This window comes from Malurus melanocephalus, unplaced genomic scaffold (genome assembly GCF_030028575.1).
Source record: "Malurus melanocephalus ecotype Western Australia unplaced genomic scaffold, MMel_1.1 scaffold_9, whole genome shotgun sequence".
Taxonomy (NCBI): domain Eukaryota; kingdom Metazoa; phylum Chordata; class Aves; order Passeriformes; family Maluridae; genus Malurus; species Malurus melanocephalus.
In genome coordinates this window covers 1,002,992-1,075,080 of record NW_026623241.1, presented here as the reverse complement: position 1 = coordinate 1,075,080, position 72,089 = coordinate 1,002,992, and the positions used below count along the sequence as shown (strand labels likewise).

At 37.4% G+C, this 72,089-nt stretch overlaps 1 protein-coding gene across 1 annotated transcript; it reads right to left on the bottom strand.

Annotated features, from left to right (window-relative positions):
- Nucleotides 1–37,980: 37,980 nt before the first annotated feature.
- Nucleotides 37,981–55,558, bottom strand: NAF1 (nuclear assembly factor 1 ribonucleoprotein). Its single transcript, XM_057375516.1, has 8 exons — nucleotides 55,293–55,558; nucleotides 53,469–53,598; nucleotides 52,370–52,463; nucleotides 49,365–49,447; nucleotides 48,277–48,437; nucleotides 44,649–44,700; nucleotides 41,238–41,337; nucleotides 37,981–38,686 (listed from the first exon to the last, which is right to left on the bottom strand). The coding sequence occupies exons 1-8, from the start codon at nucleotides 55,526–55,528 to the stop codon at nucleotides 38,265–38,267; spliced, it is 1,278 nt and encodes a 425-aa protein (XP_057231499.1). The 5' UTR covers nucleotides 55,529–55,558; the 3' UTR covers nucleotides 37,981–38,264.
- Nucleotides 55,559–72,089: the final 16,531 nt, after the last annotated feature.

Genomic DNA, 72,089 nt, shown 5'->3' with positions numbered 1-72,089 from the left:
CTGTCATACAAGGGTGTGGGTCAGGGGACTCGAAAGTGAGGAGGATGAGAGCAGGAGGCTGATGTTCTCTTTTGAAAGGAGAGAACAAAACTGGAAGTTGTGCTATGGAAAAGGAATGAAAATCGAAAGGCACGTGTCTGTTTGTGATGATAAACAACCGACTTGTTCTCAAGGACACTGTTTATTCTTACCTATGGTACCTAAAAAAACCCAAAAAAAACAAGAGTGAAGCTTGTGATCATCTGAGTTAAAGTTTACTAGAGTTTAATTTTCCACATTTTACTYATCCTGTCAACATTCTCTCCTGGTCACAAAATATACTGGAAGGCTGTAAAGTTGTACAGAATAAAATATATGTGCACTTGGGGTCAACTGAGTCGTACTCCATTTATAGCACATCTCAATGCTCTTCAGTTCATTCAGGGACAAAAGCATCATATTTTTCACATGAAAATGCCAGACTATCAAGTTCTAAGGAGACAGAAACTGGGATTTTTGGCCAGCACTRCTAAATGTCATTTTTAAACACAGTTGGAAGTCTTGCCCAGACATAGAAGTCTTGCCCCAGTCTTTCTGCAGCCAAGGCATAGTAATATGACTTCAATGGGATCAAAGTGATCTTAAATTTRACTGCAATTTTGAAGCATAATTAGAAGTCTGAACCTCAGTAACCACTTGCTCAAATTGGGAAGGCAGAGGACAAAGTCCTACTTTTCCTTTTGTGCAGACTGTAAGAATATTTTTACATTCAGTCCCTAAAGAATCATTCAATTTCTTAAACACTTAGAAGAGTAAAGACTATGTACTTTTCTTCTAAAATGGTATAACTTTGAAATTCAGTGTTGGTTTTTAAATACAGAATTACTGCAGTCAGGATTGCAGTAAATTGGTCTTTGACAAATTGCTTTCAGTCTCAATAGTAACTATAATAGAGTTCTGCAATTATCAATTGTGAGTTATACCTAAATAAATAAAGATATCATCTGCCTTAAGTCTTTTATTACATTTGCATAATTAAGAGCTAATCACAAGAATTTTAAAGGGATTTTTGCATAATTGTATTTTTAATCAGGTAATAGTATTGATATTCAGGTAGGTGTTTAACTGCAGTCTGAAAATACATTACTGGCAGATAATTGTCTCCTTTTGAATAGGCACTGCAAAAGTTTCACCAGCTGGAAGGAGTCTGGGCCTGTGAAAACCACTTTTGGTTAAGAATCTGTATGACAAATATAGGGAAGAAAAGTAATACGGGTTACATTACTCTGCAAAACCAAAGACAAGTTTCTAAAGTGATCAGTTGTCAAAGTTGCAGCATTCTTTAACAGGCTACTGGTGATAAACACTGTGATATTTTAAATTATTGCTAATGGCTTAGCCTACTAGTTAACAACTTTTATAACAGTAAAGAAACTATTAAATATTGTTATACGTGAAAACTTCACATTTCAAATATATCTGTTGTATTAAAACTCTCATGCTTGTATCTAAAATTTCATTTTGACTTCTATTTGTGACTGCATGACCTTGCTCATATATTGTGCTGCAATCTACAAAAGGCTCCATAGGGTGAAAAATGCACACTTCTTGTTAAGTTTTCAAAGACACCTTCCTAGGTATGATATGCAGAAGTAAGTTTTTTTCATTCTACATTATTTGTAGCACTGCAAATGTTTATAATACCCAGCAGTATATGTGTCAGCACTGAAAAATATTAGTGCAGTCCTGTGTTTTGAACACAAAAAAAATTACTCCAGATAAAATTTAAAAGATCATCACCTAATAGGATATTGTTTCATAGAGATTAAAAAAGCATTTGAGCATTTTGAATTATTGATTGTTTCTTGGAGAAAAATAGAATTTCTAWGTAGCCTGTCTGTTTCTCAGATGCTGAAAACAGAATACCTAAATTCAAAGTTGACATCTGGGGTATGTTCCAGAGTGAATCCATGTTATATGCAATCCCAAGCTAACTTTAACCATCCTAGCTTGGATCCTAAAAGGAACACAGACGAGGTACGAGAGCCTTCAAAGTGACTTCCACAAACACGCTCAGCTAAAGTCCTCAACACCTAGAGCACTGCTGAAATTAGGATATAATTTTAAAATTGATATAATTTTAAAGTGGATCCTCTTTTAAACCAGAGCTGTTTGTTTTACTAYGCTGCATTCATACCTGCCCACTCAATCACATACTGAGGGCAAAAACTACATTAACAGAGAGAGGTGCTATTCAATCATCCTTGCACATTTTAGYTTCAAGTGAAAACTACGGATTTATTTCCTTCCTCTCGAACACATTGTGAAAATGAGGAAAACACCCACAACAGGAGAGGCACAGCTATTAGCAGGTCTCACCCATACCTGCTGTTACAGAGATAATAGGTCTTTTGAATGGCTTAGMTACATTCTCTCCCTGAAGATCTGCCCCATTTGCTGCTAAAAAGCAAGCACTCTTCAAGGYACAGCTGAGAACATTGTTGAGCTGAGCACATGACTAACATCAGTGCCTGTTGACACAACCCTTCCTTTCAGAAAGGCATGCAGCTGTTAAGAATTAAATTCACCTTGTACTTTCATTGATATTATTACCCTTTGCTGCCTGCAATTCAACCTAATAAATGGCTGTGAGTGATTGTTAAGGGAATGTCAAGGCTTCTGTTTTCAGTCAGGGACATTTATTCCAACACACAAAATATGAAAGCTTTACACAAGGATGGAAAACATCAAGCCAGGAAGCGAATTTTAAAATGTCTATGATAAAAAATCATTCAAGTAACACTTGTCACGATAAAAGAGCACCTATTACTCCTGAGCTCATTCGGTACCTGGCCCATCAATGCAGTTGAACCCAGCCATTGCTGCATTATCCACAAATGCTGCCCTATGACAAATATTTTAGTGGAACCATTTCAAGGTAAAGGCTTCATCACAACGAAAACATAACTCTCAGGGCAATTCACCCAAAGAAATAATGTTTCAAAAGTAATTGGTTGGCCACTGCACTCTTAATACTCTCTACAGATCTGCAGATTCGTTTTAGAGCCCTGTGACATTTTCACTGTGTTGAAAATCTTTTAGCGAGTTATGATTGCTAGCTTTATTTACAAAGAATAAAATTATAGAAACATTTAAGATTTTATTCATTATTTCCCAGCAACTTGCATTTCCAGCTCCTTAAGTTTCTACTTGATATAAAAATTAAGGAACCAGCACAGTTCTAGAGAAGAGGGAGGGAGAGGGAGGGAGAGGGAGGGAGAGGAGAGGGAGAAACCCAACAGGAACACCTAGACTCTTACTTGCACATTAATTTAACCTTCCCTTGGTGTTTTTCACACCTGTTTTGGAATACATTTTAACTGGCATACATCTATGCCTCAAGTGCATGTGGTTCAGCTTCAGTAAAATATTGCAACAGTGACACTGAAATATGACAGTATGTATAGTCTGCTGTTGCRTTGAATGAACATTTAATTTTAGTCTTCTTTACATTATTTACCAAAATTCAGGAATACTCACAACATTTAGTGTAAAAGGGTCCTCTGTAATCACCTGTGCAGATTCCTAGGAATCCCAAACATGAACCAGGAGWAGGACATGCAATAGAAATTTGCARTGGAGATAARGRGTACTCAGTGCAYGTCAGAAGTCAGCCTCAGGGACATGGTGGAAGCCCAGTGATGATATTGATATCCATTCCACAGCATTGCATGGAAGTCTCAGAACATCTTCTGGTGAAATTATATTTCCCTGGAAAGAAATTTCAGTGATGAACTGGGGAAATAAAAATTACTAAACATTGCATTGCACACAAGCTGAAGGATGAAGGCAGTTCTCAAGCAGGCATATTTAGAGGCTGCAGGAAAGGAATATTGATCSTTAATAAGCTCTCAACACCCTTAAATTTCAGTCCCACAGGGCTTTCATAAATTGAGAGCTGGGAGCTTTTTCAGATTTTCTTTTCCTTTGAAAGTCCCCATCATTTTTGAATCTTTAATATTTCACAATTTTTATTCATTATATTTTCTACCATGAGGTGTTTGTATTAACATCTTTTTTCCCTTCTCCCCTCCCTGCCTATCACATTGAACCTCATCTTAAAATAGCTCTTACATTGCAATAAATGTTACAAAAGCAGGCCTTCTGCATATATATTGAACTTTATTTTCTATGCAGTTGTATGTATTAAACCACTTTTAAAAATTACAAAATTACTCTTAAAAGAAAGACTTTGAGGTAAGTGGAACTAAGTCTCAGTGTACATTTGTCTATTGGACCTGTAACAGCTAAAGGTGTGACACAGCTGTAAAGGAAATGTCAAATACTTTTAAAATTATAGTAAAGACAGTATTGAGCAGCATTTCTGGCTGAGGTAAAATGAGCATAACCTTTACCTGGTGACATCAAACCTTTAATAAGCTTTCTTTTTTGAACTGCAAAATATGAATCGTATTATAAAAATCAAAGTCCTGCCTTCAACTGAAATWAAAAAATCACTTCTGATATTTTCATCTCACAAATGCAGCATATCTTACAAAATGGTTCACCAAAAAGTGTCTGGGATAGAAAAGGCTACAGCCTAAAGTAAATTAGAAATAATATTTTGGAGAGGAGCAGATAAAAAGGAGMAATCAAGATAGAGAACTATTATTGATATCTAAAGGGTGACTAGTTCATTTTCACATAGCAAAGATGAATTTAAGAAATGCTGTATCAACCACCTGCAAGCCATGATACAAGAATAGACTAGAGGCTTTTCAATTTTGCCCAAGTAACAAAAAATCCATTTAAGAGTGCTGATTTTAATTCTGACATCACCTATCATGACTAGATTAGAATAAGTGGCTACAGCACTTTTACAGCCCTCTGAGAAAATTAATAATTTCCTTCTATTAACAAATCATCATTTAATTAAGCAGTAATAAAGTTAACAGCATACATTTTCATGAAGAATGTGCAGACTTAGAAGTCTCCAAGGGTTGTCTAAACCTTACAAATATTTAATCCAATTGCTTGAAAAGTTGAGTAAATAAGCTTAGTGTTTAAAATTAACATGTAATTATAAAGTCATTTAAATATTTGTCACTTGGAAAGTTTTCCTGAACAACACCGCTAAATGAAAAACTAAGATTACTCTCCACTAGCAAAAAAAGGCACAACTGAAAATATTGTAGAGACCTTGTATAGATGGTGACAAGGATAAGCACTGGGAAATATTATCTGACGAAAATACAAAACCAAWACCCATATGATACTTCATATGATCACACTTTGCTGTTTCATCCCAATGAGAATTCAGGTACTTGWCCATATTTCCATGGATCCACATATCTGTGTTCACAGTTCCATTAATGGCTTATAAAAACTGCAACTTCTAAGTAATTTTTAAACATCATATTTAATACGAACTCCTACTGGATACAAACCATCTTAAGGGGCTGCAATGGTACACAAATCAGAACAGCAGGCAGAAAAATTAAAATACAGACAAAATTTCCTATCAATTCATTAAAATTCCTGTCTCTGCACAGAGTTCCATTGTGTCATGCTATCTGGAAGATAACATTGCATTTTAAAAACAGCCTAGCCTTCTTTTGTCATAGTCCATATTTTCTAAAATGTTTGAAAATAATTCAGAAGAATTCAAAACAATGGTGCTATACATTGCAAAACAATTTCTTGCCTCAGTTACAAAACAGTTTCATGTAATTTTTTTAACTAGGGTTTTTAACTAGAGGGTTTTTTTTCTTACCATAAAATAAATTTGCATTTATTAGCTCCACTAGTAAATAAATTGGTGACTGCTGTGTCATGTCAAAGCAAATTTCTCCACATATCTGTCAGCAGTCACTTTTAAATCCAGGAAATCATGTTGTTAAGCTAAGAAATACGTGACACCTGAGTACATGAGGGATTTTGCAGCCCTATGGCTCTTCAGGAAACAAGTTGTCAGCATAAATATTATCACACAATTTTCCCAACAGATTGCTTTGCCATCYAAAAAAAATCCAATCTTTTATCACTTCTGTGAGTAAGGGAGGTTTCTTTGCACCCAGAGTTTGTCACAATAGAAATAAGCASTTTTATTTTGCCTCTATTGCTTGGTGATGTATAAGTTTTATTGACTGGCAAAAGTAAATAATTGCAATAAAAATTAAGAAAGAAAAAAAATACAGCCTCTCCCAGTGAACCATACCATTCTCAAGCTGTGGTGCTCAGTACCAAATGTCACTTTCTTTAGAGGTGATAGCAAAGATAAAGGAAAAGAAATACCATGCTGTGACATGTATGAAAAGGGCTACTGCAATTTTAATAATATCATATCACACCTTAAGCTTCCATCCTTCAATTTACTTGCTTTATCTCTATTTATGACACCATTTTTACAACTGTTTCTGAAATTAGAATCAAAACTTCAGTGGATTCTCCCATCAATGGGAATTGCTGCTTGGGAATTAGGAGACCAATATTAATTCCCTAAAAATTTTGATTAAAAACATTAAGTAATACTAAATCCACTAAAGCTATGTATCTCCCAGCAAGAATAGTAGATAGAAGTGGACAAAAGAAAAATTCACTAACAAATGAAGATRTGAGTCACCCTGAATCATTTCTTAAAATGTGGAAGGTACAGGATGCAGAATGCCAAGATCAAAATCATAAGACTTTCCCTTTTTTTTTTTTTTTTAATCTTCAGGATGAGGGGGAGATTTGACAAGATGAGGCAAGCAAATTCGTGATTTCTATTTCTCGTTGCAGACCATTTTGTTGTGATGTATGAATTATATATTAGTGATAATATTCAGACTCTTAGCAAAATAAAGAGACAAAATCCATCCATCTTTATGTTTATAATCTAAAATTAAATACCATATTTGAAGAAACATCACCTGTTAATGAGGGCTGTGTATAAGAAAGCACCCTCAGAAGTTTAACCTTTTTTTTTACTCTTGTTTTTCTTTTGATGTGTGTATGCATCCCACCTGCACACACACCACCTGTTTGATTTTAGGTTTCGGTAGAATGTTACTCTGAGTTGTTTCTACAGCTTTAAACATAATCCTKACTCCTTGCCAAGAAGCAGCATGACACAAAGTCCTATACCCGCTGTGAACCGTGCTGCAGACAACTTTGGCAAATCTAAGAAGCTGGGGTGCAACTGGCAGAGTAACTGAGAGGTTTGCTGGTTCAGTTGCTTTTGCTTCAGGGCAGGGTATATTCAACTAAAAAATAACTGATAACATGCACTTAAAAAGCACAGTGAGGGGACCCAGATTTTAAAAAGCATGAGTGCTAAAAACACACATTTCTTTCATGATCTTACTTACAAATCRATAGTCTGAAAATTTAACATGCCCACTTCTTTGTGCCACACGGTAGCCCTTCTACTCAGCAATTAAAGATCTTGAGAAATCTACTCAGAGGAACAGAACATGGAATTTTGATGTAATTAAATCAATTTAGAATGAAAAGAAAACAGATCCCTAAAAACATACTCTTTCCATTAAAAAAAGAATCTCCTGAGGAGCATCAGCATTTCATTCCAAAACCACTTTCTTACTGCTATTTAAAAATACTCTATACAATTCCTTCTTGCAGAGTAAGATTTTCTCCACAATTTCATACTTGGTAAATAATGCAAGAAATTATCTTCTCCTTAATCCCTCAGATTCCCAAGCAGTTACAAAACCATCTCTSCTTTACTTCTAACATCCTCTTTATGAGAATTACAGGCACATGGAGTGCATTTGCACCTCATTTAATGCCTCCAGTGATTCAAGAAGTAATTTTAAATACTAAGCCCYGACTATTTTAGACAGTTTTAGATAATTCAGAGCCCTCTTTTGTGTTATTTCAAACCATTTCATCATTCATTGCAAAGCATTAGAAGAAATAATAACAAATGACAAAGGTTGTGCCTGAGGGAATTTTATGTGGGCTCCATGACTTCATTGTCATTAGTTTCTGTCAGGCACAGAGAATAAACACAGTACAACAAACTGACGCATTTTTAAGAATTATAACTACCATAACTGTTTTTCTTCTGGAGAATAAAATAGACCAAACATTTATTTTGTCACTAAATGCGTACTGTAACTCAACTCCACATAGAAATGTACTCATAGAATTTAAGGCCAGATATTCATTTCTTCTTCATAAACACAGAATCAAGCTAAATGAACTGATATGTTTGATAAATACTTTTGCTTCATTACTATTACRTGGACATGTGCATATCTGGTCTATGCTAACTAGAAAAAGTTCCAAGAGGTCTTCCCTAAAGACAGATGGTAATGGAAAATGGGSAAAATTAAAAATTCAGTTGTATCAGACAGTGAAATATGGGTATGAGTAGTGAATGTGAACATACATGAGAGAGGGAGAGAGAGGAATTAACAGATTCAGGACATTGCTGAGATTTTAAAAGATCTTCCTCAGTGCCCTTCTCAGTACCGTGTAGAAACTGCAACCAGCATCAAATTTGTTTTGCTAGTCTTCTCTTGCCTGCTCTTCTACTGGCCAGAAAATGCAATGGAAATTTTTGTGCATGCAGAGAAACTATCCATTTGTGGGAGCAGTACTGAATGTAGGAGAGATCTTTTGATATCTTCAAATTCTTATCTTGTRCAATTTAATGCCACATGTGATTAAACATTACACATATTACACACATTTATTTGTATGGATGGAAATTCCATGGCCCTGTAATTTCAGCTTCATTTGCACTATAAACTCTTACATTCATTGCTCATTCTGCTACGAACTGTCAGGTTCATCCAAACACAGGTTATGCTTCATGAAGCAAATAAATAAAAGCCACCTCACAGACACTTTTATTTTCCCTGTTCAACTCCAGCAAGTTGCTGTTGGAAGGTGATAATCCAGAGCAATATTTTAATGATTGGTAATCTCCCCTTTTGCTCCAATCAAGTATGAAATATATAGAAACAGAAGAATGCAGTGAAAAATCAAGAAAAGCACTTTCAACAATTAGCCAAGTCTGTACTACACATGATCTTTTGCTGTTTGAACAAATAGTAAGGTGTAATTAGTCTAATTTGTTATAGGTGTTTTTTTTTATTGTAGGCAGTCCATTCAAGGACAGCAATAAATTATTAGCTGTTTCTTTCAGCTTTTAAAATTGTAAGACCTTTATGTGTTAATGAAAGATCAATAATAATCAAGTTCAAGCTGGACTTCCCTCTCAGAAAGTTATCTCTGTTAATCTGACAAAAAAAAATGCTTAAGTCAACTCTAAATCTTGTTATCACAGGTGGCTTTCTGACTTGTTGATTACAGGCTCTCACAATCTGTTATATCATTATTTTTCTGATTGCAGAATACTCCAAAAAGAATGGAGCTTCAAGACAAAATCATACCTTAAATCCTCTGGGAGAAGGTTTTGGCATCAGTTATTTTCAGAAGACAAATGTGAATGTATTTTCATTCTGTTTTGAGAAAATGTATTAGTGAAATTAATTTTTTTCCTTCTCAAAAAAACAAGTATTTTTTAAAATAAGTCACATCATGAAGGGAGTGAAAAAACATACAAAAGAAAATAATTTACAGGGAGTCTCCTGTACTAGTTGCTATCACCCTATGAAAAGATTGAATTTGTGTGAATATTGTTCTGTGATCGAAAAAAAATTTGCAACATTACAGTTTTCTAGCTGAAAAGAGAAGTTTGGACATAATTTTGGGATGACTTTTTGTTTGTCCAGGAGCATATCAAAGCACAAGAAAATATTAGTTTTCTGGGGGGCTACAGAATGAAGATAAAATTTAAAAAGTTTACATTCTAAATAAATATTTAGGAAGGTGGAACAWTAAAAACCTAATTGATTTGACTAATATTGTCTATATCCTCTTTGATATTTTATATTGGTGCATAACACTCACAGTATTTTAGTGAGAACTAGATATTTAAATACCACTGAGAAATGGGGCTTAAGTGCCTTCTTCCCTTCCTATTTCTATTAATGTTTAGCCAGTGATCTTTTCCTACTTTTTTTTAAACTAAAAACAGTAGACACCTGGCCTCCTTCTTTTAGTGTTTTTATTTTAAGATCTAATTCCAATGATTCTTAATTCAGACCGGTAGAGACCTGACTTCCTTATTTTAGTCTCTTTTTTTTTTTTTAAGAGCAGAATCTCCCAACAATTTTTACTTCTGCCTTACAGAAAGCAACAAGTTTTCCATAGGTATCATTAATTAAGCTTCAAYAGGGGATGAAGAGATTCCCTCCACTCTTAATTACTTGGGTCACATCTCTGAAGAGGTGATCTAGCTTTACTTCTAACATTCTCTGTATGAGAATTATTAACCTTAGGATCTGCATCTTAGGTCTTGCAAGTTGGCAGAACTTAAAGGATGAGGATGTTCAGAATGGAGAGGTGGAATTGGGAAAACTTCAGAAAAATTCTGTCTGACCTGTTTTATTCTAAAGCAGATTAGGTTGGCACCTGCCTTAAGGTGAAACAAGGATCTTTACTTACCTTAAACATGAAGGCTTTGTGTCCACAGAATCTGATAATTTCTGAAATTTGTTTTACTTTCCAAATCCAACACAATTGGAGTTAACGTAAAGCCTTAATTATCTTTCACATTGTCACAACAAGTGCATACAGAGTAGAACTCTATAAAGATCTTGCAGTTTTCTTAAGAGCAAAGAAATACCTTTCTTCATTATATTGAAAAATATGGGCAGTTATTTGGGATATCAACCTTGGTGTAAAATATGTGGCCTTGCTTACACTGAGCATAATTTAAACACCCTTTTACACTGCAGTCAAGCAAACACACACCACTGCTCCACATTCCAGTTTTGCACTACAACATCAACATACTCCTTAAGAATATATTCTTAAAACTGAGTCTCTAAAAATGGGTGGCAACTGGAAAAAAAGTCATCAGCACTAGGAGGAGTCAACAAAGACAGGACTGCTAGAGCGTGTGACAGCTTCTGTGTTTAGGTTTGCTCTATGATCCTCACAGCACACCACCAAAGACTTGCTGTGGCTAAAGCAGAAATGACAAGTTTGTGTCACTCAGAGCAGAACTCAGCTACATTTATTGGCCATGCAATACAGACATTTGTGACAGTTCAGACATCCTCCTGAATAAGCATTACCTATTAAACATTAATATACCTGAAAATTGAGAAAAACCAATACGCCTCGACCAAGAAATACCTTCCTGTGCCAGAAACTGAAACTTACTGTTTTAAATAGTCAAGATAATTGCATTACTATATAAGCATATCTTCTAATTGGAATTTAACTCTGCAGTCTGGGAGCTCTGGCAGAAAATCTGCCTTCTAGGGTCAAAGGAAAGTGAAATTGAGCAGATCTGAGTATGTTACAGCTCTGTGAGTATACTCATTTTCTAAATTTCTTGCAGCAGAAGAGCACTCTGATRGCAGTGCTAGAATTGCTCCCTAGTGCTACAGATATTTAGCATCAAAATTTTAACTCTTTACAGATAGTAAGATGGCAAAGAGTGTAATTCAGTGAAGTATAAAGCTAATTGTTCTACAAATATCCTAGGATGTATAAATAAGCCATCTACAAATCTGTAATTGATATCCTACATAGATGCAACAAATTGTATTYTTCAGATGAGGAAAAGGACAACAAAAATTTTGGAGAATCATAAAATATCCTGAGTTGGAAGGGACCCACAGKGATCATCAAATACAACTCCTGGCCCTGCAAAGGACACCCCAAGAGTCACACTCTGTGCCTGAGAGCATTGTCCAAACATTCTTGAACTCAGACACGCTTGGTGCTATGACCTTCGGGAGCCTCTTCCAACACAAAATGCTATTTGCAAAGAAGTATTGAAAAAGCAAGCAAGAATATACAAAAGTCTTCTGTTTTGTGGCAAAATGATGTCAGTAGAAGAAGAAAGGTATTATTTCACACCCTCGATAAGGTGGCTTAAAGATCTTTAAAGATATGGGAGTCTAGTAGATAGAAAAACATAATAAGAATAACCAGCATATCTAAAACTGAATTTGTTAGMCTTAAACCATACATAATCAATTTTAAAGATTTTTTTTTTCCAAGAAGAAAGTACATTTCTAATCTCAAGTAGTTATCAAAGCTGCAGAGTGAAAAAGGCCTAGGGAAACTTACTTTGAGCAGAATCTCACAGGAACAGATTATGTGGGAAGATTTGCATGAATAAAATTCAGCAAAACAAAATTATTATCTTACTTTTTCAATATACCAGCACTACAATAGACATAAAAATTAAAATCACCACTTCTCACCYACTAAAAAAGATAAATCTGAGTTTGCCACACCAGAATTCATTTTAGAGTGTGGAGGAAAAAAAAAAATTCAGTTAACTTTTCATTTCTGTGATGGGGTAAACACCACACAGAGCAATAYTCATAACTTTAAAATTATTCAAAAGGGACAATAAAAAAGAAGACTTGGTTACAGACTGCCATCTGAACAGCCCTGTGTATACGAGCTGAATTAGAAAGTTCATTGCTATGGATTACGATGTGTCAAATCTCCATAATGTTGTATACATCAAACATTAGGAAAAGCATGGTGTAGAATGCATTTTTCTGATTAGGAATATAGGAAATAAGCTAAGTAGACACACAGCAGCATCTAAAGTAAGTTTACTGGGAAAGAGACCATTAAAAAAACTCTAAGAATTCTCTTTATTGACAGGAAAGCCTCTAAAATCCTTGTTGTTGCTCTCTAATAAAGTTCTGAAGTTCTTCAGTTCAGAACTATGTCTTTATTTTAAGGGGTACTGGAGAGGTCTTGCATGGTTTTTAATTACTTAAGACTCTAGAGCTTACAAAAATGTTGTTTTCTACTTTTTTCAACATGGTATGAGGACAAAAGTTAATTAGCTGACTACATTTTCTGATTATCATAAAAAAGCATATGCCCCAGTTCCCAAACAGCTTCCTCTAAGTATATAAGATTTAAATTTAAATTACTTTTATTTATATTGGGTTTTTCCTATCTCTCTTTCCTCCTAACCACACAGGACTCCCATTGGTACCAGTTATATAATTTTAAGATATTTTTTTTTTCTTAAACTAAGCATTTATCAACTTGTACTATTTGCATCTGTTTAACTGGAGGGGCTTTTTTTCTGCAGCACTTACAGGTCATCTATGCCATCATTAACTTATATTCAGAAATATGATAGAGTGTATGTTTTTACCTGCTGACATGAATTTTGTGCYTGAATGCTGCAGAAAAATTGGGTTAAAATTGGTAACTGTTTAAATGCATCACTGCTTTTTAGTATAACTCAGTTATAAAATTACTATATGATGTAATTCTATATTATTATATATAATTTATTATATAATTATTAACATATAATTATTAATTATAGAATTATTAATAATACTATTTAGTTGGTTTTTTCCTCCTGCAGGTTGCAGGTACTGACAGTACCTGGCCTGAGAATGAAGAGTTCAAATACATTTCATGCAGCCAGGACACTTTTCTGTGACAACCACCATCATTACCCCACTCCAAAAATTGTGCTCRTATGGGGTGTGATTCTACCCTTCATCTCTGAACTCTCATGAGACAAAATTAATACCTTAAATAGAAGAAATGAACATCAATAGTGAAATAGGGTAAGAAAAAATTACTGACACTTATTATTCATCTTGAAAGAATCCCTCAGAAATCACAGGAAGAAGGATAGTGTTTCTTCAGTGCTGCATCCTGCTCAGGCTTGAACAATGGAACGGTGTGTGGTGATTCACAGAAAAGTAGAAGTTTTTCAAGTKTTAGCTAAATCAAAATGTTTCAGTAGCAGATTCTTGTTAAGGGTTATTTTAAAACTGCATTCAGTGCTTTCAGCCTAGATGTTTTGATTTTTTTTCTTTTTATATTCAGGGTTTGAATCTTGGCTCATGCTTTGCTYGTTCTGGAAATACATGGGTTTTATGTATAGCTGTTCTTCCGCTGATAATGACTATTGTATGTTCAATTATCTACASTATACCAGAATTTATGTATGGAAACCAATAATTTACATCTGGTCAATTTGCCCAGATCTTCCTTCAGATGCTGCTATCCTGATCCAAAATATTCTTTCATATAAATTGAAATATGGTAGCTATTAAAACAAAATTACTCAGTGATCATATGAATACTGTTTGTGAAAATGTGACATTTTAGTGATGTCACATCTGAAAATTTTGTCCTTACCTAAACTTTGTATGGTAGATATTTTCTTAAATTGTATATCAGCACTGAGAAGAARAATTGTTTCTCCAGCTTCAAATTGTTTGTGTCCAGATTTTATTTTGAAGAGATATTCAACAATAGCAATTTCTCATACTGACTGAGCCCAGACCAAGACAACCCCCAGATACTGAAGTGGCTCAGCAGYAGTCATTTACCCATCCTGAAATCCTCCTTTTTCCCAGCACTTTCTGATGCGACAAGTTCTCATCTTTATCATTCACTTCATGAAATTCAGCAGTTCATTTTCACYTCCTGGCTTTTCTTACCACTTGCTACAGGTAGCTTGAAAGCTTTACCAAACTGTCTTATGGAGAGAGAAACACAGATACAAACGTGCTGCCTCTAATGGTCCCACTCCTCAGAACCAGAAACCTGTGGAAACAGCTGATGTAAAAACAATGCATAGCACTTGGCCTASTCTCCTCAAGGTTCTGCCTAATGTCATCACATCCCCAAAACAGGAGGGTTTTTTTTTTTTTTTTCTAACATATCTAAAATAATACCGAGATGGCACTGCATTTGCTGTCACAGTTTGGAGGTGGTTTGGTTTTGTTTTAGCAGATATTATTAAAATTTTAGTGTATTATCTATCCTTGTGATTTTATTGATAAGATTATTCCACAGATAGAGAATTCAAAAAGAGACATTAAGAAAAACTCTGCAAGCAAATAAAAAATACATTATCTCTGAAAAGGTATGGTGCATGTAGTAATCTTGACTGCCATATTTTTCACTTTCAGAAACCTTGATTACAACTACAGTAACCATCACTAAAATAAGAAACTCCTTGAACATAAGTGCTGCTAAACCTGTACTGCGTCAACTCTCCAATTGGAAATCTTACTGTAAGAAGACAAAGAAAAAAATACTCTGCACATGCACTGCGACAGTGATGAGGCACTGCAGGTTGCCCAGATAAGCTGTAGGTGCTCCATCCCTGGAGSTGTTCAAGGCCAGGCTGGACGGGGCTCTGAGCARCCTGGTCTGGTGAAAGGTGTCCCTACCCATGGCAGGGGGATGGAACAAGATGATCTTGAAAGTCYCTTCCAACTCAGGTCATTCTATGATTCYATRACTTACCAGTATTCAGACAAACAGYGAAGAAACTTGTTAAGGAAAAGTTAAAGGCTTGCAAGTTTCTTAAAAGATACCTGAATTTGTTAGACTATTTCACTTATATTGCAACTATGTTGTCTAATTTCTTTTTTTATTATTTCTAGGTTTGGGTTGTTCTTTGGGCTTGCTGTTTTTTTAATTTTTTTTTTTTTATTCTTCTCTGTAACCCAATTGTTATTTAAAAAATGAATAAGATAAAAATCTATTCCATTCATTTAAGCCCTTTAGGTTTAAACAGGCTAACCAATAGATTCATCTTACCATGAYGATGAAACTTTGGTACATTGCTTAAGCTGTGTTGCAGGGCAGAAGATCTGCATGTCTGTAAAGGTTTTTGATAATTTACTACCTGAAAAATATAGCAGAAAGAGTATTTAGCATGCATGATGTATTTCATGCTATTACAGCTACTGCACTCTCTGAAACACCTMATTTATTCTCCAGGGTCTTGAAACTCAGATTACCTACACAATAACAAAACTACTTCAAAGACAAATATCCAGTGCATGCCACACCTTTGTGACAGAGCACTGGACATGAGTACTTGTCTCCTCCATTAAATATGTTCTCCAGAACTGGGATGCAAATCCACAGTTGACTAAAATGATAAACACTCATTTCAGTCTTCATCCCAAACTAAAATAAACAGGCATTTAAGGTACTGGAAATATATAGTATATACAGTCTCCCACGACTTTCTATGAGGAAAATTCTAATAAAATAGGTCATGGAGCAGTTTAAAAGTAGATATGTTCAGCAGTAGAAGCTATCAGGCGTTGTCATTCTACAACATTACAATTTTCTCGTCCTGATATTCTACCAGTAGCATGAAAGGAAAAAAAAATCTCTGACATCTCAATTGTGCAGAAAAACTAAGTCATATTATATAAAGACATCCAATCTCTTTTTATCACTGATTTTTTCTTCTGTGTGATCTTAACATAAGGCTTTCCTAGATGCCAAGAAACAGTCAATAAAAAGAAGCCTTTGTTCTTGAACAGCACCTTTGTTCTTCCCAAGCCTTAGCAACAGTTCATGGATGCCGTAAGGGCAGAATAAGGGGAAAGATTGAGTATGGAAGAACTCTTTATTGCTTGCCTGTTTCTAGCTTATCCTTATATCTGACACTAACTCATAGTGATAAAACTGTTAAATACTACCCCTGATGATAAAACCTCTAACAGGAAAAAGCMCCTTCCCTTTTTTGCCATTTATTTCAGACCACTTTCCTTGACCTGAGCACTGCCCAATGTGACCATTTTCTGCAAGCATGAAAGATGTAAATTTTTAAATGGATTTATTGKGGTGATCAAGCTCTGCTAAGTAGCTGGATTATAAATAGAATATGGAACTTCCTTGACAGATTTTACTGAGCAGAAATGCTACTATTCCACTCAGGAATACGCAGAATYAGACCAGGACACTGTGCTATACCAGCCACAGCAGAGGAAGGTGACATTTCTCAGTTCCCAGGTTCCAGTGATGTTGCTGCTATGTCTGAACAGTTTGTAAGGGCAACATAGGGAATAACAAATTCTCCCATGTACAACAGATTTCTCATGTGGAAATCCTGAATCAGAAGTCATGGGATACTTCAGCAGGTCCCCAAGGCAGGGCAGGGCAATCAGAGGATGGAAAAAGTGGAGGCTCCAGGCAAGTGGAACATCTGCCATGAAGCTAATCTTTGTGTATCCAAGCATTTTACATTTTCCTCATCATACTTTGGCATGAAAGCTTGGGTTTGTGTCTCACAGAAACCTGTATCACTATTTTCACATCAGCTTTTTAACACAAACCTGCTTTTGAGAAAATGTGCTAACCAAAATATCCCACCAAAAATTACTTGGATTGCAAAGACAAAGCACATGTTAAAATTAATTTGACACAGAAACAAGTGCTGGTGTAGCTAATTCCTCATTACTTGTTTTCTGCATCAAAAGTAGATGTTATGGCTGTGCCAAAGCTTATAGGCATTGTAAATCCACATGGGAATTCTTTGAAAAATTGTTCTGCCCTGTGTGATGCTATAAATCACAGCACAGTCGAAGAACAGGCAGTTCATGTTTCAAAGGACCTTGATTTAATTGTGCAACATGAAATCTTAACCAGCTTTTTTTAAGACAGGTACTCAATGATTTATATTATTTCTCACACAAAGAATACTACTTTGACACTTCAAATATCTTCTTTTTTAATATATTAAGTGAAAAAAATCACAAATTATGTAATCYGTGGTCCCAAAAAATGGCTTGGTTTACTTTCTCTAGCTAAGTTATTTCCACCTCTCTCTCTCATTTCATGAGAGTATTGTAATTTTCTTCTGTTGGTACAATTTAAGYAATAATGGATTCGTTCTACTTAGACTGAATACAAAGATTAAATTCAAGTTTATCAACATCAGCTTGCCATAATAAACTCTTTGATTACAAGAAATGCTAAAGGTGTGTGATATGTTTTCAGCTCATTTAAATCAGCTGACTGATACTAAAATAATTCTGGTTAAGATCTCAGATGCCATTTGAAGACACACTAATGTTCTTCTATACATAACAATAAAAACTGGTATAGAAATCAGTATTTCTTCACTTTATGAATTTTTGTATGACCCCAGCTAYGGGATGGTCACTGCCTGAAAACTACAGACTCAGTTTTGATATTTCCAACAGAAAGTATTATTTCAAATTACACCAAGGAGATTAAGAGGCCAATTCATAGCCTTCAAAGAGAAAAAGCTACTTAAACTAATCTTAAATAGCTTTAGATCAGACTCATAATTTAGGTATGTGCTGAGGCTCCAAAGAGTGTGATGTTCTTAAGAAGYTTCTCATTTTAGTTCCATGAAAACCACAGGGGTATAACATACACAACATTTTGAATCAATTCAGCTTCAGGTAACCCTTTCAAATAACTATGTTGTTTTCTCTCCWGAAGCTACAGCTCAAAGATGTGTTAAAGTCTACTGATGCCAACTGCAAATTCCAAACAAGCATTACAACAGAATCCTCAGTGGCTGAACTTATTTCACTGTCAATTTATTTTTAGCAAATAATTTCAATTTTTTTAACTTTTGCTTCTTTCTGAAAGCACCTTATATTTGCGAGGGACAGATTTCTGTTCAGATTCTGGTTCAGAAAAGTCTTGTAAAGAGCAAGGTGGTGTCAGCTGAGCACCATGCAGAATCTTAATGGAACAACAGGAAAGCAGCCTGGGATGGGCTCGCTCTCAGAAACCCTTTATTTTACTACTAAAATATTGTTCCAGCACAGTGCCCCATTCCTGGTTACACTGCCGGTGTAGGTGCTGAGATGCGCTGCAGTGAAGATTGAAAATACAGATTGTGACAGAAGATATCGCCCTCCTATGGCAGGCACCCAGCACGTCTGCAATCCCATCACTTCTATTTCAAGGCTCGGGGCTAAAAAAGGGAAGAACTTGTCTGGACTGTGTTTCATAACCCCTTTGGCATGCACATAAGCAGGTCACCCACCCACATCAGCACCAACTGCAAAGGCTGTACAACCAAACCTCTCCCAAGCACAGAGTGCCACTGGCTCAGCTCACCTGCCCAGCCTGCAGCCCTCYATCCCAGCACTCCATCCTGGGGTGCATTCCACCGTTCATCAAGGCTGATGATCCCATAGTTCTGGGAATTGACCAAAATTTCCAGTTCATCATGCTTCTCATGCTGCTTTCAGATGTGCTCCTGAACTATTTGAAGGCATTCAGGTCTGCTCCTAAAAAAAGGAAAAGGCAATAATGAGTTTTGCTGGCATTTAAATCTCTCACCCTCATCACTTGTGATCACCTTCAGTCTTGCTGCTTGTCTGTAGCCACCTCAAAACACAAAACGGAAATACTAYAGAACTACCTACAAAAACAAAGCTTCCCACATCTTTTCTTATGAAAGGATTTTATTTTCTATATGATTTCTCCTTAAATTATAAATGGTTTAACTGCTAACTACTTTTTAATAGTGTTGAACTGCCCTCTGCAGCTGAATCAGAGGTAAAACCTGTAGGAAAAAATTTCTATCGTGATTCATGACCTATGTCTCAGCGTTCATGAAATCAGGCTCACTCTTGTTCGATCTCAGACTGTCTGAAATAATCCAATGAGAGTTTTATGAGCAAAAGATTTTAAATATTGAAGTAATGCTTATAGAAATAACGAAGTATTTTTTAAAAAAAACTTGTGAGTACTTGGTTTCTCCATTTCAAGAATGAAAGGGAAAATTTTAGTTAGGAGACCAAAAAAGGTTTGGATTTCACTATTTAGTTTTTGATCCTCTGAGATCACAGGGTTAAGRAAATATTCAGAGCAACATATACAAACACATTCACCTGCAAAAATAAGAGCAATCTAGCTGGCATCTTACAAATGCAAATTCTCATCCAAGAATTGAGTGACTGAACMTATTTGGGTTTGACTTATGCTATAGAAAAAAGGTCAACTGTCTCAAACTGATTTTTTTTTTCTGTCTCAACTTAGATAGTATATTAGAGTTATTGTTCCTACTTACTTAGATTTAGTGCCATTCACAGTATAATGTAAAWTCTGATACACTATTCTATATTCTGAATAGCAAATAAATGCCAGTTCCTGTGAAAARGATGATAAAATTTACAAGACAAGTAGTAAAAGTAGTCACAGGATTGATTAGAGCTGAGGCACAAGGGTTAAACTGTACTCAGTCTTGACTGCTTTGACCAGTATTAATGACTCATTAAGAAATCACACACACATTCCTTCAAGAAAAAAGAGCAAGGTTCAATAATGAATGTACATTTTAAACTAAGCACTGTCATATTTGCTAGAGATTAATGAGGGGTAATGAATGATGCATCCACAAAGCCAGAAAATTCCAATTTTTGCCCCTGCAAAAGTGCTTGTAAAAACATTGAACTTCAAAAAAAAATCTCAATCATGCCTTGACTTTAAGATATTGGGTTATACCTTTCAAACAATAATCTCTAACTGTGCCGGATCAACACCTGCACAGCAACAGCAAGAGGGGAAATATTGGCACTTAAGACTCCACTCAGCAAGTGTAGAGGAGTCAGGTATCTTGGTAACAGTGGTGCAAACAATCTTTAAAATTTCATCCATTTAATTCCTCAGGAGAGAATTCTTAGTGRGTGAGCTAAGGCTATTGCTCAAACAATGTCACAACATCTACAGTCACTTATCAATATAAAAAAAGTAATAAAAATTCAGAATTACTAAAAGCTATACAAGAACTTCTGAAAAAAARGTTGCTTTTCAGTTGTTGTTGTGAYGATTCATTAGATTTGCAGGTTAGCACTGAATATTCGTTACCCTGAAGACCCTAGAAGAGATTATTCCTACAGCACTGTATTGCTGAATTCTATTCTTAGTTCTGGATAGATTTCAATTCTAATATCCTTGGCTAGTCACAATTCTCACTGAGCCTTGGATTCTCTAACCTTGCTGCTAGTTTCCCCTATAATTTCCCGTATTCTTCCCAGGCCAMCTGTTCTTGTTTCCACTTCCTAAAAGCTTCCTGAAAGTCATGACCCAGCACTGTGAACTTGCAGCTCAGAGGGCCAATTGTATCCTGGGCTGGATCCAAAGGAGTGTGGCCAGCAGGACAAGAAAAAGGATTGTGCCCCTCTGTTCTGCTCTGGTGAGATCCCACCTGGAACACTGCACCCAGCTCTGGGGTCYCCAGCGCAGAAAGGACATGAGACAGCGGGAATGAGTCCAGAGGAATGCCMCAAAGTTGACTAGAGGGACGGAGCACATCTCCTGTGAGGAAAGGCTGAGAGAATTTGGTGTGTTAAGCTTGGAAAAAGGCTTCAAAGTGACCTAATTGCAGCCCTCCAGTACCGGAAGGGAGCTACAAGAAAGATGGAGAGGGATTTTTCACAGGGACTGTAGTGRCAGGACAAGGGGGAATGGCTTCAAACTGAAAGAGARCGGGTTCAGATCAGATATTGGGAAAAAGTTCTTTAGGTGATGAGGCACTTGAACAGGTGACCCAGAGAAATTATGGATGCCCCAAGCCCCAGGATTGTTCAAGGCCAGGCTGGATGGAGCTCTGAGCAATCTGCTCTAGTGAAAAATGTCCCTGCTTCCAGCAGGGGATTGGGAAATAGGTAATCCTCAAGGTCCCTTCAACTCAGGCCATTCTCTGATTCTATGATTTATGAATTCTTGCAGGTGGTTAAGAAAGTGCAAATATTCTAGACACCACACTTATTGGAAAAAAAGTTTAAAATAACATTGTACAATRAATTTTATTGCTGAATTTTGAATGGCATTAATACTACATTGCAACGTGCAATTACACTTACACAGAGGTGATACGTTCACCTCCATAATTTAACTTTAACRTGATGCCTGTCACTTGTGCTTGTTTTCATTACACCTATTTTAATAGCAATACCTTTTCAGTCTACAGATTCCTAACAACACAAACAACAGATTCTTGCACATTTTTGCTTGGCTGAGASTAAAAGTTGTCTGAAGAAACTTTTTTCTGTCCACTTGCTTAAAAGGGAGATCTTTTCTGCCCTTTTAGAGACCTGGTATCCATGGGAAAGAATGGGAAGAGAGAACACAAGCTGAACTCTGAGGGGCAGTGGAGAGAAAGAAACCATTCTGACCTTTCTCTGCATTCTTCTCCAAATTGCTTAAACCCTGCAGCTTGTGAGCAGAAACCTCCAGTTTTTTTTCTATGGTTACCCTCCCAAGGATAAAGATGATGAAAGAAAGAGTTCTTTCTTGAAAAGGGCTGCTCTTGTTGACAGAGCTAGAGATTCTGGTGTTGTGAGAAAGCTGAAAGAATTCAACTCACAAATACTTTAAAAGTTCGTAACTGCAACTTGCTGGTATCACTTAAAGAAAGCATCCTTTGGGAATTTAGCACTTACGAACAAGCAGGGTGTGAATAATGTCATTGCCACTCCTAACAGAGATCAAATCCCAGTGAATCAGCTATGTGGAAACCAAAATATCACAGTGACAGGCACTTCAGCACTACATCATAAAGCCTCTTTTRTAAATATGATGGGTTAAATCTTAGCCCTATTGAAATGAAAGCTCACCAAAAATCAAAGAACAGAGTAGCATGGCTTCTAAGGAAGTAAATTGTTCAGAGGCTCATCTTCCCAGCAGTATCAGGCTGCTTCTAATACCCTCTGACCTGCTGTGCYGCCCTGAATTATTCACTCACCTCTAGCCTCCATGCTGTGAACCCTCTCTTGGACTGAAGCTGTGCTCTAACAGGAAAATAGGYTGCTTCTTGTAACATAATGGAAGTCAGCAGCTGCTACAGACCCAAATGCTGCTGCTGTATTACATCTAATGCAACAGCAAGTGCACTGTATTCTGTCTTCAGAGAGATGGGACTTCCATTGTTGTTGTAGTTCTACAAACACCATCTTCATTCCACTTAGGAGTCCAAGTGATATAAACCAGAAATTACCTAACAAAATAGAAACCATGAGASGACTCATAAATCTAACCACCAGGTTGACAGCATGTCCCAAAATGAGGCAGTGTATTCTGAATTACAAAAGAAAAGCAAAAAATTGAAGGGAAAAAAAAATCAATGAGGTTTGCCAATAAAAGCTATTTGGAATCATCTCAGCCTTCAAACAGATAATAAATTATTCTCTATAAAAATCAGGTTAAGGTAATCCAAAATTGAAAGTTTTAGCTTTCAGCACTGAACACACAATCTAGGTGCTCTTAGAACAATGTTAAATTCAAATAAGCAATAACATCTTAACAAGTACACCAAGCACAGAGGAAGACTCAGAAGAGAGGATGGAGCCAGGCTTTTCTCAGAGCTGCCAAGCCATGGGACCAGAAAAGCAGGCAGGAACTGGTGCACAGGAAGTTTCAGCTGAACACAAGGAGGAACTTTATTACTCTGCCAGTGAACAAGAACCAGAACAGATTGTCCAGAGAGGCTGTGGAGTCTCCCTCAATGGAGACATTCCAGAACCATCTGGATGCAATCCTATGCCACATGCTCTGGGATGACCCTGTTTGAGCACTGTGGCCCCATCCAGCCTTACCTATTCCATGAAGACAATTTAAGGAATCCCTAAATCCTAGCAATAACATYCCACAGAAAAGAGAAAACGTATTTTACAAGCATGTTGATAACTGACCCTCTAACACCTCATCCACATCTTGAGGCCATGCAAGGCTGTGGAAGAATTCAGCTCAAACACTTACGGGATAGAGTGATATTCCTGCATTTATCATGCTCATTAAGCCACAGTGAGGTCCTGAAGAGAAATGACACACTGTTGTTCCACACATTTATTTCACAATCATCTGTGAGAAACTAACCTTGTAGAGGATCCTTCTTTTGCCAGATCTTCCTCATGATCTACTTGATCTTCTGCCACATCYTTCTCATGATCATACTCATGATGGAATGCTTCTCATGCCTTAATCTGATGCCTTCTGATCGTAAAGACACTGCAAAAGGAAAACTCAACTATTTATTTTCGAAAATCAGCAAAGTGTACTACATGATAGTTATGGTCCAAAGGAGCAGAAAAGCAGAAGTAAATTAGGCCCAAATTAGGTGAATAGTGATTCTCTTGGCATGAACCATAAAGAGGGAGATTATTTTCAGCAGCAGGGCATCAGTCTAGTAACTGCTGATTTTTTTTTTACAAGACCCCACCCACAGACGTAGCAATGACCATCTATTTAGGCCCTTAGAGATAGCACAGTAAAGCACATTTATACACAAAATTTTAGTTCATAAACTTACAGATAAGYTTGCATAGCAGGGTGTTATTGGCATGGCAAGCAGGACTAAAACAAAGAACACAAAGAAATCACAGATTAAGAAGATGAASAGAAGAAAAACTCATATCACCTAAGAAAGGGTGGGGAAGGAATTACTACAGTGAGATTATAAATCTGTCTTGGAAAAATATATCCATATTATTAACATTTCAAGTCCTTTATGGCTCAAACTTCATATTAACATGAATTTGTTTTTTAAACCATCTCATCAGAAAGCCATTTTGGTCTGGCAGAGTCCAAAGACTTGRTCCCTGTAATGAAAACTATTTTACAGGTACAATATTTATGGTCAGTCCTTGAAATTTCTCCAGTATCTGTTTAAGCAATTTTTGTCTTCATGAAAGTAGCTGAGATTATTACGCACAGGATTATATTTGGTGGTTACATATACAGCTTCAAGAAACACTAACATGGTGCACAGTTCCTCATCTGCAAATGCCCAGGATCATCTTAGTGTCAGCCAGCTTCTATTTTTTTTTTTTTTTAATTATTCTAGCATCTCTTTGCACCTGTGCAAATTTAAACTTTTTTTTCTTACCTTTTCATTTTTGTCTATTTAGCTACAGYACATTACAATGATACTGTCTTTTCAGATCCCTGTCTTCTCAGGTAAGGATTCTATTTTTCCCYGCTTTAAGAGCTTTCTTTGGCCTGCTGTGCTTCATCCCTTTGACCTTTTGCTTGTTTTACAAGTGTCTTTCAAGGGCAGGAAGGGTTTTCTTGGTGTGGAATATTTTTTCTCAGCTTTGGTTTACCTGACAAAGATTATATCTGAGATCACCAATCTATATATCTCACTGCATTAAATGACCTCATTTCCAAACTGAGTAAGCAAAATATTATTCCTTTACTTTCCCTTTGTTTACAAAGGTGAATAAACATAAAAYATGCTCATTTTTCAAACAGATTTTGCTTGTACTAAGAAGACTGACTTAAAACACTTTTCAAAACCATCAAAGCACTGACCATTCTCAGCAAAACTCAAACTGGTGTCTCTTGTATCATGCAGAATTTTGATTGGACTCATAGCAAATGACCATATGACTTCACCAAAGAGTAGTARCAGTAGAGAAAATAAAAATGAATATTTTGAACAGACACTGACAGTATATTGCAACTGCTAAGAGCACTATGATGCGATAACAAGGTATGTTAGACTTAAATATTGCATGAAAACTCAAAAGGTATTTAAGCAAGCTGAAAATAGTAGTTTACTTTCTTTGTTTTCCTCAAGGTATCAGTATCTACCTCCCAGATTGGAGATTTAGTTATCCCTCAGAGATATTTGCTTTTGGATATAATCGATGAATACAAAAGGAACAATAGATTTCAATATGCATTTTGGGATTTTTTTCTTTAATCCTGTTTTTCTTCTCTCACTATCACTTGAAGCTATTTTCTTCCCAGTCTTTTCCATACAAAGCAGTAGAGTTCACACTTTTTCTACTGCACCTAGTAGATTTTCAGCTATATTACTCCCTATAGTTCAAAAACAGAGCTGATATGCAAACCCAGTTCCTTTGCAGAAGAAAGGAAAATTACATGTTGAGTCAGGCATATTGCGGTATAATTTTATTTCTAAATAAGATAATAATAAAAACGGGATCATAATACTTCTTCTACCACAAGGAATAATAACAATAATAACAATAATAACAATGTACTCCATCTTATTTCCCAGAAGTCCATATCTACAATCGAAGATGCAGTTCTGTATGCAGAAATGCCCAAAGCTGCCACTCTAGAGAGCCATATGTCAAGATAAAAAAATCTGATCTATTTTCATTACTTGCTACCTCCTGTGCTGATCCTCTGTGTTTTCTCTCGCTCTAACCCTACAGGCATTAATGCTTTCCTGATTTTCTCTTTGCTCTATGCTGGGCCAGCACAAGCATTGACAGACTTATGCATGAGCTGGACTGGGGCACTAAGGAAGCCAAAAAAGATACCTAGCAGCACAAATAGTTAGCGTGCAATACTAGATTGGAATTGCCCCTGAAAAGCTGTAGGCCAAATTTCATCCTAGAAGAATGCCTGAGGGGTTTCTTTTTGAGGTTTCTTTGGTAGTTTCTGGTTGACTGGATTTTTTGGTGGGTTGTTTATTTTGTTTTTATAATTTTCTTTATTTTGATGTTGGGTTTTTTTTTTTCATTTGCTTGTTGTCTTAACTATTTTCACTGCTTTTATTTAGACCAAAATCTTGCCTATGGCATCTTCCAGCTTACCTATGTTTACACAGGTAGCACTTTAATCCTCCTTCTCTAGGTCACTTCGTTCAGCAGCTTCTACCAGGTGCCAAGAGACTCCACAAATCAAGACATACAAAGTTCAGAAGAGCACAGCAGTTATTTACTTGTGAATACACACAAGAGATGCCAAGGTGTAACAAGCAGTATCCAGAAGTTAAATTGCTCTCCATTCTTGTGGCAATCATCAGCCAGTGGAAAACAACTGATCTCCTCAGAATGGGATAATCCTCAATCTAACCAAGTCATCAAGTTATAATTCCTGCTTTTTCTCTTAGTATTTAATAACTTTTCTTATCAGTGTTCTTCGTCTTTTAATTCTTCCAGAATTCAAATAATTCACAGTTTAATAATTTTCAGAATAGAGCTAAGACAACATCACACTGCTCTGCAGTACCAAAACCACTTCAACCACAAACTATCAGGGTCCCAACTGGGATTTGGGGGATATCTGTTGTTCAAGTGTTTCAAGCCCTTATAAAAATACTACCTCTGTCTAGGATGAAATGGGAATTGGTTATAAAGTTCACACAAATAACTCTGATTCATTCCTGAGCATCCAGCTGAATTTAATCACAGCACAAGCAGACAGTGCAGATCTTCAAATGAGTCTGGCCTCAGTGGGGCTGCTACCTTWTGCAGGGCAGAGGAACTCTTCCTTCCTTGTAACCAAGTGCCAGTGMAGGCAAGAAAAGAGGAGAGCAGTCACACATGGAGCTGTCAGACTAATGGGCCCAACATTGCAGAAGACTTTTTAAAATTCCCAGAATTTTCCAACTGTCAACACTGAAAACCTCTGCATTAATTTCCAGGAAGCCTCCAATGGAGACACTTTGCCACACAGCTGCCTTAGGGCCAGCCACCTCCACTGCCCCATCCTTGGCCACAAAATGAAATCTGAGCAATAAACATGGTTTTTAGAGCTTCCAAGCTCTTTCAGAGTATTTTCCCAGGAATTTCTCCACATTATACTTTTTCAGTTCATGCTTCCATTATGACAGATTGTATTTTCAGATGCACAACAGCAATCTCCCTTTTTAAACACACATTTTAAATGTAAGGTTTTATACATTTTGTTAGATACATATTTAATACCACTAAWATATATATATATCTCAAACATATATACATATATTTTGGGACTTTAGATAAAGGAATAAATATTTCTTCTACCTAAAAACCAATTTTTCCATCCTTGCAAATCAAAAATATGTTCGCATGTRCATGCACGTATGTATGTGGATATCACTAAGTGCTACCTAACATAAATCTAGTCAGAAGTCAGGCCTTTATACATKCTTGAGGTGATTTTGCTCATCCCTCTCTTTCTGGCCTGTACTTTTAATTTCTTATGTCCACAGAAGTACTAAGCCATAAACTGGACTACTGAGCTTATCAATCTAAAAACAAATACTTCCCTAATACAAACACACCTGACTATTACTGAAAACCCAGCTTAGGTATTATTTCTACTTCACCGTTTKGTCATTACAGGAAAATAGTGGTTCACACTGAGATACTACAATATTCAAAGTAGATGGCAGTATATTTTCAGATTGTTGCATAACTCTGGTGAGACTATGCAAGACTTTTTCCCTTCCCAAAGGGTTATTTTTTTCTGATTCTGAACCAAAATGCACATCATCCTAATTATTCAGCCCACTAAAATGCAAATAACAGAGATGGGCAAACAAATATGAGAGGGTTTACTAACAATACAAGCCCTGTAATAAATGAAAAATTGAAGGTTATTTTTTAATAACAGTAAACCATGTGACCAATTTTCTATGCATCATTTTTCAGCTCAAATGTATTCTGAAGCATTTATTCATAATGCTYATATAATGGTGCTACTTCCATTTTCACCTTGAGCAATGAAGGTGATCTGTAGCCATTGTGTTCAAAGGCTATCCGTGATAGTAATCTGCCATTATGCTCTATCAAACCACATCGCTTTCTGTTTCAGCCACCTCAAAACTGCTCAGGATTAAAACTTAAAAGCTAGATCCTGCAGGTACATGAACAATTAGYGAGTGTAAATAGAAACTTTCAAACCTCACTGCTGGTTGATGGCTATTGTGCCTATGGCTGACTAACAAGCTCTTTAATGTATTCTATTCAAAGTCCATTTCCATTTCCTTGTCTTCTGCACAAGACGTAAGACATTTGCATACACAATGTAAGTACTATAACACTGTTTGTTAGGCTATAGAAATAAAAACTCAAGATGTACTAGCAAATGAAGATTACTCACAGCTATGTGCTGTCACTTGCTTTTTATTCTATTCCAAGAAGTACAAGTATTTGATCTCTCAGTCACACTCAACTTCCTTAGGCCTTGTTCAGAAAACCTGTAGACAAATTCTGTTAATTCTTTTGGACTGGATGCAAGACTTCTTTATTTTGTGTTTTTATCTCATGTACCATTGTTTCAGAAAATTATTACCACACCAGAGGACTGAGGAAGAAGGACTACTTTAAAGAAAAAAACACTGAAATTTGATTCTGATTCTGTTGCATATGAAGAAAATTCTATTAAACATTAAAGGATGCAAAATTTCATGCTGAGTAATGAGCAACACCAGGAAAAGGTTTTTGTAGTTCTCTTTCCATGCTGAACTTTTGAAGTGTATTACTTACATGTCAAAATATCTGTTTTACTTACTGTCTCTGGCTTCTGCATGATCTTGTAAGTGAAGATAAGAAAATACTTGACAAGTAGTGTTTCTAAGAATTAAGATTACTTGATCATCAAGAGATACTGTAATTACATCTGGAAGTCATTAAATTGCTTCTTGAGTTTAAAAAACTACTCTCCTTTGTAATCACAACTTAAGTGTAATTTGAAATGCAGTAATACATGCCAAAAGAATTGAATATAGGAAACAAGTTGTGATAGAGAAATTAAACTAATCACTTCAGAGGTGTAGCAGTAAAGTTAAAGCTCTAGATTATTATTTTTTTAATCATTGACATTTGACAGKGCTAATAATCAGAAAACCAAATATGTTTTAGTACAATGAAATTGTAGTTTCATCATGAAAAYGTGTGGATGTTGAAAAATTCCAAAACAGTCCAGAACACCATCCACTTCCATAGAATCATAAAATGTTTTAGGTTGGAAAGAACTTTTAAGGTCACCTAGTCCAACTCCCCTGCCATGGGCAAGGACATCTTCAACTAGATCAKGCTCCTCAGAGCCCCATCCAACCTCACCTGGAATGTTTCCAAGGATGGGGCATTCACAGCTTGTCTGGGCAACCCAGTCCAGTGTTTCACCACCTCATCATTAAACCTTCCATCCTTTCGTTTAGTCTAATCTACCCTGTTTTAGTTTAAAAYCCTTAACCCTTGTCCTACTGCTACAGACCCTACTAAATAGTATCTCTTCAGCTGTAAGGCTGCTTTAGGCCCTGAAAGGCTGCAATAAGGTCTCCCTGGAGTGTTGTCTTCTCCAGGTTGAACCACTYAAGTGTCTCACTCAGCCTGTCTTCATAGGAGAGGTGCTCGAGCCCTCTAAACATCTCTGTGTCTCTCCTCTGGACCCACTCCAACAGGTCCTTGCCTTTCSAGACATTATGGGAAGCCACATGGTCATTCAGATCTCCTCGAGACCTTTTGTTTTCCCATAAGCTTTGCTGTTCAGCTGACTTAAAAAACTGATCCCACAGAAAGATGACCACTGCTATTTTTACAAGAAATACAGTAACAAAACCACCTTTTCGGTGTATTTTACATCCATTGAAACACTCATTAAATGCAGCCTGAAAACTAAAAAATAAAACCCAAAAAAATTAAAATTGAGTCAYGCAGAGCTCTCTTATGACAGTAAATCCCTTATGTGCCAGCATATCACATAGAGCAGGACAATTAATTACCTCAGAGAGAGTCTTGAGAGGATTATGGATCCCTCCATTCTGTCATTTGCACAGGGAAAACACAGGGCACAGCCATCCTAGCATTACAGCTATGGTGAGGAMAATCGTAACAGACTGTCCCAAAAAAAGTGTTCTCTCTGTCTCAAGAGATAATTTAAATGAACATTTTACTTAACACAATCAATGGAGTAAGAGCATTAACATGCTCARTTGCTTCAAACCAGTAATTGCCCAGGTAGCACTAACTCAACAATTTTCTGTCTGCTGCCAAACTGACATGCAGCAGGTAAATTTATWGTAGTTCAGAAAAAACTAACAAATACTTGCTTGTACATATATATCCACATATATAATCACTAATGATAATTTAATATTTACAAAATGCACATAAGTTATTCTATTACATATACATGCACACTTTCTCTATATTGATACCACTGTTGCATGGAAATAAAACATTATATCATAATTAAGACACTATAAAAAAAATCCTTCCTTGATTAAAAGATTTACCTCCCCAAGATTGCTTCTTAAAATTAGAATCTAAACAAGATGTAAAACATAGCCTCAAAGATTTTCTATGTCTCCTCTTATATTACATTATAAGCTAGCTCAGAGATGCAAACATGATTACTATTTACTTGTGCCCTCAATTCTGAGACTAACCGGATTAGTTATTGACCACCTGTAAGAAGGCAGCTGCTTGTGTAGGATTTTGGCTCTAAAGAAAAAAACCTCAAGATTAAAAAATAAAATCACAAGAAAAAGAATTACTAAGTAAAAGCATTTTATGCTCATTTTGATGATATCCTTGCATGACACAAGTATAAAGATGGGGCTTTAAAAGTTTCTTGATTGGTTTAGACACATGAGCCTGGGATAAGAGAAGCCTAGTGTCTGACCCCGAGTTCTCTCTGAAATGCAAACTGGGCTCCTCTTAGGATCCAAAGTTTAATGTTTTCCAGACATCCATACTAGACAGATTCTTCCCAAAATTCCTTTTCTAAATGAAATCTGTGGAATTACATAGCACAGGAGACACTGACCTAACTTGTGCCTAACTTMAATCCTCTCTTCTCTAAAAGAACAACCCCTCTGTGGTTAATCATAATTAAGTCGTTGTCAAGGTGCTACATAWTCCACCAAAATTACTTTGAACTTAACAGGAAATACTTCGCCAAGAAATTCAAATCTTTATAAATGCTCTGTCTTTTTTGCTAGTTTTCCCCTGCTGCTTCTCCAGCACAAGAAGTGGCTGATTTTCTTCAGATTGATCAGGGCAATTAGACGATCTGAATGTCCTATGCCGTCACACCCAGATATGCCCCAATTTTGGAGGGTATTATAATCCTCTTCCTGCTAAGGTCACTARGTCTTTCTTTTTTCACTACATTGGAATTGCAAAACGAACAGCAAGCAGGATTCTCTCACAAAGGAGCATCATGACCTATGCAACTCACCCAAGGCTGTATTTCTCTCCAGGGTACAGTAATTATTTCCATCTCAAACTCTGATATCACCACTTCATCATCTTATGCTGGAGGGATGGAAATCGCTAATGTCCAAGCAATTTCAGGGTCAGAATTGTGAGCAAAAATGAGGTATAGCATAAAGAGAGCATAATTTGTATACACAGGATACAGTGCAAGGGGAAAACCAAACAGCCAGTCACCAAAAGCAGAATATCAATGCACCTAGGACTGTACCTCTTTTGGATATAACAGTGGAAGAGRTGAGTGTTGTAGAGTGCCAAGAAATAGGAAAAAAATGCAATATAGCCCTGTGTTCTCCACACTGCAGAAAGCATTAACAAGACGGAGGTCAAGTGGATCACTATGTGGCAAAGGCAAGCTGTGAAGACTAAGGATTGCAGGGTAGCATAAATAAACATAAACTATGAATTAAACATATCACAGTGAAGAGTGTAACCAAGAAACTAAATGCTGGCCATCATTTCTCAGAAAAGTGCTCACAAAAATGCCATATAATAAAGGTCTGCTCGTTTATAAAGGGGCATACTGTTACACAGGACCACCCAACAACAAGGAATCAAGAGTGTGAAGATCCAGTAGACAAGTTAAACAAGTCTTTATACTCTAGGTATAATTTTTAATTGCAAATTAAATACTGTAGAAAGCCCACTTGAGGCCAAACACCCACATAAATGAATCAACTGRTATCTTTTCWTGAGTCTATGTTGAAGAAAATATTYTGGTTTTTACAGGTCTTGCATGAAATTCTCACAAAGTCCATTTGAGACCACCTAATGTACATATTAAAAATAGAGTAAATAKTATTAAATGGATATTTAATATTTAACTGTAATTGCTCCAATAGTAGTAGTTTCAGCATTTGATGGAGCAAATTATTTTCTGCCCATGTACTCACAACTCCTCAGGTGGGCACAGAAGMGTCAGACAGAAAATTCTGTGTCCAAGTTCAAAGCTGAAATACGTGACAGTTGTTCATTCCCGTGTATAATTGCTGGGCCAATTTATTAACAGAAAGGCAGCCTGTGTATGATTAGTTGGCTCTCTGCTAATAAATAGCAAGCACAAGGCACTAAGCAAGGCCAGACTGGATGGGGATCTGAACAACCTGGTCTACTGGAAGGTGTCCCTGCCCCACTGCAGAAGGGTTGGAACCAGATGATCTTTAAGACCCCTTCCAATCCAAACCACTCTATGATTCATAACGTCCATCAATTTTAAACCTCAGCAATCAAACAACAAATTATAATACAGCATTTTTGCAAAACACTGCCTAAAAAATGCAAAGCATCAGATTCAGAGGAAAATCAACAATATAGTTACTAGCGATTTAATTTAAAGCAAATGAAGGCCACCCTACATTCAATAACTGTGAGCAAGCCTTTGAGTGATTGAGACAAAAAAAAATCATTATTTGTGCTTTCAAGAATTATGTATTTGTCCTGAATGGTAAAGTGTTCTGTAAAAACCTTGTCATCACAGGCAGTGTTTTCCATATTTTCACCTGTCACCGTAAGAAACTCATCATCGTTTTGTGCAGATTCATCAATCCTTTAAATCAGATTATGTGAATCATAAATTCACTAGACAAAATAGCTTACTGTACCTTTGAGTTGCAAAGAAATTGAAAATGGAACCTGGAAACATCTAAATATAGCTTACCAAAAAAACCTGCTTATTTCTTCTTTTCATCTGCACTGCACTAATATGCAACCTGGCATGAGTGCCTTGCATTATTAAAAAGGTCTCCTCTAAGGCAAAAATCCCTACTTTAGAGAATGTTTGTTAAAAATAAGTCTCAGGGGCTTTTTTTGTAGTTGCATTTTTAAAAATCTTTTTGGGTTACTCTTTACATCATTCTCAAAATAAATTGTACAATACAAAATGCTTTAGCCCCTAAGGAAAAATGACAGCAACTAAGGCCCATTAGCATTATTTTCCAAACAACTAATAAAGAAACAATTCTTCAATTCATCTTACAACCAGTGAAATGAAGCACTCATCACCCTCTGCAGCAAGTCCAACTTTTAGAACAGCAGGGTATTTTATATATAAAAAGCTGTAGTATAATGCAAGATAACAATAGCATAAATGAAAAACTAGGCATCCCAAACACCACTAATTCAAGCTAGGCTGCTCATGCCTTGTAAYATCTAGAGACAAAAAAATCTCTGGTGAGAAGACAGAACTCCAGAAGAGTATCAGTAATGACAAGAATAGTTTGGGATGGGACAGATTTCACAGACGATCTGGTCCACCTCTCCACTTAAGATCAAGCAAGACTAACCTGGACATTGCATCATGCAGGCCCTYGTCCAAAGTCAAATTCTGAAACCCTCCAAGACTGTAGACTCCACCATCTCTCCAAGCAATCTGTAACAGCATAGACTTCCCACACTTGTCAGAATTTTTCAGGAACTTCTTTGTCCTTCTGCTGCTCACCTCCAAGTTATGCCCCTTCCTGCTGCTAACTCTTGTCTAAACTGGACTTAAAGGCCAGCTAATGTACCACTGCTGTTTGTTTATAAGAGGAATGTTGTCAAATATTATTAGTTTTCCATTTCCCATGTTATCACAGTAACAATTTATACAGTCCAATAGTTTACTGCATCCATACTGGTTTGTAAACCTCAGTCTTTTGAAAAATCATAGCCAGTCTTTCTCTCAGCCTCTCTTTTCCTTGAGTCTTCCCTCCATCCCATGCCTTAAGATTTCTCTGGAAGGCATTCCATGAAGAAATGTCCCAAAAAAGGGAATAACTAAAAATGTTACAGAAGTGACAGGGCTCTATTGCAGCTTTCCAGGCTGAATGTGAAAACAYATCAGGAGACAGAAATAGAGAAATATTGTACTAGAAAAAAACTTCGTTATTCTCTACTTTCTCTACTAGGAAACACAGTTGACCCATCACAGCCCAGAGCCAGAGCTTAGCAGTATCTGCTACTTTTTAGCAAGATGGAGGCTGGCTCGGTGCCACTGCTGACAGTCAGGTATCTTGAACTCAAGACCCTTCAGATATTGAAATTGCTTCATGCATCTTTCAAAGAAAGGAACAAAAAAGTAAGAAATGCTATCTCCTTTTGAGGCTTTTAGACTTCTTAACTATACCACATTGAGTCAAACTAATGAGAAGTTCTAACCTCCCAGCAATGAATCTGAATCTGCAAATATGACTTTCTGGCTGGTTGGCTATTTTAATTTGGATTATCTCTAGAGAGGGCACATTACACCCCAATTTCAGATTAAAAAGCTCAGCCTGCTCTAAAGTAGCACTGATGAAGAATTGATTCGGTAGGCATTACTGATCACTTTCCAGAAGCAGAGAAAAAGGAAGGTGTCTTAAGATCTTCATTTGCCGAGGATCTAGATGCTGAGATTTGCTCAGCTGGTTAAAGTATGGTGCTAGTAACACCAAAGTTGTGGGTTCAATCCCTGTGTGAGCCGTTTACTTAAGAGTTGGACTCAATGATCCTTATGAGAATCTTCCAACTCAGAACATTCTGTGAACCCGTGACCTATCCTTGGGTCTAGGAYGGATGGGGTGGTCCAGAATGAAAACAGTACAGCAGGTGAGCTTTAATCTTATCAGAGCATATTGCTCCAACACTTTAATGCAGCAACATTTGACATAACACAGCAACACAGATTTCCACAGAACACCTTGAATTTAAAGTAAGAGCCCAAACTAAACTAGTTGTTCTTGCCACTACAATATCAGACCAGTTTTCCCAAGTTTTACAGCTTARGCTTTAAAGTCCTGTGGACCAAGAGTGCACACTTATCCAACAGTTAAAGATACAAAGTAAGTATTTCCATGGCATCCATTTTTCCATCAAACATATAGTTTTTATTTTCCTTCCCCAAAGGGCYGAACTTGCCAACCCTCAGGTCCCAATCTCTCCACACTACAGCAAGTTCACACCGCTTCCTCAGTAGCCAGGAACACTGAGCCAGGGTCTGACAGCATCTGTGGAATACCACTGACAAACAACTGTATGAGAAAACTTAATAAACAATTATTACATTCAAGATTTTTTTTTTAAAGTTACAKTAGCTCTATTTTTCAGATTAGGATAGTACTACTCTTAACAACCTAGAGCAATGCCTGTTTGGTTGAAGGGACATAGGGTGTAACATTGTTTTGGGGGAAGGAAATCAATCCTCCAAATATTTCTAACTCAGTAACCATACCTAGCTACTGAATAAATTTAAGAAGAACTAAAGACAATTCAAAGTTACTAAATGCAGAACACCTGCAAAATTTGATTCAACATAATAACCGGGCAAGTGCACACAAAAACAGTATTGCACTTAACAACCATAACTAACAGTTTAGATTGCAATGTATTTCTGTCAGACTRTATTCTGGTAATCCAGTTTTATACTGGGCTTTGTTAAATGAAAAAGTATTGTTATGGGAAAGGAGAACACCTTRGTATAAATGCAAACAGATTAATCAAAGACTTATTAGTCCAGATTCAGTAACTGCAGGGAAAAAAAAAACTGTACATAACTGTACACAAAAAAGAACTGTGCATAAAAAAAAAAAAACCCAGTTGTGATAGTAGTAATAATTAAGACTGTTAAACCTGCACTTCCTAGCACGTCACTCCCTTTCTTGGTGTTTACTCTTCAACCAGCGCTTTGGATGCTGAGGCCGATGATGCCTGTGCCAGGGACACGCAGCAAGCCACTGACATCCCAWGTCTGAATGTGATGTTGACAGTTTCTTCCTCCTTACTATATAATTGACTTGGAAACATGTTTACATTTGGCAATTCACTTGTGACATCCTTATCACTGTTAACACCCCCTATCAATAGGAATGGTAACAGCTGGGTTACAGCTCAATAGSCAGAAATGCAGCCCTTTCTCCTTTTCCCTGAAACATAAACATTWGCAGCAGACTAGAACTGGACATTCTTTTAACTGCAAAAAAAAMYAATCTGCAGGATCCGAGTTAGACAYTGATGTCWAGAATGCTTGTTCTGAAACTATYTGTTGCCACTAGACAGTCCYGCTTGCCATAAACTGACATCTATATAACCTTCTCAACTGCACACCTATGAAACAGTTMTGCGTATCAAATAATACTGTCACTTATATTAGAGCAAACTTTCAAGTCTGAAATTAAATTCTAGTTCTGAGCCACACCATCTTAACAACATGGTCCCTCCTTCCATGCATTAAAATTTTGCTTCATTCTTAAAGCTATTTGGATCTTAAATCCAAGCAACACCTGCACAGCTTTTATTACATACTGCACATTTTTATCAGTTAAAGGTGACATTATTGGAAAAAATTTGAAAATAGTCACTAGTCATGACACTTCAGTCAAAAAAAAAAACTTTAAGATGTGTGTCCCTCGATTTTTTTTTTCCYCCTGCTTATGAAATATTGATACAGTGTAAGGTATCCATCCTAGGCAGGCACTCACTTTCAGAGACTAAGTAAGTGCAATTGTAGGACTGACTCTTTGGACAGGTGGAGGCTGTTCCAAGTGATCCTTGGTTGACAACTTCACCTTTCTTCCAGAAACAGGTTGGGAGAACTGGATGAAYCTCAATTTCAGAAGAGACAATTCTGACTGTAAGCACAATCAAACAACAATCTAGTACCATCTGCATTTACAAAATTTAAATAAGGGAGTTATGAAATGGCACTTTCCCTCCCTGAYAGACCTGATGACTTCTTCCTAGAAAGGCTGACTGCACACTTTAGTAGGTATTTATGGGCATATCTAAATTAGGAGCTAGAGAAGCCAGAGACAAGCTAGAGAAATTATGCTTGTTTCACATTCTAAATTAAATGCAAAACATCTCATGAAGAGGTTAATCTACAACCACTGCAGAACACTAAATGTGACACAGTAAGTCAGTTGCTGGTCCAAACCCAGCTACTCCAGCTGTTTTCAAAATAGCACAATCCAGATCAGCTTTTAGTTAACATGARATTAGTGAAGTATTGGAAGTCAGATAGTGATTTACGCCTTATATATAGTGGAAAGCCTACCTCAAAATTTAGATGTCAGATTTTCAGATCCCAAGTMGGTTTCAAAATTTACAGAAATCGAGAAAAAATATTTAGCATAGCAATAMACCACCATTCTAAAAATAGTAAAATATTGTCTATGTGAAATATCCTTATCACTACTTAACAGCAGTTACATAAACTCTTACATTTATTACAAAATAGATTTCTACCACTACATACCAGTCTCCAAAAGGCTTTTATTTATCAGCTTAGAAGTAGTAGATAATATAAAAATAAAYCATTACTTAATATTCAGTTACTTTTATCATATAAATTTATTTTAGGAAACAGAAAACACATGTAGAAAAAAAAATTTCTATGGATGTCTCACAAAGCAGAACACTCTGCATTTGTTCTACTGCTGTAGTAAAAGAAAGCAACTCCAAGATAAAGGAACAGTCTTGGCAGCCTGTTCTTTCTCCCTATAAACTGCAATGCTCAATATGGACATGTATGGAAACTTAGTAAGGCCTGAACTGAGGAGGATGGCTATCTGGAGGAGGTGGTGGCGGTGGTGGTGGCGGAGGTGGCACAAATGAATACGATGAGTTGTACGTGCTTGGGCCTCTCCACATCACATTCGTATTTGAAGGCGGAGGGCGGAACTGATGCCCGTCATTGACAGAACCAAACACTGGAGGAGGAAAGGAATACTGTTGCATCATTGGATTTTCTTTTCTAGGAGGTTGTGGAAACACTGGTGATTCCTGGTGCATCCTCTTGTCTGAGGAGTATAGCTGTGGTGGTCTTAATTTTGGTCTAAAGAACCCTCGAGGGCCTGGTGGAGGAGGAAGGGACTCCCTGGAGAACCCTCTGCCAYGGCGTGGTCTCAAATTACTTGAAGGAGGCTGGTGTACTGATTGTCGAAGTCCTGAATTCTCACCTAAAGAATAAACAAATGTAAGAACCCACACGCAAAGCTGTAATATTATTTTGGAAAGATCAAACTTAGCCCTCACAAATCTTTCAAGCTAAAGTCAAGGAAATTTGAAAAGTAATCTGATCAACAAATAATCCAGGCAAGTAATACATAATACTGGCAAATTCATTGTTCAGTAACTCATCTTGATTGATTGGAGTAAYATGAGAAGGATGACCCTGAGAGTTGCATTCAGTCTTTAAAATAAAGAAATTTCACCTTCTTTCCCTCCAGGCTTCCCATTTGTATAAAGGGATCTCAGGGACACACAAATTCTGAATATTTTGGGAGCTTTAATTTAAAACAAGATTTAAAAACAAATATATTTTAAAACTGAAGATAAATCAACACTGCATTACACTGAAGGGGTATACAGCTTTCAGTCCCAAGTTGATATTACAGCACAGACACAGGACAAAAGAAATTATTCAAGCTCAAATTAATAAAATTAACTTTCTCTATCAGAAAAAGGACAGTCTGTACCTCTAACYAATTAGCTTTCAGCATTAATCTTTCTAAGGTTAATTTTTCCCTGTACAGCTCATTGTAAATATACATTTTATGCTCACAACAAATGTACTGCCCCTTTATATAAATATCATAGGAGTTTTAATGGGATTARGGCAATAAAATGAAAAGCACTGAAATACTAAAAATTCTCCAAAAAGCTGCTAAGACATTCAAAAAGCTGTAGAACCTAAACCCTCAGAAGGATTTTATGGCTGGGAGCAACAAGGTATTCAGGAATACAGCACCGAATAAAATCACTGAAATTTAAAAATCTGCATGAACCTCATCCTTGGCACTCAACTACATTAGCTTTTCAAACGTGAAAATATTTCTAAGTCTGGAAAGGTACTTGGGATAGCAGGATTCCCACTCATTTTCATAGGTGATTAGGAGTTAAGACTCTTTTGGTATAAGCAGGCCTCTTGGAAGCACTAAAGTACTTGAATAAGTATTTTTGTTCTTCTTCTACCAAATACTGTAACAAGAAGACAATTTTAATATACTCAGATTTTTATGCAGATGCAACCATGTAAAACTCCATCTGAGACTGTCTCTGTGCCTCAGTATGTGACATATCCTTGCTGTTGAATTCTACAGACAAAACAAATTGCACACAAATTTCAATTTGTGCCACGTTGTTTACAAAAAACCACTGCAAATCATAATCTATCTCCTCTGACCGAATGCAACAGTTCCTCCTGTTGTGTTCTCAGTTATAGAACATGGCTCAGGAACAGCCTCAGCAAGCCCTAGGCAAAGGCACTCTGCAGTAAGCCAGCAGAACAAGGATGTGGTGGAAAACATGCATAAGCCAGAGAAACTGGGAGAAAATAACCATCAGTAATGAAGAGGAAGTACAGCACAACTCAGATCCATCTCTTAAGGGAAACAAAAACTGTGAAAACTCTAGGCAAAAGCCAGTCCAAGGAAGACTGCAGCTTTATTTGATTGATTCAAGGGAGGACTGTGCTGATATACACTGTTGTACCAAAAGTGTTAAAGGACAGGTACTGATCTCCCAGATCATGAGAAAAGGGTTTCAGTGGGGCACAGTGTATATCAGCTTTACAAAGGAAGCAAACTCACAGGAGGAACCTGTCCAAGAAATTCAGTGGGGGAAGCACCTTGCTGAAGGAATCTGATTCAAGCTGCAGAAGAGGGTAAAGAATTGAGAGTGAACTGTGTTTAAAAAGTGGTATAAAAAGCATGCAGCAGCAGCAAACCAGTGAGAACAGAAAAAGGGGGATGCAATATGAATTATTCAACCAAAATGGCAATCAAAAATGAAATTTTGCCAGTAGAGAGGCATGAGAGAGGAGAAAATTTGGTTATTTTAAACAGAGCACTGCTGTAAACATACACCTGGGAACAGATATGACAACAGCAGGAGAAAGGAGGGTAAAGAAGGCTATTCGTATTATGAAAACCTATACACAGCTTTGTTTATCTAATAACTGCATTAGCTAAACAGGTTCTCAGTAGGCTACACAAGTAAAGAGTTATTTAGAAGAACATTTATATGTCATGGGTGAAAAAGAGCTTCCTTTTCAGACAGAGGAATAAATTCTCCATCTAAGACCTGTCTCTCCTCCTTTATTGCCAAAGTGGGTTTCCAAAAACTGCMCATGGCCTTCCTGTGTCTTCTTCCAGCACTCAGAGGCTTTAGCTGAATGCCAAATAAGCAGRCTCTAGCTCCAAATGGTGGCATATGTTCAGTATCCTCACTGTGTCAACCAACACTGTTCTAAGAGCTTTTGACTCTCTCCTGACAACTGCTCTGCTGCTATAACACTTCCCTTCCACACAGTTTCCATTTGAACAGAATACAAATTAATTTTTCTTCTAAACAARAAGTTAGGAATGTAGCCACAAATTCACAAATATAACTTTGAAAAAATACAGAGTTACAATTAACTGCATAAAAATTCAATCATTAAGATAGAAATAATGTGCATTGCAAATTCAGTTTACCAGACAAAAACATTCTCCCATAGCATTCACCTACCTGATGGAACTGTTTCTGATCTGAGTTTCTTCCTTCCTTTTTGAGGCTTCTTCTTCTGTTTCGCCTCTCTTTCTTTTTCATCATCACTGAAATCCAAAGCCTGGTTAAAGAAAATAATAATCAGCTGGCTTCTCAGCACAAGAAAAACATTAACACTCCAAAAATTTCATGTGAGACAAGTAATGCAAGACTCAGTAATTCTAATTTTCCTAAAAAGAGGAACATTTAAGTGCTGAACACAAATATTTGATTGCCTAGATGGCAAAAGAAGGAGCTGGCTGGCTCCTGCAGTACAAGCTTTTGAAGARCAACTGCAGACTAAGTGAATTAAAACATGAATTTTTAAAATAAGTTAAAATTAACTTGGCAGCCAGTACATAATTTAGCTAASTATATTAAAAAAATACTTGTACTCTAAAATTGTCACTATATTGGAATTTTCTGTAGTATATTCAGGAATGCTTTCCATTGATTCCGAAGAAATTTTCAGCTTTGAGGAATGTCATTTACAACAGATTCAAAGTCACTGCAACATTTTCTTCTTGCTACACAAGGTTTTGCCACCTTCTGAATCCTAACGTMCATTTAGAATAAAGATAATTTATCAGTGACAGGGTAGAAAACTGCCAGCATTAGCAAGTTCCCTAAAAACAGCTCACTCATATGACTTAAAAGGGGCATGATCTGTTCCCACCCTCCCCTTCCCAATTCTGAAAGTAGAGGCTTTGCTGCTTACTTATGGATTTCAGTATACAATAGAGAAGGGATCTCAAAAACACTGCACCATAACAGTGCTTAAATTGTATCATAAAAGTTAATTTTGAATACAACTGTTTTTTTCTGCTACATAACTGGATTAAGAAAAAAAAAGCCATAAGAAATACAGCAACATGATATATACATGAACTAAAATCTTTCACTAACTCCTGCTTTTTCTAAGAACTCCAGTACACMACACTCCAGTAATGAAGAAATAATGAACACCCCACAGAAAAATTGCAGTTATCTGCTMCTGCTAGCCTTGCAGCATATAGACCACACTTTGTCATCCTCTGACCCCAAAGACAAAGCTAGGAGAGACTGCATTAGAGACTCTACAAATAAGCTGGGCTGACTAAGAGCCTGCCAGAAAACGAATGTTTACCAAATACCTTAAAGTAGCAAGTAAGAAGAGCTCAGAACAGATTAATTTAACATTCATACAAAAATCAAGCTACACACCATCACAAAAAGAACTGACTCCAAAAGTGCACTGTTTACTATAGGGACTGGCCAGAAATCAGCTGCAAGTTAAGGTCTCTAAAAGGATCTGGCTCTAAGAGACAATTTCAAGCATCAGTAGCATAAAATTCAATCTGCACCCTTGTCAACAGCTATTACACCTTCACAGCAAAAKCTACTATCTATCAGCTCATCAACTGTCACAGTTGGGACAGCGTGGTATAAGCTTTAACTGCAAAGATTATGCTAATTGAGGATTACAAGATGTTAGATGTGGTTTTTTTTCCAAAACAGAGCACACAGACAAATCAGTCAGTGTCCACCCTTGCCATCAGTGACAGTTCAAGCTTCCTTCCTTTCTATAGTACAGAAAACTTAAATCAAGAAAATTGATTTAAAAAACCAAACTTTGGAAAAAGCAATAAATCTGTATCTGCAGAAGATTCGACTGACTTGTATTTGGACAAYAAAAATTCATGGGTTCCTACAAATTCAAATTATACAACTACAAGCTTATCTCCTGAACAGCTTTTAAAACATAACTGAGAAAAAAAAGCTCACCGTTAGCCAATACTCGCATTTTGACCYATCACCACTAGAAAATTGCTGAATGAAAGCAAGTTAAGACTAGTCAAAACTTTCTAAAGCAAAGTCTTTCAAAGCTCTATGGATAACACATCCACAAGTTGAATTCTGATGCAACACTTCTAATTCTCAAATCGTGATTCTCTGTGAGACAATGTCTCCACAAGAAAGAAAGGTAATTTACAGAGAGAACTGACAGACAAGCCTTGTTTGCGAGAATTTAACACTGCACAGCTCGGTTCCATTCATAGCAAGAAAAAGCAGTATTTCAAAATGCATCATACTCACTACAGTGGAAAAAGCAACATTCCAGGTTGACAGACTGATAAATCATTACAGGACCTATCACTGAGCACAGAAAAGATCATATCACAACATCTATCCTTCAAGCCAGAACAACCATCCTGGGATGAGGACTGTGAATGCAAAATTTAATASTGTCAGTACTTAAGAGGCATTTGGACAATGCCCTTCTCTACATGCTTCAGCTTATGGTCAGCCCTGAACTTGTCAGACCAGATAATTGCTATAGGTTCTTTCCAACTGAAATAGTCTATTCTATTTCATCTAAAAATCAGCTGGAACACTGGGGAAACAAAACCAAATAAACATTAGCCTTCCCTCCCCCAAAAAAACTCCAAACCACAAAACCCACCTTTCCTACATAATAAGAGAGTGAGGTGCACATTTTACATAGCATAGAATTACGCTAAAAAGGCAAGCATTTGGAAGATTCAAAACAAGCAGACAGATATTTTTAGAATACTATGGTAGACACGAGGCTTCTAGGAATTTCAGCTATTTTGGAGATATGCTTGAATTAGGAATTGCAAGGGAAAGTKATTCAAGTGTTGCTCCATGAAACAAATCCCACGAAAACACCTCAATAGAACTACCAGCCTTGTGATTCTTATTGAARAGAATAATCACAAAAAATATAGTGTGAGTCACTGAAGAAGCATTTACAGATCCTATAGTAAATGATGTCAATGGTCACACGAAGCTCTCAATTGTACACMATCCTGTATGACTGCTTTCCTTGGAAGAAGCCCATCTCCTCCCAATCAACTACTGTTTTGTAACAGCAAACTGTAAGGAAAGCTTACTAAGAAAGTMTTCAAAGAACACAACAGAGGAGGTGTCAGAACAGAAGAGCAGACAACTTAAACATACATCCATGCAGTAAGTTTGCAGAGTACTAAAAAAGCCTTTAAAGACAAACAATTGCATGTGGCAAACTGAAGACAAATTAGCTGTGAAAGGATGACAGGGACAAAAATTCCCTAGCAGAAGCAAAATTATTAGGCAAGGTAAAAGCACCGCTACCCAACAATGAATGTTCCTGTTGTCAAACACATTCTTGAAAGACTAGAGGAACTGAACATACATATTTTCCCAACTGCATAGGGCAAGTAGACAGACAGGTAGTACTCTCTACACTCATTACAAGACCTTTCCAAGTAGAACATGATCTTTTCTTTCAATTAAGAGGTATATTTAACTCGTCTGCACAAAAACATAAGCTTGCTAATTAGTTGCTCTGCACAGAATTTTTTCTACATATAACCTGTGTAATCAAAACAAAAAAAAATCCTTTATAGTTACTTCAGGTGGTGGTTCTTGGTCATTCTTCCAAGATGCATCTGAACCTTTCTCCCTAAAWGTAGAAAAAACACAAATTAGACAATCCAGATAAAGGAAGGGTATTCAGATCTCCTACAACAGCAGCTTCCTGTTTTCAAAGACATATTTATTTTTTAATATTGTTTCTAAGCAAATAGTAATGCATACATCAGCTTAGGATTTCACTAGACTTGAAAAACCTTCCTAGTTCAAGTGATGACTGAACATTCATCCAGCTAAAATTAAGTTTTGGTCAATACTTTCTCAACAAATACTTTTGAACCTTAATTGCTTTGAACCTGAATTGAGGTAGTTAACTGCAACTTTTTATGCTAACTGCTGACTACAGTCACAACCTTTTTATTTTTCTGGTTTCAGAATATGCATCTTCAGCTGAAAAGAATGATGAACTCATTCACTAGGACCCACCCAGGCTTTTAGTGTAACTACAGCAAATTCAGAACCAAAAGACTCTCAAAGTTTGGCTTACAATCCTGTAAGGACAGTGCTAGCTAGATAACCAGGTTTCACCTTCCATTTTGTTGTAAACATAAAATTAATTTGCAAGGCAAAAGACACTTAAAGTCAAAACTCAACTGTCTTGACTGACAAGCATCAAAATAAATTTGAGTTAGTATAATTTATTTCATCCAYTGCAAAGACCTTCACTAAAAATCAAGTATTTTCTTTGATAAGAAAATTCTTTGATAAGCAAAGAATTTGCAGCATAGATTTAAGTTACATCRCCAGTAGTCTGTTGAAGGTTTTTTCCATACTGCTCATAAATTTAATGTGCTTTGGTCTGAAATGTCAAGGTACAATCCTTATCCGTACAGAAAAAAATTGTACAAAACAGCGCAGCGCTGAAAATCCTTCCTTGCAAAATGCAACCACACCAATGTGTTCAGTGCRGAATGTATTCAGTCAGCGCTCTAATAACCAAGGGTTTTTTTATGTATGCATCAAATCAGCAACAATCAAGTAGCAATAACCACAAAAAACTACATAACCATTGGCATCAGCAGCCTGGACTTCAGAAATCCTTACGCATTACCCACGAGAGAACTGGCAAGTCATCTGGAGATACATCATGCCTCAATYCCTAACCATAGAACTGAAGCTCAACCTCTATACGGCACAAGAAAACCATAAAGACACACCAATCTTTGTGATTACGAGCAAAAGGAAGGCAAGGAAGCCATTTTAAAGTGCAATTAGAAAAAAAACATTACAGGGAAAAAGAGAAGATAAAGGCTCTATATGAGTAATTTCTCAGCTGCAGARAAGTTCTTTTATTATCATGAACAGAACTGTTTCTTCCTTTCATCTTATTATTTTGGAGCAACGCATGCCTGGCAGAAATACTAGACAACACAAAATCTTCAAGACCYGTGATTAGTCAGAACTATATAATATCACTGACTGCAAACTTTAAACCTTTCAAGGTCAGGAAGCTTGTATCAACTCTCCCAAAGGAGCCTTCCTCAGCTCAGCAAGCAAACACTGYTTTTCAAGCTCTGAGGTACTTCATACCTTCTGCAAAGAACAATATATTATTTCTTTGATTTCTGAAGTCAGATACTGTAAAATCTGTAAGTCTAACAAAAGGTGATTTAGAGGAATCATGAAAATACATGAGATTTTTTAAAACTAYGTTTCAGGCAATACAACACAAATCTATCTTTAGCAACAAATTATTTTACATTCAGAAAGTTTTACACTACATTTTCATTTATTTTTCTATAACATTTAAGTCTTATTCATTCACTGCTTATTCAGTGCTGCAACTTTGCACAATGAAAGCAGATTGCATTTCAGATTTCAGAAAAAGCTTGAAACTCASTGCTCCTTTCAGATCTTAATCTTGATTCCTTTCCTTTTCTAAGTGCCATCAAAGTTTTGATTCAATAGCAGTTTTAAAACTTTAAGCCTGTTTTCAGTMCAAACTCTGGTCTGCCAACAGTCAAACTAACAAAAAGCAGAAAATAAAAATTATTTTCTATCGAATTTGCAATCTACAAAGGTCCAGAAGCTGTCTAGTGAATCACTGACCAAAGCTTGACTTTTCTACTATCCATGCCACCTTCTTATGTCATTCAGGTTTCTTCATATAGCATTACAGTACAAGTCAGGAATCAGAAATTCATCTGTTTTTAATGAAACCTRCTTAGTGAAAAGGCAGCTTCAACCAATAGTATCACATGCCTCACACAAGCTTAAGAAATTATACTGACAAAACCCAGAAATAAGTTACAGTACATGGAAACAATATTTTAAGTCACACTACTCAACCTAATCAAGGCAAAAAACAATGTCTGAAGCATTGTTTAGCTGTGCTGATGAGCCCTGGATGCCTGAAGTACCTTGCCTAGGTTTCCAAAGCATGAAACAAACTAAAACATGAGTCTCCCATCTCAGATGCTGAGTGCAGCACACTGATATTGATGCAGCAAGCAGATGATTAAAGTCTGTGCAGTTACTGTGCTAAGCAACAAAGTTTAATAGCACAAATCAAAGACCAGCTGGCACCAAAATGCTGCAAAAAACAAACAAGCATCAGAGCRAAGAAGTGATCTATTTTGGTCCTCGCTGAAGGGAAGAAAATATGCTTGTTGCTTGCACAGAAATGAGGAAGTTAAAAGAAAAAGAAAAAAAGACTCCTGCAGGTCTGGCTACACATATTTGACTAAAGAAAATAACTRTTCAGTAAAATACTGGCACAGCTGTCATGAATGAAGATAATTAACTAACTCCTGACAACTAATCCTAATAAACAGAGACCAAGCCACTTATATGAAAAAAAGATATTGAAATTATAGTTATTTCAGGTAATTACTTATCAATAATAAGAACATTATTATCTAGCTGTCATTTATTATGCTTTATTTCTTAGTCTGTATCTCTTGAGTACACTTCCCTTTAAATGCTATCAAGTCCTACTTGCTCATATTGCTTTCCTCAGATGGACTGGAATACCCAAACACTACTGAGAAGTTTCTGAACATCTTACTATATTGTCACTCAAATCTCTCCTCTCTCCCAATTTACAGTGGGTAGTTCTCATCCAGAATTGTTATCCTCCAATTGTATAATAGATTTATTGATAAGTACATTTCAATTCTGGCCTTGTAATATGAAATAAAACCAGTAAATCAATACAAACTTGTTCAGAATGCAAATAAGTTCATTACCAGTTCTGAATCTAAACAAGAATCTAAAGAACAACAAAACATGGAAAGTTTAGCTTGCAAAACTTTCTTTTTCATACTCATATATATGTATGTTAGAGGGTGTGGAGAAAGTATCAATGAACTTTTTTGGTTGTGATGTTTTAATTAGCAACATAAAAAGAAAGCAAGCTCAGTATACCAAATAGAGTAAGAAGTTAAACTAGTAATTACAGAACTTTAAAAGCCTGCAGTTTACAGCTTCTCTGTATTGTTCTCAAGGGCAAAACAGTAGAGTCATGTTAGTACAACACAGCTGAAAACCTCTAAAGGAAATATTAAGTTCAGTGTCAAGTTTAGTACTACAGTTTTTCACTGAAGATTCAACTTTAATCCAGTATTTTTAGCTATAYTGAAAAAATTAGAAAATAAATCAGACTCACTGTTTTAGTTTCTCTGCAAATATATACTGGGTGAAGTCCTTCACTGATGGAGCAAAATACATGCTATCTTGCACATTAATACCTTTTGCTTTGATATGATCAGAGCCATTAAATCTTATCACATAAAAAGGATGTAAAACGGGACCAAATATCTCAAATATCTGAAAGAAACAAAGTTAAAATGTTTAAATAAACTACCACAAGCAGACAGCTCATTTCATTGTAGACAGTGGTATTTAAAAAGTGCAATATATCTTCAAAATGCAGCATCAAGCAGAAGTTCCTTTCACATTTCAGTTTTATTACTGAATTTTGATTGACAATGTATTTTCCTGACTACTGTTCTTTATAATGTAGAAAAGTAAGTTCTCACATCCTCAGGAATCCTTCCCTTTGTCAAATCACTACTCTTCTGTGCCTGTTATGTTTTCAGATCTTGTAACAATCTGATCATTTTTTCCTCAAACTTGATTATTATAAGATGCCTTTAATACCAGTTACTGCTTGTTCCCCGATTCCATTGAGATTTTTGCCATGTTTTACAGAACATCTGCAATTCAGGAAGAGTTTGCTCCACTCACATCTAGCATTCAAAGATATTTCAGTAGTAACCTCTCCCCTTGTAGAGGACAGKTTTTTTTCTACAGAAAACAGAAATTCAACACAACAACCATCTCAGTATAAATTCTTCAATGGCCTTAAACCTGAACAGCACATCATAGAAATTAACATTACCCATTTTTCATGAAGCTTCACTCTAACCTCTGTCCCTATCTGTCACAAAAAGAGCACAGCCTATTATTCCAAGAYGTCATTTGAAAGCGATCTCTTTCTCTCCACAAGCGCTCTCATCAAATACTGGAAACTCACCAGATACTGTAATTCTGTAAGGATGTAATTAATTCCAGATTAGGAATCCTTGAGATTAAAAAACCAGATGAATATAGCAAGAATCAAAAGCACAAAGAAAAGCTATATATCAAGGAGACATTATCTTTCATTTAGTCAACTTCAACACTACTATCTAGAGTACTAAAAAATACTTCCAATTTTATATTAGAATAACGAGCTTTTTTTTTTACACGCACCTTTCCTGCTGCATGCCGATCCTCTTTAAAAATTATACTTTCTTCATTTACTGGAGGTAGGCCGCTCAGCGATTCAATTATTACTAAAATGGAAAGAAAAAAAATCAATTAGAACTTCATGTTTCGACAGCATGTAGCTAATTGCTGTAAAACTCAACAAACCACACCACTACTTGTCTACTTAAGTTCGTAGAGCTGCAACCAAATATTCCTGCAAAGAGAGAAAATACTTAAAATCACACACCCCTTCTCCAGTGATACATGAGTGTTAATACTTACACTGCTTATARAATTATTGCTCTCTGGGGTAAAGACAGAGTCCTAAGAATAAGACCAGAAGACAAAAGCTGTCTGGCAGTTCAGTAGCAACTTAACGTGTTGTTTGCATATGCACATACACAATCTGGTATACAGTTCTGCAATTTAATAGCATGTAAGTCTCATACTACACTTGGGCATAATTATGATTAAACTCCGCTACCTGTAAAACAACAGAATGCTCAATTAAGCTTTCCCAATGCCTGTCCATCAGCAAATGAAGTCACTCAAGTACTTAGTGCCACTCAGACTCCAACAAAAGCTCAAGACCATCACTGCTAAACCTACATAACAGGACTTTCAGCAATCCACAAGTCACCAAGCTCTCTGCAAAAGCCTTAACATGCCAAGCAAGTACGTGACAACACTACAGGCTTAATATCTCACTGAAATTCAAGAGAATTTGTGACAGCAATTTCTTTTGTGCCTACCTTTAGGATAAAATATACACTGAAAGTACCAATGTATTGTTTAAACCTCGTGAGAAATATACCTTAGCAGAAAAAACCCAGACAAAAAAAAACCCTAACATGCAAACAAAAAACCCTATGAAAAACAAGATACCAAAAACTCAGATAATTTCTCCGTTTAATTCACCACACACAGCCCCCATTAGGCTAAGGAAAATATATTCTGAAAATGTACAACTCACCAGTCCCATGAAACTTAGGAGAAACATTATCACCTACAGCCTATTTGAATTACAGCTTCCCCTACCCCAACCCAGCCTAAGTTATCCGCTTCCACTCTGGCAGGCCTAAAATACAGCCCTGGGGAAGGTTTCTCATCTACACCAAAGCTGTTTACTTTCCAGGCCACAACCCACACAGTGATTTTTTTCTCTTCTCTTTAAGTACCTTGAAGCGAAGAACATCAGAAGTTTTGTCAAATTTCTGATTCACTGAGCAGACATTCACAAAAAGTACTGTCAGCTTGCTTTKAGCTACTGCAGAGCAAACATGAACCTACACTGTTCTAGCCCCAAATTTACCCAATTTACAAGTATCACTCACTGCAAACTGATGAACTTGGAAGCTTGCTACAGAGAGCAGTAGAGGTTCTGAGAAACATCAAAGGGACAGAAAAAGTTCAGAATATTGACTGTTGCGCCAGAACAGTATTTGTGGTTTCSAAATGACACTTCAACTCCTCTCAGACTGGACACAAACCTGTTATGTAGAGGTATCAATTTATTTCAAAAATCCAGAAACAACCCAATTATCGGGCATCCCTAATATGGCCACAAGTCAACTGAAACTGAGGCCTGTTTCCAGAAGAACTGAAAAGAAACTAAAATATGAAGAAAGAGAAGTCATAAAGCGGGGTACTGAAAAGCAAGAAAATAATCACAAATGTCACAAGGGTTTATGCCAGTTTTACTTCATTATGATTATTAGCTTGTTTTTTAAGTTTCAGCAACAACACTTACATTACATAAAGGAGGATGCAGCCTGAAAAATTTACTTACCAGTAAACTGGTATTTGAAAAGTTTGTACTTACCAGGGAGAATGAGAATTAAAGATGGTTTTCAAAACTGCAGTCTTAAAAACAGCTTTGTTTATACCTTCATATTTTAGACCAACATTAAGAATAATAGCAACCGTGACTCAACTTTTTCTTAAAACTTGTTTTCAAACTATCGTTTTAGCTGGACAGCCTTTTTGAAGTCCTCATTATTATCAATATGCAAGGAAGTGAAGTAGAACAAAAGAACCAGATTACTACCTTCCACACCCTTCAACCAACTTCCTRCAAACGAACAAAATTAAATCTCACTCCAAAAAAAATAATGTAGAGGAATTGCCTGCATTACCTGAAGTCTTTTATGATAAAAGAAAAATMGCAAAAGTTATTTGCTTTCTTGTGTATTCCACTCAGCGTAAATACTTTAACTTCAAAATTGAACTTAGTTTCTAATTTTCATAAGTAAATCGCTTTGAAAGCCGTTCACACAGAATGAAACACTTGAAATCGCTTAGATACAAACATACTGTGAATTTTTTAGTAATATGAGCTTCAGCAAAACTTTGATTTCATATACCAAATACTGAGGTCCCATGCAGATCCAGAAAGATCCCTAAATCTCTATGTCTGCAGTTAAGCTTACATCTATTCTGCATCTCAATCCCATTAAGCTTTCCCTCCACCTATAAATAAGTGCTAGTCATACCATCCTCTGACTGCTCACATGGCACCTTTCACTTGCTCAAGGTGTCAGAAGACAGATGAATAAAGATAAAAGTAAATTAAATTTTAAAAAAAGAACTTGCACTGGAGAAGAGACAAGTCTTTTTCCTGTCCTCATATATTAACAAGCAAGCACGTGAGACTACACTGTACTGCATCTGAGCTTTCAGTTGCATAGCTCCTACACATTCAGGGATTATTCAAAAAYAGCATCTACAATTGGAAGATTTTCTTACAATACTTAAAATACAGTAACTGTGGATAAATGGCTTTTTAATTAAATATGAATGTCACAGAAAAACACATGCACAGTAGCCCTAGTATCAAGTAAGCTAAATAAAAGACAACACAATATCATTTGCTAGTTCAAATTCCCATTTCTGCTACACCCAGAAATCTAATGATACAGCAGTGACACCTTGAAGGAATAGCTAAGAGCAAAATAATTACAGAGATATACAAAAATTATATTAAAGGAAGCAAAACTTATCTTGCCTACCTAGCTGCTCAATGATACTGGAAACTGTCCCAAAGAGCTTCAGTTCAACATCATCTGGCAGAATTATTTGTAAGTCTTCAACAGGAGGTAGTGCCTGAAAACATCAAATCAGTGCTCAGAATATAACATCACACAAAGACATTTATCACTTTGTCACGCAGAAATCTGAGAATCTCCTAGTATTTTGAAGACTTTATTTTAGAAAAATCTAGTTTTATTCACCTCTTTCAGAGTCATCCTAAATGAACTCATCTTGGGGGACCAACACTTTCATGGACATTTTCCTACACAGACACTTCTCTACATATTTCCATCACAACTAAAGTAGAAGCCAATTTTATTTAACAGGAGAGAGCCAACAATTGACAGGCATTTCATCTAATTTTTTAGATTAATTAAGCTCAATGTACAACACAATAATTAAACAATGAGAAATTTAAAAATAAGTCCACATGCAACAACATTCAAAGCACGCTAGAAGAAAAATGTACACAGCAAGAGATAATACAGCATAAAACACACCAGATATGTATCATCTGAAATGACAATTTTCCTCACAGTTGCTGTTATGGGGCTGTGTTTTGGACTTGTGCTGCAAACACTGCTGACAATATAAAGATGTTTTTGTTATTCCTGTGACAAGGCCTTTTCTGCTCTCATGCCACCCCATCAGTGAGGACATTGGGGGTGCAAAAGGAGTTAGGAGGGGACACAGAACAGCTGACCTGCATTAACCAAATGAATATTCTAAATTAAGTAATATCATGTTCAGCATAAAAAGCTGGGTAAAAATGAAAATCAGGAGACTAATGGAGTGGTGGTGTTTGTATGTCCAAGTAGCTGTTACACATGATGGAGCCCAGCTTTCCCAGGGACAGCAGAACACCTGCTAGTYCATGGAAAGTGGTAAATGAATCTCTGGGTTTGCCTTGCTTGGATGTGTGGCTTCTGCTTTACCTACAAAACTGTGTCTAGCTCAGAGCTTCTATTTCACTATTCTAATTCCATTCCCCATCTTGACACAGGAGAAGCGTCTTAAAATAAGATACTTTTAGTTGGGTTAGTAAGAAAGGGTTTAAAAATACCACCTCATACTTACATCAAGAGTCAATTCATCCTTTGTTTTAATACAGTAAGGTTTGTTATCCCTCTCATTTGGATGATCATCTTCATCAGATACTGGTGAAAGTGAAGAGGAGAATGTAGCTGATGAATGYGAATCTGCATCACTGAATAAAAAAACAAACATGGGAGTTAGAATACTGACTTTACACAGTCACTGCATTTGTAAAATCCCAGTATTAGCATAACGCTGAGTGAAAGTCAAGAAAAGTCAAGAAAATCAAGCAATGCATCTTTCAAAAAGGGAAAAAAAAAWYYWWTTTTTTGCAAATATAAGGGATTAGCTTTATAATTCATGTCCTGTCCAAATCCTGTTGGATATATTGTACATAAYAGCATAGAGTAATTCAGTATTTGTCACTGTCAATGTGTAAGAGAAGTTTCTTTTAGACTATTAATATTTCAAGTAAAGAGTGGAGAAAGAAACCAGTCCTTATTCATGTCAACATGTTCCTTTTAGCAAAGGACCAAGATCTTCAAAGGGCTGCTGGAAGAAGAACCAAATATGGAGAAACTAATCCTGGTGAGTGAAAAAACACAATACAAACCTTACACAAAAAACAACTGATAAGCAAACTTTTGCAAAATAGCCTTACCTGAAAAAAAATCCATTCCCTTTTAGATTCTTGCAATACCACAGTCTCCTTCTCAAATAAATGGACGCCTTTCTATTGCTGCTTTTTTTTTATTCTAATAAATGYTCATGGTAATGACCATGAAGTAAGAGCACCTCTCCAAATAAACCTTTTGAAAAAGTCAAATATGGGCTTCTTGGAACAACATCAATACAGCAGGAAGATTAAAAACAATAAAAATCAGACTGAGAGATCAGTGGAGTGAAAAAAATCAATCAAAAAAAAAACCAACCAAGGTTGAGATACATGAAGACAGGTAAGTAAGCTGAAGTTATCAAAACTGCATCTTTAGTGTTATTACAGAACAACAGATTTTAGAAGTAACAAAACATTAATATAAGTGAAGCCCCTGGAAGTCAGGAATTTCATTCTCCATCACTTCATGATATTCAAGGAAAACTTTGCACCAATGAAAGTATTTCTAAAAACGTTAATCACGTAACTGTTTATCAAGCTTTGCATCTTTAAGAAGAGAGTCTTAGACTTTATTTCAGCCTCCTCTAGTCAAAGGAAGCACATGTCCGTCTTTCTGCACCGAACTAGTAAGAAAAGACACTGTGCAAGCCAACAGCCAAAGGATGCAGATTTCTAACACTTCAACTGAGCACACCTGTAACTGGTTAACTTTCACCAACTACATCAAAGCACAGATGCAGCAAGGAGAAAATGGAACTTTTTATTAAACAGAAAACCCCACCAGGTTGAGAATGAGCTTTTCCACTGAGATGCCACCATCAGAGCACGTGGTACGGTGTGCAGACATCACCTTGAGTCCTACATTCCGGTTTTTCGGCAGAAATACTGCGGGTGTCCTGCTCCAGAAGCCGCAGGGGCACTCTGTGAGGACCACTCCAAGACAGACACACGAGCACGGTGTGGCCCAACACGCCCTCCAGGCCGAAAAACCACCAAACTCATGTTTTCATGACATCCTGCACTCGTACAGGCACTGTTTAACAGAGAGACTCCTAGTGAAATGTAAYTGAGAATTTCGATTCTGATGAGAAGGCGAACGCTCCAGAGGCTGGAACACCGGGGCGGCGGGAGGCGGCGGGCAGGCACAYCGCGCTCTCGGGCGCTCCGCCACAGCACCAGCGGCCCGCACCGCCGCCCGAGGGCTCGGCGAGCAAGGGGCGGCCCGGGAGGAGCCCCGGGGCTGAACCCACCTGTCCGAGTCCGACGAGAGCACGGTCACAACGGGGGCGCGGGGCCAGGAGGGCTGCGGCGTGCGGCGCTCCCCGGCGGCTGCGGGCAGCGGAGGCAGCGGGGGCAGCGGGTCCTGCCGGGCTTCCCCAGCGTCCCCCGCAGGGCCCGGCGCGTTCTCCGAGCCGGCCGCCCGCTGCCCGTCCGGCGCCACGGCCAGACTCTCCAGCTGCTCCAGCATGTCCCGGTGCGCCTCCATTCCCGCGCCACGCGCTCCCGCCGCCCCGCCCCCCACACGCGCCACTTCCGGCCGCCGCCAGCCGGCCCCGCGCGCTGAATTGCGGCGGGAATGGGGCGGGATTGTCACCGAGCGGGAGGGCGGGACCCGGACTCGCTCCCTGTCGGGGCTGCTTTACACCCGGCTCGGCGGGAATGGGGCGGGATTGTCACCGAGCGTGAGGGCGGGACCCGGACTCGCTCCCTGTCGGGGCTGCTTTACACCCGGCTCCACGAGTGTCACCTTTGTGGGGCCTGCTGGAGACACAAAGCTGCTTGTTCCTGCCGAGCACCTGCGGGGAGGGATTAGTTTTGGTGCTTTATAAATGTGGTGACAACACGCAGAATTATGTAATTAAAACTTAAAAAAAAAAAAAAAGGAAAGCTCTATTATATCAAATTACTATACGAATAGTAAGTTTTTGTGCTCTGATGTAGTGACCCCATAATAATAGTGACTCTAATGCCAAGCTCTCCAGAACCTAACCACATCCTTCACCAAAACATAAATGTCTCTTTATGTTCTGGGTTCACCATAAGTAGTCATGGTTTTGGAGCCTGAGTTTTTTTGGTTTCCATGTCATGCAAGTCGGTAAGGTGCGGGAAGGATTCTTGGCACCCTGGGATCTGGCACACATGGTGTCACTGACTCATAGGAGAGAACAGACTCAAATTCCTCCTGACCAACCTCAGGCTCTTCCTCGGGAGGGTAAAAGAGCACGAGAAGCACAGTGTTTTCTCTTTTAACACGATTTATCCATGGGAAGTCCCAAATGATGTGTAAAAGGCAGGCAGCATCAGGAGGTCACTGTTAAGGTGAGCCTACAGACAAGCCTGTGATAAATTGAGCCTCAATATTCAATCAGAGGTTAGAATCCAATTAACARTTTATWAATTAATTAATAAAGCAAACAGATATTAGTCAAGCAACCACAGCGCTGGGCGGGYTAGGCRAGTGRCYGGCTGCACCTGGGACACCAGCTAGGTGAGTCTCTCCCACCAACACCTAYGACACCGCGCTGCACGTAGTCTGAGCCYCCTTTTTACACCCCCTCTGTCTCTAGGTGACCTGGTGTTTCTAGAAGTTTCCAGAGACTCTGATTCGTCTGCGTTGTGTTGTTACTGGGGTCTYTTGCGGTTGTTATGACGACCATTGGTAGGCGGGGTTACKGGGAGGCAGGAGTCTTCTCTGCACTTCGCAGTTCCCTTCCCCTCCCCCCTCAGATACATGAAGGTGTCACAAAGTGGGCAAAATTGTGCTGGGGCTGTCAAACTGTTTTAATAAAGCATGTGGCGATTTCATGAAGTGACTTATCACAAAGCCCCTTTAAGCCAGCCACCGAAGTGCAGTCTGATAGCTGTGCTCCTGGGCCAACACTGTCCGTTCCTGACCACATCACACTTGTGATAAATTGAGCCTCAATAGCCAATCAGAGGTTAGAATCCAATTAACAATTTATTAATTAATTAATAAAGAAGCATTAAGCAAACCTATATTAGTCAAGCAACCACAGATCTGGGCGGGCTAAGCGAGTGACCGGCTGCACCTGGGACACCAGCTAGGTGAGTCTCCCCCACCAACACCTACGACACCGCACAGCACGTAGTCTGAGCCTCCTTTTTACACCCCCTCTGTCCCTAGCTGGTGTTTCTAGAAGTTTTCAGAGATCCTGATTGGTCTGCATTGTGCTGTTATTGGGGTCTTTTGCAGTTGCTATGATGACCGTTGGTAGGCGGGGTTACTGGGAGGCASGAGTCTTCTCTGCACTTCGCAGTTCCCTTCCCCTCCCCCCTCAGATAYATGAAGGTGTCACAAACTGGGCAAAATTTTGCTGGGGCTGTCAAACTGTTTTAATAAAGCATGTGGTGATTTCATGAACCAACTTATCACAACACTGTCCTTTGGATTCCATGTGCTCCTCATCACCAGGCAACAGGGTGAACAGCAGAATACAATGTAGGCCTGAGGAGTATAAATTGATAAAAAGAGATTAATACATGAAAAAGTTAGATGTGATAATGGGCGATGGATGAGCCAGAGAGGACTGGGACTTGAATATCTGATGAGAGCAGAGAATGGTACATATTCTGTGTAATAACCTTCCYCTCCAGCTTTGAGAGAGCTGTGTGCCCCACAGCTCTAATGGCACTCAAAACATTTCATTCTTGTCCAGGCTACGTTGAACACACCATCAGAAGAGTGCTTCACTAGTACCCACGCAGCCTGAAGGSAGCATGTGAAGGCAGAAGATTTCATTCTCTGGTACTTTCACTCTTTGTTATGACATAGCAGATGCAACCAGCAGAATTTTATTTAGTGGGAAAATTATAGATGTCCAAATTTGTGTAACTTACTTCATCAGTACTTTTTTCATTTGTGTACAATTATGTGTAAGTCAAGCAGAACAGGTACATTGTAGGCACTTGATAGTTTTTGCACTGTCATAAGTGAAAAGCCTGTATAGGCTGTACGTGTAAATAGCTGCAGTAAACTCTCTCTCACTGCACACTTACTCAGAACACCTAGGCTAGGAATCATCTCCACCTTCAGTGGCAGCACTGGGATCCTGAAATGAGTGTACGCGGGAAGCATGTTCTGAATATTACTGACCTGTACTGCAAACTCTTTAACAAAAGAGATCTTTAGAAAATCATGMAATTAAATGTCAACAACAATTAGTTGTCAATTGCATGGAGATTAAATGTTGAGCTGTCATAAAAATTGTTTATATTGAATCTCAATGGCAAATATATTTTAATCCCTAAGGGAGTGGCAGAAATTAAATATATATGCAATTAAGGAATGAATAGAGGTAGAATCCTGCTGAAATCCAATTCTGCAAAAACAAATACTGCAAAACCAACTTTCACTTTAAATTAAGCAAGGACAATTTATTATTAGTCAAGTTTTTAAACATTTATTTGTTTTTTTCAGATGTACCTGTAATGGACTATAATGCAAGATATATGAGTTCGCGTGAGAAAGTTGATCAGCGTGACTGGAAGAGAATGATTTCCCCAAGGCAGGCATAGCCGTTATATCTGCCAAACCCTTTCCTAACAAAAGCTAAAATAATTGGTGCCATAATGTAGGACGGAATTAGTTGAATGAAAATTCATTTTATTTGTTAAACACACATATCTTATAAATGCAAAAAAATACTCAGGTCTGTACCTTGCATTTATGTAACTAAAATTCTCCAACTCTTTTATGAACCACATCGTTCCTGKTTTTTTTTAAGGATTTTATGTTTTATAGCTTTACTCTGGCATATAGATTGTGTTATGACAGTTTCCTCTGTGTTTGTGCAGAACTGGCAGCATCTTTCAAACAAAAAAGATGCTTTATTTCATCTGAATCCTGCACCTTAGCCCTTAACATGTACRACAGCATTGCTTTTAGAATGAGGATTTTGAAAGGCTTGATGCACAGTAAACACCATCAACCACTCAGCCAGGGCATTTGTAAATAATCTGCAACGTAACAGCATGAGCACAGAGATGTTCTAGGAAAATAAACATTTCAGAGAGGAGCACTTGAATCATAGTAGCTCCAACGCATGTTTTCAAGGTCTGAGCAGTTAAGAAATGTCACTGCTGGGACTGGAATCTGACGTCATCTGTCAAGGCTGGGATAAAAGGTATTGTAAGCCCTGCTTTCTGCCTCCAAGTATTTGATGAAGCTTTCTGGAGGTGGTATTTCCTACATTTACCTCTTCAGCCTTGCTGCTATGATAGGTATGCATAATTGCTCCCATCATGCTTTTAAAGCTAAAGTGGTAGCACTCAAACTGTTTTTACAACATTTTATTTAATTTCTTTGGATGCAATAAAGGAGTCTGTTGAAAAAAAGTTTCTTTATGAWATCTGTCCTAGACTTGAATGTGGAAAATAGTGTGGAGATTTCAGTGTTCTGCTTATTATGTCTTGGGAGGAAAAGGCATGAATAAGAAAGGAAGTCATGTTTATTAATATGTTTTAAATATGAAAACAAATACTATTCACAGTGACACAATTAATATATTTTATGCTTCCATATTCTAATGACAATACACAGTGATATCACTGTACTATAGGCAGTATAAGCAGTTGATAAGCCAGTTGACACAGTGTCACCAGCTGGTCGAGGGAGAGGATTGTGCCACTCTGCTCTGCACTGGTGTGGCCTTGCCTTGAGTCCCGTGGGCAGTTTTGGGCACCACCTTGCTACAGCAAGGATGTTAAGCAATTGGAGCAGGTCAAAGAAGGGCTGTGAAGATGGTGAAGGGTATGGAGGAGAAGCCATATGAGTAGTGGCTGAGGTCACTTGGTCTGTTCAGCCTGGAGGAGTCTGAGGGGAGAGCTCATCATGGTCTGTAGCTCCTTGCAAGCTGCTCTGCCTCCTTGCAAGCAGGAGGCAGAGGGGCAGGCAGTGATCTCTTCTCTCTGGTGGCCAGTGACAGGACCCAGTGGCATGAAGCTGTGTAGAGGAGGTTTAGATTGGATATTAGGATGAGGTTTGTCACCCCGAGGGTATTCGGGCACTGGAACAGGCTCCCCAGGGAAGCGGTCACAGCACCACCCTGGCAGAGTTCAAGAAGCATTTCGACAAAGGTCTTGGGCACATGTGTGACTCTTGGGGCTGCCCTCTGCAGGGCCAGGAGCTGGACTTGGTGATCCTTGTGGGTTCCTTCCAACTCAAGTTGTTCTATGATTCTGTGAGATTCAAGAGTGGAACCAAGGAGGAAGAGGAGTTGTACCACCACAATAGAGAAACCACAAAATTAAATTTTCAACAATTTTGAAGCTACTGCTCCTATCTCASAGTATTTTTTCCCACTCTTTGGCTGAACAATTGGAAGCTAAAGTATTCATGATCTGGAGCAGTGGCAGGGAATGGAAATCAGATCAACAGATTKTTCTGTATCACTATTGCTAGTCATATTTCATTCCACCCAGATGAATCAATATTGTAGCTTGCACAGCTATCTAGTACAGAAACGAGATTAAAATAGCTACAGTACAGAATGTTTTACTCATTTCAAAGCTTAAAATTATTGTATGGAGTTCAGTTGCACGAATGTCTGAGTTCTTTCTTCATATAAAGAGTTGGGCAGTTTCTAAGTAGATGAAAAGAAAAAATATGACTTTTAAGGGATCCCCCAAAACACATTTTTAAATATGGAAAAACTGTACAGTTTTATTTACTATATTCTTATTTTATTTTTCCAAATATAGCCAGTAATCTTCCATTGATTGAGATGCCCACAGCCAATTTCATCAGTATCATTCCAAATCCCTTCACAGATCAATGGATAGGTTCACCTCCAATTATTCTAAGAGTTTGTACAGTTTATTTATCAGTTATTTTATTGGAGTCAAATACATTCTTTTTCTAGTTGATGTCAGCCCAATATTTTGAATTATACCAATATACCCATAATTTGATTAGTTACAAAACCAAGTGGATCCAAGCTGCATCTATGAGTGTGATTAATTCTGAAATGTATAAACAGCTCAGAAATTCCAACTGTCTGCAYAGCTGAAGTCAGTGTATTGGAGTTTGTGGGGAGTCACATTTGGAGAGAGTAACTCAAGTAAAATTGAGTGTGGCTTCCCTGTAATGACCTCCAAATAAGAAATAGAACAAGTTTTAGTGAATTGGTTTTTTATCTGATTATCACAGTTCAGGCACRTCTTCCACAACCTTGAGTGAAGTTTTTGTAGCTGTCAGAGGACTTTACCAACTATCCAGAGCCTGGAAGACCTCTTTTCCTGTCCTGACATGTTCTCAAACAATCCATCTCATTTTGTTTGCACAGCCTAGCAACCTTTCCATGCTTGCAATAATGTTTTGGGTCGACAGACATTCATCAAAGTGTCAATATAGGATGGGCATTAAGCATGAAATCAGTGAACAAATTAAATATTTGTATTTTTTAATTTACTTATGTAATAATTGAATCTAAAACATTTTCACTTTATTCAGATGTTTTACTGTAGATTTCTGCCCACTTGACATCTCAGACTGCATTTCTTACTTTGTGTTTTCATAACTTCAATGCAGCATAAACTGGCACTGCAAGCAAAAACAAGTGGTTTTACCCTTTCCCCAGTTCTCCTTTTCTATCTCTTGCATTGTGGTAGCATTTCAGTTTTACCTCCTCCTACTCATGAGGAAGAACWAGTTGGTTTGTGTTGGATTTTTCTTCCAAAAGATAAGTATTAAGAAACAGGATAACGGAAGGAGTATGAAAAAAATTGTAAAAAGTACCTTTAAAACAAAAGCTGGTTTGTGTGGAAAATCATAAATAAGCACTTGTTTGGAGTTTGAAGAAAGCAGTGTAGCACAGAAGAAGATACAGACRATCAACAGGTGAGAAAGTTGCATATTTAGACTGGCTACTGAAAGCACATTGCCTTAGTGCTCAGCTCTCAGTTACTGATTCCTCACTGCTAGGTAAGATCTCGTGAGAGCTACAAGTCAATTCCAAACTCATAAGTAAAACTATGTCTGTAGAAAGAGGTAATTTTAAAATTCCACCTGATGAAATACCTTATTTTTCAAAGAAATTACAGTGTCTAGGAACTCAATGTCTTTTGACAAACCTGAAAATCTTGYAGATGGATTCTTCCCATAACATTACCAGTAAGACACAACTGAGATCACTTACTCGGTGATTATTCTGGAAGTAATCAGGAAGAGAAAAAGCAAGAGCAATTCACATTACATACACAGGGTGTACCCAATGTGCCCAAATGATCTAAAGAAAGTGGAAAGAGAAACTAAAATATATATCTATATATTGCACAGGACTTCCTAAAATTCTTTGCCTCTGCTTTTCCTTCTACATTCCAGTTTCCCATTCAGGGAATTAGAATTTCGTGCTGCCCCTCAGTATGTCCCAGGAGTTGTCTTATCGTGCCATGTTCCTTTCTTTTCCTTTTCTTTCTTGTTTGTTTGACTTAATCCCTCTTTTTTGTAGTAATTTGTTGTTGTTGATAGGCTCTTCAGGAACCAAGGAACACAATCCTCGGTGGAAGAGATGTGGCTCATTATATTCAGTCTCCTGCAATCTCAGTCACTCATGTGAATTATGGTTGGTCCAGATGGACTAAAAAAACATCCACTCTCCACATTGCAAAATGGAAAAATATTTCTTTTTGTTTGATGAACTGTACAGTAAGGTGAAAAAAAAATGCTACTACAGTGCCTCAGAACAGACCTTATGAAATGATCAAAACCTTTCTCCCTGTGGTACTGAGGGGCCATTTATTCCATTTGTTACAGAAATTACCGCAGTTTTGACCAGGCAAGAGGAGAGGTACCGTGCGAATGGGATCAACAGTGCCAATATTGAGTCCCCACTGGTGAAAAGCAATCCTTCTTATTATTTTCATCCTGAACCATGAGGTTGGAAACTCTGTGAGAGTTCCTGAATTCAAATCTCTGGTCTATTTGCTGGTAAATTTTTTAAAAGTGGTTTTGAATATTTAGAAGAGCTGAAGTGCTTAATTTGCCTGTAATACTTCTTGGCATGAATGAGAATGGACATRTATGAACATGGACAGTATATTAAAACTTTGTTTTATCTATTGTTATAAGAGATCTGGAAAGGAATAAAGTGGCAAAATTTGCTAACTTTTACATAAATAACAGTAGTAAACATGGGTGACTGTGAAGAATTGCAGATGAACATTGAAATACTCAGTGSCTGGGTGATAGAAGGCAGGAGAATTTCAGAAACAAAATTTATAAAATCATGCATATGAGAAAAAAACAGTCCTAACTTTACAGATATTAAAATAGATTCTTAGATGTTTACTATAGTTCTTGAAAAACACCTTAGAATTAGAATAAATAAGTCTATGAATGATCTGACTGAGGACTCAGTAAGAATCAGAAAAAAAGGAAAAAGAGGAAGACAAAGACAGAAGGAGAAAAAAAAAAAGAGAAAAAAGATAAAGACAACAAAACAGAAAAAATATTGTGCTGCAGAATGAATTGACTGTGCTTCTGCATTTTGAATACAGTTTGCAATTCCTTATGTCAGAACAGATATAGTGGAACTGGAACAAATGCAGGGAAGATTCTGTACTAAACAGCCTTCAGTCTGCAAAAAGGCAACCCAGATGAACTGTCAGAGAGATTTATGAGGAATATGAATAAAAATCAACGCTTGGCAATAACAAGAGGCTTAAAACAATGGCATTTAAAACAGGCAGGTCAAAATGAAAAGGCAGGTCAAAATGAAAAAGAAAGAAAGAAAGATGGTCCTTCACACAACATATAAGATTGATCAATGGAACTTCTTTCCACAGAATGTTTTGGATGCCAGAATTTTTTAATAATTATAAAGATAGCATTGCTGCCTCATAAAATTCCTGACCCACAGATTGCTGCAGACTAGGACCACCTACGCTAGCTGTGTTAATTATGCTTTCCTTTCAGATAAGCCCTGTCATTTTTTGCTGCAGACAGGATATTCACCTAGGAGCATCTTTGGTCTAAACAGAGATGGCTTTGTGTTCTCTCARAGCAGTGGTTCCCAATTCCCTTGAGACATCCTAACATACAGAATTCCTGAAAACAATGGCTACTGCACAGGAACTCTCTTCATGATCTACTTGGGTTCACTAAGTCACATACAGAAGGGATGTTCTGAGTTATTGTACACACTCAGAGATTTCTCAGTCRGCTTTTTAATAAATACACAATTGGCTTGACATTTCCTCAGCGACAGAAATAATACATGTCTGCATGGTGTATTTACTCTTTTTTATGTGCAGAATTTTCCTGGGAGATTTACAGGAATTTTAGCCAACAATAAAAATAAATTAATCCTTTTAAGAAATGGTCTACTTTTCCTAGTCAAAAGATTAACTTCAATTACAGTATGGCATTCAAAGCACAAAACTATTTTACTGAAAAAAGGAATGTAGCATCTGCATCATTGTATTTTAACGATCATTAGTGGATGATTGTCACAAAAAAGAACCCACTACAAGACCCATCATCCTGTACATTTCAGGATTTACTGTGTATCCCTTAATAATATTTTTTTTACTTAGATTAATTCAATTCTTTCAAAATTCCATTTATCTGTTTTTATCTGTGGTTTATTTTCTGAATTTTGGAGATATGCCATAGACAAATTGGTTTTGTTGTTCAAAATGGATTCAGAGAAAACTGGAGTATTGGTTGCTCTATTGATTAAGCTAAGGAAAAAGGTCATATGCTGCCRAAGTTGCAACTGAGCAGATTTATCCTCATTTACCATGCAATAAATCTACAGCTGGAAGATTAGGCCACCACTTTTTTCTTCAGAGTCTGTTTTCTATCAAGCTGTTACTGTGAATGTAGAGATTTTAAGACTTTGTCTTCCACGTGGATGTCAGTACTATCATTACCTTATTTTATGGCTAGAATCCTTTGTGTATGCTGGCATACTTCCACCAGAAACATAATTCTGGGACAGTGTGGAAAAGGAAACAAACTTCACTAGCTCAGTCCCTGCACACAAAAGCAATGTGTTCACTGCAAACCAATGTGTACTGCCCCTATCCAAGGTCATATTTTGACAGATGTTAAGAAACTACACCACTTTGCTTTGCCCTGTTTTCTTTGGGAGCAAGAAGAGAAAGAAGTGAGGAAAAAGGTGATCCAAAAGCAAAGTGTTATAAGAAACAAAAAAAGCTGGAGTASAGGAAGAAAATATTAGCAAAATATTAGAGAGACAAGACATATGATTTCAAACCCTGKGATGAATTGCCTGATAAATAATTAGAATTTAATTGCATCAGAGAGAAAGACTTTTTTCAGCTTGTGGCCAGAAAGTGACACTCTAGAACTTTCAACAATCGTGTCTCTCTCTGGTGGGAGTCAAGATTGGATTTGCCTACACAGATAACTCAATTGATACTAATATCAATTATATATCATATGTATATATAACAAATAATTCATATTATACAGATGATATATAGTAATAAATATTATATCAATAAAGCAAATACATTCTAGGGGTGCTCAATTGTTTTCTAGTTTTCTGGGTCTGCCTCTTTATTGTGAATGATTTACTTCCTTATTCCCACAAAGCTGAGTATATCAAATACATGGACATACACAAAGGGAAGGCAGCTGGGCAGCTGTGTGTCCCTGCTCTTCAGGCTCCTTAGGTAACCATCCTGTTTGTTCAGTGTCAAAGTAGAGGAAGGAGTTTCAGTTGCAGATGAAAGGAAGAGAAGCTTCAGATGGGAAGTTTATAAATGAAGCCATTCCCTCACTCACTTCCTTGTATCTTCTACTGAGAACGACTGAAATAAAGGAAAGAGTGGAAGGGCAATTATTTTGATAGAGAAAAAAACTGGACTTGGGATGCTAAAACATTAAATAGTAGAACAAGRTAATGCCCATGGTAGCAAGGGGGAAATCTTGTTACTAATAAAGACTCAAAGAGAAGCACTAATTGTGAATGAGAAGGGAATTTAGGAGTGTTAGCCTATGACATTTTTATGTATGATGTCACAATGACACATGAAAGCCCAGTTTGTGTATAAACTAACTTTAAACTACCAAATAAACTGTTCAGGAAAAGATACTATACAAAAGCAGAAGGGAGGAATATTAAGAGTATTCAGGGAGATAATGGTCAAGTAATCRAATATATTTAGTGGTTCTATATAGAACTATATAGCCATAGTAGTGTAACAAATTTTAAAAATAAAAGCTAGCCACAAGAATGAGTAAATTTGAACTAAGAAGATAAAGCAGAAGTTTTGCAACTAGGCTATTTGAGTGCTTATATCTTCTTTTTTTATCTTTTGAAAATCTATTTCTATATTTCATATCTATTATATATTGTTATTTTACCCTTAGCAGCTTGTACATAAACAAGAAAATCAAACGCAAAGGTGCATGGAAGGACACTTTCTAAACAAAAAAGCATGCATTTTCTTTGCTTTACTATTTTCTTTTTACATGCATGTAATCTTCACTCAATTCCTTCTTTGTCATCTGTTGTTGTACAACATAGTAAAACTACTCTGTGATTTGTATWTGTTTCTGTATTTGTGTTATATATTTTCTAGACTATATTTCTGAGAGCTGTTGTCCTTTGTGATAATGACCATTAATATTAACAAAATATCATGTTGCAAAAGAGTTTGTTTAGATAATGCAATGATTACTCAGTTTCATAATTATAAGATAGGAAAAGCAAAAATAGAAATAGCTAGGTATTTTTGTTAGGCAACTTTTATTCTGCCAAAAGCACATTGTGATGTTAGTTATAAATCTTAAATGAAGAATATATCAAATAGGTTACAGTTATATCAGTGAACTCAAAACCAGAAATTTGGCATTTCATCAAATTGCTGGTAACTCCAGATGGTACAGTCCTATCTGAAGCATGTTCAGAAGACAAGTCCACCAATTATAGTTATTTGTTCTCATTAAAATATTTTCACAGATAAAGTGTTTAATTTTCTGATCTCCATTTAGTTAACATATATTCTAGACACATTTGTACCAGCTATTCTCCTTTTGAAGATAGGCAGGCAGTATTTATATATTAATGTACTTTTCAGATTTTTCAAATACCATGTTTCCTGTTTGAGAGATAACAAAAGCTTGTCTAGAAATCTCAGTGTCCATCAAATCAATATGTGTACTTCAATCGCATATTCACTGACATTCAGCTGAAAATAAAAGGTCAAGTAATAAGGAAGTTAGCAAGYAATTCCTAGTCTACTTATAGCCCACCAAGGAGTCATCTTTCAATCAGTTGTGGACTGCAGATTCAGTTATCTCCTGACCACTTATATGAACAGGAGATCCAAATCTTTCTAGATTTTTTTTTTTGCACTGGCATGTGGTGATTCATGGGTCCTATTGGTTGTTCTGTTTTATTCAACACAAAACTAATACTTAGGCTAAGCATAAATACTAGGAATTGCCACAGAAACAGATCAGTAAAATGTTCCATTCAGTGACTGTGAATGCAGCAGATTTTGTGTGTGTTACGGTAAGAAAAACCATCTCATTTGTTTCTGTGTTAGTTCAATATTCCTCTTGATGCTATGCCACAGAAAATGGGCTAGACCAAGAACATCAATGTCTACTTCTAATATTTTACATACTGAGCCCTCAAAGAATGCAATCATCATCTTGACCCCCATAAATAAGGTTCTTGATCTATTTGCCATCACAAGTGTTGATATGSATCAAAGGCACTTGCTCAAACCCATACCTCTTTTTTTAATCTGATATGCATCAAAGGCACTTGCTCAAACTCATACCTCTTTTTTTTTATCTGTCAGGACTGTGGGAGGCTGAAATGGTTAATAGCTCAAACATCGTTAAAATCACCAAAGGACTTGGGTACTGTAGGAAACTACAAAGATAGAACTGCTYTTCAATGACCACCAAAGCCACCTCCCTCCCCCTGAATATGCTTCCTGATAGGGGAATTTGAGATAAGATAAAGACATTGTCCCGTTATCTCAGGTCTAAGGAGGAGTAAATAAGCTGGGGGAGAAGAGTGTAGCCCCAAGGAAARCTAAACCTAGCAGCTGTACTGAAAATCATCTCTGGATGAGTCCACTGGGGCTGGCCATAGCCCCCTAGCCTCATTTGCTGAGGCTAGCTTTGCAYATTCTGTCCCCCAGATAAGGAGGAGGAGAGTTTTGTGGTGTGTTGGTGAAAYCTCTGGTCCACATAAGACAGAGGGGGTGAACACACATCACTGGAGCCTACAAGCCAGATAAGGAGCACACCCTGCAGAGAATCCTCCCTTACACAAACTGTTGGCTCAGTTGCAAAACTCCCCCACCTCAGGAAGGTCACGTTCACACAAAACATTCACATGAGAGGCAGCTGTCATGGCTTACAAAGGGTCATGAACTACCAAAGAGCCCTGAGAGGCCCCCCAGATTAATTTCTAAGGTGTTCCATACCTCACATTTACTGTTAAAATAAATCCTTACTATGAACTTTGGCATATGGAGCCATTTACATCTTAATTCTGGCAGAGGCATCTCTAATAATCATAATAATCAGATCATAACAAGGAGTTTGCTATTTCATAATGGAAGGTGGGTTTTGTTGTTTGGTGGTTTTGGGTTTTTTTTTTTTTCAATCTATAGGCCTATTTTCTTGCAGCGTAATTTATGGATAAAATTTCTTCAATGGAACATTTTCCTCCAGTGCTTCTCAGAATTTGTAACAGTTCTTTACATATAATTTACCTCAGATCAGCCGTGACCCTCAGTGGGTGAGCTGGCAATTTGGAACAACAGTCCTGAGGCTTTTTTCCAGAGGATGCARAGAAGTTTTAGAGTTAATCTTACTGGCCACTATAGACTCTTGGCTATATTTTATACAGAAGATGTTCCAACATGCCTCTGAGGTACAGCTGCACAGAACATGCTGAGATACCTCAACAGGCATTCATTTTGCAGTGCCACAGACAGAATTGCTCAATATTCTAGTATTCAAAATCCAGTAAGTCCAAATTATCCCTTTGTGTGATGTTTCCAAGGGGAACGGAGGAGGTATTTGGACAAAAATTGCTGGATTGTGAGACAAAATGCCAGGTCACCTCAGAGGAGGAGAGCGCTCAGATACCTTGGGAGAGCTCAGATATTTCCGATAGGAAAGGCTGCAATTCCTCTGGGGAGAGAGGGGCTATTTTGTGGGAAACTCTTAGGTCCTTAAGGGCCTGGGAGAGAAGGGTGAGAGTCCAGACAGGAATTTGTGTGGGAAAGGCAAGCAGTGATGGTGGAGGCCTTGAGTGAGGTTTGTCATGGGTTTCCTGCAGAAGGAGGAGTGCATGGAGGGAACAAGACACAACCYAATGCAATAYGAGCCAGGTGGTGGAGATTTTTAGMAGGAAACACTTAAGTACATCAGGGTGACAGACCATTTCTGAGGAGAAAAACCGAGGTATCTCAGGGAACACTGGAGATTCTCGAGGGTGAGATATTTTAAGCAGGTATAGATAGGAAATGCTGAGGTGCCTCAAGGTGATAGGGAGATTTAGGAGTGGGGTAACCACCCCCGAATATCTGAAGGAACARTGTAGGGTTTGGTTAGAAGTCCTAATATGACTCGGAAAGAAGACTGAATAGTTTTAGCTAGTAAAACCTGAGTTAATTCATTAAAGATGTGATGAAGTCTCAGATTGGAYGCATCAAAGTTCATTTGAGGGAGCAGAAAGTTTTGTTGGGAAATGCTGTGGTATCCCAGATGTGATATTTTGAGGATTTCAGAAGCAAAACGAGGTTTACCCTAGTGCAGGCATGGAAGGGTTTCAGTTAGGTGGGTAGCAGCACTTTAGAAGTGATAACAGTGGGGTTTAGCTGAAAAAGGACAGGGTTCCTAAACAGCAGGAGACTTGAGGCGGGGAAATACTACGAGAAGCTAGCTCAAGACTGTGGAAAAATATTGAGCTACCTGAGATTACATATACAGCAGCAGCCAGCAAGAAAAGAAGTCTGATTTGGGAAGCAGTAAATTAGCTCTTGGAAAGAAAGGAGTAAGCTAACACATAGTACTGAGATGAAGCTGAATTCCCAGAATGGCTGCTGTGAGTGTGAGAATTTACTGGGAAATTGGAAGTGTTCTGAAAAAAAACTTAAAAGGGCCTTCAAAAATACTTATTTCATCCTCAGGGGTTCCACAGGGAAAGCAGACTGACTCACTGCAAGAGGACCAGAGAAAAGTACAKCTGAGAATGAGTTAGAGATTAGGTGGGAAAAACTGAGATAAAAAAAAAGCTAGAGAGTGGAGTAGTCTTTCCACATGATAATAAGTGAGGAAACAATCTCGTGCAACAATGTGCTGAAGTAGAAGCAATGACTATCTATTTTAGCAGACAATCCTTGAAAACCCTCTTTGCTTTAGGAATTACTTTTGCTCTACATGAGAAGTTGCCATACAAGTCAATGGAGAGTCATGAATGAAGGTTTGGARCAGGTTATAAAAAGAAAATTCAATGACAGTCACATGAAGAGTGGCTGAGACAATAATTAACATAAACAAGTCTTTCATATAAACATTTTTTTAAGAGGAAAGTTTATGGCAATAAGACACATAATGCATATGATAACTAAATATATCTTAATGGAATTATGGAAAAAAAAAAAAAAACCAAAAACCAACACACATTCCTTGGTTGGGGAAAAAAATTATATAGTGAACACCCTGAGAGCAAAATTCTGCACAGAGGTTCTTCTTCCTGTCCCTGTTTACAGCCCTTCCCCTTGCAAGCCCTAAAACATACATCCAGAGTTTCAAGCGAGTTGCAAGACTGCTAAGCTGTGCTGTATCTCTTCCCCCAGCAGCAGGAGCCACTGCCAAGGAAGGGAGTGCAGGGAGCAGGGGAGGAAAGGCACTCTGTGCACAGGGAGGTCTGGGGTCACATCCGAGCCACACCATTTTTGCCATGAGTGGGGTGTCTCCCGGTCGGCAGGGCTGAGCTGCCCACCGCTCTAGCCTTTGGCCACRGTGGCTAGAGAGAGTGATTTCCCTGCCCCCAGTGCTAGATTTGGGCATTTCCTATCCCCCTGTGAAATMATGTGTGAATTCCTAGGTTTCAGCTCTTTACCATCAATAACTTTTTTTTTTTTGCTTTCTTTTTTATACTTGCATTTTGATTGCTGCACTGGCTTTGGGGAACCAAGCATCTCATTCTAAGGGAGAATTTTTGGCAAATTTCTGGACCAGATTTCAGGCCCAGTGCTGGCTTGAATTAACTCTGACATTGAAACTGAAATTTTTTGTTCATATCATCTCTTTCAATATTGGAAGTTAAAAGAACCAATAGATATTTCCCATTCAATACATGTACCAGWGTTTGCCATTAATGTCAAAATACAGGAAAATGGCCTATGTGCTTCCCTTTTTCCAAGAAGAGCACTCATCCTCAGCAAATGGCAAAGCAATTTGCAACTCTCCTTTAACTCATGYCATCACTTCACATTTGCATTTAATTTTCCCACAACTATTAGCTTTTTTTGACTGCAGGAGGTTTGAGTTTCTTTGTCTTCTCACGATTATTTTGGTAGTTGCCTGTTAGCAGTTTGTTTCTAGCACAACTTTGGATTTTTTTTTTCAGGAATTTGCTATCAGTGGAATTGTTCCTGTAAAAGTGGTGGCTTTTATCAGGTCTTTTAACAGCTCATCTTTCAGTTGCAGTATGGAAAGTCTATAGTGTGAATGGGTGAAAACCAGACAATTTTGTAGAGGACTATTAAGTGCAGCATAGGGGCAAAGCTGAGATGTATGGTGCAACCTGACTGATGTGGARAGTTAATAGGGGTGAGCTTGTGAAGGTTGCTGAGGTGCTTAASATTTTACTGGCAGCTTCAGCCCTTTTTCCTCTGCCTAAGTGGGCTGACAAAGGCCACGTGTACCTGAAGGCACCATAGTGGACCTCAGCAAACTTCAATTCAAACTTCAACATGAATTCATAAAGGTGTAACAGCTGTAGAAAAATCCATTGTGACGTATAACTTCTGTTTAACAAATTGCAAATTCTCCCCTGACTAGAGGTCACTGGAAT